Source organism: Lemur catta, chromosome 12, assembly GCF_020740605.2.
Source record: "Lemur catta isolate mLemCat1 chromosome 12, mLemCat1.pri, whole genome shotgun sequence".
NCBI lineage: Eukaryota > Metazoa > Chordata > Mammalia > Primates > Lemuridae > Lemur > Lemur catta.
Window position 1 is genome coordinate 85,754,478 of NC_059139.1, and position 72,089 is coordinate 85,826,566.

The following is a 72,089-nucleotide window of genomic DNA, read 5'->3' on the forward strand; positions in this document are numbered from 1 at the left end:
ACTGTGGTTCCAAAAAAGTCAATTGAATTACTTTTTTGCTTTATCCAATTATAAATGAATTCGTTTCAATGTAGTAACACCAGTATTGCTTATAAAATGAGAAGGCTGAATGAGTTTTAAGAATTCTTTGCAGTTAAATATTTCCTTCAAATATATTTTTCTAAATTTGAAGAGAAAAATATAATATACTCTAAACTAACTTGGACAGAAAAGTATATTTTAAATTAACCTTGATAGTTAATTTCATTAGTTTTAATTTTTAAGAACTTTTTACTTTCTGATTCAATTTCATTTGTATTTGGGTATGTAAAACTATCAAAGTGTTGCAAATTAGAAACTATATAACAAGATATTTAGGTAAAGGCATGTCTCCAGTCCTGTCTCCTCCATTTTGACTTCCTTCTTATGTAGATGATTGGAAAAAATATACACTATTCTATACTGAGTCTTTTTGGCATATATCATAGAACTCAGACCATATGACTGTATAAAGATCACAGTCATTTTTTCATATGGCTTCAGTATATCCTATTATATTAGATACAGAATTTAATCTTATGGTTCCCTACTGAAAGACAATAAGTTGTTTTCATCCATTTGCTTTTTTTTTTGTTTTTGTTCTTTTTGTTTTTTTTAGTGGGAAACTTTCCTTTATTTAAAAAGGAAATTTGGCCAGGCATGGTGGCTCATGCCTGTAATCCTAGCACTTCAGGAAGCCTAGGCAGGAGGATTGCTTGAAGTCAGGAGTTCTAGGCCAGCCTGAGCAAGAACGAGACCCCACCCCTACTAAAAATAATCAGCCTGGCATCATGGCATGGGCCTGTAGCCTCAGTACTCACGAAGCTAAGGCAGGAGGATCGCTTGAGCCCAGGAGTATGAAGTTACAGTGAGCCATGGAGCTGTGGTGACACCATTGCACTTCTAGCCGGGCAACAGAGCAAGACTCTAAAGACAGGGGAAGGAGGTGAGGGGAAAAGGAGGAGACGAGACCAGACCAGAGGAGGAAGAGGAGACTAGACCAGAGGAGACCAGATGAGGAAGAGGAGACCAGACCAGATGAGGAAAAGGAGACCAGAGAAGAAAGAGACCACCAGACCAGACAAGGAAGAGGAGACAAGCTCCCCAAAATTTTCTTGGCTATTCTTATTCCTTTTCTTTACAAATAAATGTTAAAATAAGCTTGTCACTCTTTATTTTTAAAAATTATACTGGGTCATTACTTTTGATTACTCTTAGAAATTATTTGTAACCTGAGAAGTATTTGTGTTTCAAATGTGTCTCATCTTCTGTTTGTTATTCTCCAATTAGTTGAATAAGCTGATGGGTTTGCTTCTGTTAATTGGGCCTATATTATAGAATTGTAGGACAAATGGTATTTACTTAAACACGTTCAGTAGCCTAAGTATGATATCATCCTGCAGAAATTAAGTAGCCTTAATCTGAGTACTGGAATGTTGTTTGTACTTTGAACATGTGTTTCTCTTCAAGGGAAAACTTGTTTTGAAAGAAAGTCATTCTCCATGTTGTTTTCAGGATAAAATTAAAAGGATGTTTTTCAGTAAAGACAGCCAAGACTTAGAGGGTCAATGAAGGGAGGAGGTTTATTTGTGTTTATTTTTAAACCAAACATGGTATGAATACTCAATGGTTAGCTTAGCTCTCTCTATCTGGACAAAGTTCACAGCCTTCACATACACCAACAACCACCCATTTAGCTCATATCTGGAATAGGTGTGAACTAGTTCCAAATTTTGTCAAGATAGGCACCACCTGTGATAAAGTAGAGGTTGTCAGACCCTATCAAATTTCTAAAGATTTGTAAGCACTGTGCTTGCGTTATTAATATACCTAAAACAGTCTTTCTTGAATGCTTAAATTTACGTTTTCCACTTTGATACCTGCAAGACTCTCTCCTTCAATTTTGTGGGTCTGTGCTCAAATGCCATCTTGTCAGAGAGAAGCTCTCTGACCTTACTTTGAAAATATTAGATGGCTTTTCCCTCCTCTTTTCTTTTTCTTCTATGACATTCATTTCCTGACGTATATAAATTTATATGGTTATCAACCTTCCCTATCTAGAATATAAGATTTGTGAAAGAGGGGCCTGTTTTTTTCTTTGCGATGTCACAACTTTGAACAGTGGTTAGTACACAGTATGTGCACACTTAAATATTTGCTTTTTATAAAAAATAAATATTCTCCAGCAAGGGTGAGACCCCATCTCTACTAAAAATGGAAAGAAATTAGCTGGACAACTAAAAATATATAGAAAAAAAAAATTAGCCAGGCACTGTGGCACATACCTGTAGTCCCAGCTACTTAGGAGGTTGAGGCAGAAGGATCGCTTGAGCCCAGGAGTTTGAGGTTCCTGTGAGCTAGGCTGATACCACGGCACTCACTCTAGCCCAGGCAACAGAGTGAGACTCTGTCTCAAAAATAAATAAATAAATAAAATTTAAAAAAAGAATAAATATTCTATAAATATTTGAACAAATATAATTATTATGACTATTCATGGATGTAAGTTTTTTCAGTTTATCAATGACTCGTATGGCTGAATAGCTGTAGTTACTAGTTAGGATGCTATTAGAATAATCTGGGTGAGAAACAGGTGGCTTGGATTTGAGTCATACCAACGGAGAATAAGAATGGGAGAGAAGATGATAGACATTAGATTATAGAGAAAAAGGTATGAATCAGTCCTCTGGAGAAAGTATGGCAGAGTAATTGAAATAAGAAAATAGTATTATTACTGGACAGCATTTGAGGCCCATCTGAAGTTTAATGTCATTAATATAAATTGATAGAAACTTGTATAGCCATTTGTATTTTTATTTCTGTGACCTGCTTTTTTTTATTAAGTTTATTTTGGGCCCTTGATCTTTTTTGTTACTGGTTTGTAGAAGCGCTAAACATGTTAAAGAAATTAGCCCTTTGCCTACCACGACTTGCAAAGAATTTCTATTTTATCATTTGTCTTTGATTTTGTTGGATGTTTTTTCCAAACAGAATATTTGATTTTGTTCATGTAAATGGGGTCTGATCTTTTACCTTCTAATTGGTTGTTGGCAATGTATATGAAAGTTATGAACTTCTGTATACTGATAATTTTTTCAGCCAGCCACCTTAAAAAATTCTCAGTTTGTAATACTCAGTTTTTTCTCTTGTGTTTTATAGGTTCAGAATTATATCATCTAAAGATATTAACAATTTTACCTGCTCCTTTCTAATTTTTATAACTCTTTTCTTGCCTAATTAGAATGAGTATTACCTCTAGTAAAACATAAAATAATAGCATTGAAATTGGACCTCCTTGTCTATTCCTCACTGTAACAGGAATGCTTACAGTGATTCCCCTTAGGAATGAAATTGACCTTAGATTTAGAGAGATATGTTTTATGATATTAAGATCTATTCTTCTTACTGAAGTGTATTTTGAAAAAATCAAAAATAGATATCAAGCTTTATCCAATACCTTTTAAGTATTTATGAAAATGACCATATGATCTTTCTTTTTGTTCTTTAAAGATTTAGTGGAATAACTCTGAAAAAATATTTGTGTCTGGTACATTTTGACAATTTTGTCTATTTTTTCTATACCAATTTATCTGTTTAGATTTTCATCTGAACTCAATTTCTATTTTTTCTTAAAAAATAATCATTTTATCTATGTTATATACACACGTGTGTGTGTGTGTGTGTGTGTGTGTGTGTATAAAATTTGCTAAACAAAGCAGAGCTAAACAGAGCTAAACAAAGTAATGTCTTGATTTTTAAGATTACCTCTGCAAGTTTGGGATACACTTTACTCTTTTTTCTTATTTTGCATACTTGTGCTTTATACTATACTTTTTTCTAGATTAGTTAAAGGTTTGTCTAAGTAAGGTATACATCTTATCTTTGTGTACTCTTCTAGCCATATCCCATAGAGTCTGATACATTGTGATTTCTGGGCTACTGTTTTCTCTTTCTCTAACTTTTTTCAATTGCATTTCAAACATTTTTCCAATTTTCCTTCTCTGCCTTTTTTGAATTTCTTTTGGTACTAACCTTTAACGTACACATTTTCTTAAAATCTAAATTAATCTCAGTAACTCCACAGGCCTACCAAACCATACATTGGCCTCAGAACTCTTTCATCACCTTTTTATCTTGCATGCATTTGTGTCAAGTATTTTAATTCTGCCTTTTAGTTTTATTTCCAAAATTAGGTATTATCATTATTGCTTCATACAGTTAGTGTTTATATAAATTTACTCACATGTTTATCAGTTTCTATGTTCATTAATTTTTCTATCATTTTCCTACTCTCTTCAGTAGGTATTTTTCATCATTATATAGTGACAATCTCTTAGTGGTAAGCACTCTTAGTTTTTGTCTGTCAGAATAATGCTTTTATTTTAGTCTCATTCTCAAATGATAGTCCAGAAGTATAACTAACCTTGATTAATAATTATTTTCTTCCATTACTATGAAAATAGCTTACTGTTTTCTGACTGTTTCTATTGAGAAATCTGCTACTGATCACATCGTTAAAGTTTTAAGGCAACTTTTGTGTGTGTCAGTGGTTCTTTTGTAATTTGAAATAATTGTATTTCTTAACAGAGGCTATCTTTACAGTTGTAATTTTGTATACTATATTCAATAACACATCATTGCTTTAGAACAAGTGTCAGTAAACTTTTTCTGTACTAGGCGAGATTGTAAATATTTTAGGCTTTGCAGGTCCTAAGGTCTGTGGCAGGTACTCATCTCTGGAGCACAAAAGCAGCTATAGGCAATATGTGAACAAATGGGTGTGGCTGTGTCCCTGTAAACTTTACCTGCAGTTGATGAGCTTGATTTGGCTCATGATTGGTATTTGTTGACTCCTTCTTTAGACAGTTACCTATTTGCTGCCTTTTCCAAATAATGATTAAATCAATATATTTCTCCCTCTCAGCTTCCTTTCTTACACTATTACATTTCAGTTGGTGATATTATCTTTCTTATATTTTATCTTTATATTTACAAATCTAAGAATAGGCAGATGGGTATATTTACGTGCTTCAAATTACATATTTTGACCTCAGCTATAAAAATGTAAAGAAATAACAAACTGCTCTTTCTTTTTTCTTCTTTTCCTATCATTTGTTAGCTATGCTACTTCTACCTTCTGCAGGTTTATATAGCATTTACATTCTGTTGCATCACCCAGATTTTTATGGGCCAGGTGGCTTGTTAAAAGGCACACTGCCAGTAAGTGGTGAAACTAGGATGTGAACTTGAACAGCCTGTGTTGTTACCAACTATTTTGCACTGCCATGATCTTACCATAGCTTGGGTGGCTTATAAACAACAAACATTTATTTCTCACAGTTCTGGAGGCTAGGAAGTCCAAGATCAAGTTTCTAGCAGATTCAGAGTCTGGTGGGGGCCCATTCCTTACATGTGGAGCCTCCCCCTGAGTCCTCACATGGTGGAAGGGGCAGACAAGCTCCTTCAGACCTCTTTTATAAGGGCACTAATCCCATTTGTGAGGGCTCCACCCTCCTGATCTAATCACCTCCCAGAGACCCCCACCTCTCACTGTCATCACCTTGTGGGATGGGATTTCCACAGACGAATTTTGGGAGGACACATTCAGACCATAGTAGCCATATTTTCTGAGGCTAGGATAATTTTGATACTAAAACATAACAAAGACTGCGGGGGTGGGAGGAACCCAATTCTTTATAAATGTAAATATGAAAATGACAAATAATACAGCGCACCAAATTCTATACATTTTTAAAAGTTGTCCAGCATTACCATTGTTATTTAAATTGTAGGAAGTTAATTTGATTAAATATATCACTCCAGTAAAACCAATAAAAAATATTTTTCATCCCAATAAAAAACCAAGAGATATTTATTAAAATCTACCCATTTCTAAGCAAAGCACCTAAAAAGCTAGGAAAAGAAGGATGATTTTTCTCCACATGAAAATGTGTATCTTAGATGAATAGCCAATATCATATTTAATGAAGAAATATTGGGACTTAGAAACATGACAAGAATGGCTTCTACTACCAGTTTTACCTAACACTATTCTGAAAGTTGAAACCAATGAAAGGAAGGAACAAAATTAAAATTGAGTCTATCATTGCCTCATTTATAGGGAAATTGCCCACTGACTTTATTCAGTTCCCATTTTATCTGTTTTGTTTTGTTTACACTCTCATCTTCATATAAAGTACCTGAGTTCCCTTACCCCTTTCTTCAGGAGAACTCGGCAGGGTCCAGACTGTTGGATGACAGGTTACCCATAGATGAAAACTCAGAGACTCTTTCATGCTGCTCCTTGAACCTCTGAGAGTTCTTGCCCTTCCTCTTTCTATCCTTCTTGACTGCCCACGCTTCTTTCTCTCTCTTTTCCCCAATTTTAGTTGCATTTGTTCTTTTGAGGACAGAAAAAAAAGAGCACTACAAAGTATGCCTATAAGAACTTGTCTGGCAACTTAGGGCTGAGGTTTTTTTGAATTTTTGTTCTTGAGTGGATATAAACTGAAAGTAGAGAAATGGCCAAGTATAGGTGAGAAAGAAGAAAGGGTGGGAAATACCTAGAAAACAACAAAATTAATACTAGGGCCTAGCCCTGCCACGTTTGCAGACAGGATTCTGTACATAGCACACAATCAGGGTTCTTCGAGTACTCAGTGAGTATTAGCCACTAATTCTTGAGAAACTCATCTGGCTGCCAAATAAACATTTGTAACTGTTATCAGTCTTTTCTATACTTAAAATTTACTTTGTGTATAGTTAAAATTTTAGGGAGAAAGCATCAACTTATCTAGCTTGGGACCTAGAGATACCTATTACTTGTTGTAGAGCACCGTGATTAACAATTTCATGTGGGGGAGGTATTTTCCCAGAAGGAATTAGGGTGCTAATTTTGTTTAAAAAGTAGGAAGACAGTTGTTAGCCAAGAAACACTTGCCTTGTTAGGCTCGTCGTTGTCCACTACAAGTCTAGTAAGAGAAGATGCAGACAGGCGGATCTATAAAAAAGAAACAAGCACCCTCACAGACAGAGAGGTAAAGTCCCTGTGTGTTCAAGGGCCAGCACCTGACTCCCAGGGAGGCTTGAGTCTAAGGGAAGTAGTTGTCGAGCTTGGCCAGAGGAGAGAAAGCATGAAAACCAGCAGGATATGAAACCAGTGAAGTGGGCAACTGGGGCCAGATACAGGAGGGCCCTGAATGTCAGTTAGGGTGCTTGAAATTTAGTTACAGGAAATTGAGAAACCAAATTTAAAATTGAAAAATCTGAGGAAGAAGAATGTTATGTAAAGCATGTAATATAACCACCTTGCCAAGTGTCCTTAGCTTTCTTGTCTTTCCAGTAACTAATCTCTTTAAAAATATTCTCCATCAAAGTTTTCCCATGATATTTGAAATCAACAGATCATTTGTGTCAGGTTAAAATTACACTTGACCATGATGGGGGAAAATACGTACGCACATGACAAAAACAGCTCTGAAAACAAGTGTTGGGTTTTCTCATGAAAGGGCACAGCACCTTGAATGTCTTTCATGGAGTTCCAAAGCTGTCTCAAATTACTAAAAGGAAAAAGAAAAGGTCTGTTATCATTTTTGTATTACTGTTATTTAATTTAATGAAGTACATTACTGAAAGAACCAAATAGTTCAGTTCAAGTGAAAAAGCATATATGCCATTATGGAATACTTTCAGTTCTTTGAAAAAATCACTGATCTTGATAATGGATCTAGCAGTGATCATTAATGGCTGCAAAAATGATTAGGTGACAATCTGATGGGGAATTTTATAGTGGCTGGATCAAACTGACAACATTGAACCCACTGATCATTCTTAACATGACAGAAAGATGGCCGGCCAGAGACATCATTGTCGAGTCTTCTTGATCTCCCAGATCAAACCTAACCTACATGGGGTCAAGCCTCTAGATCCGACTTTTTTAATGGTAAATACAAGGAACAGAAGAATGTGTTATATATACCACAGGACACACAACAAAATCCAGAATGTGAAGAATTCTGTGAAACAAAATGCCTATTCCCCCTCCCTCCACATTAATAGCAAAAAAAAAAAAAAGGAACAAAAAGCAAAAGGAAAATATATATGTATACATCTTACAGAGACTTAAAACACATAATAACCAAATTCAATGTGTGAACCTTGTTTGAGCCTAATTCAAACAATACAACTGTTTAAAAAAAGAAAATTATGAGACAATTGGTGTCATAATTTAAATACTAACTAGATATTTGATGATATTAAGGAGCTGTTAATTTTTTAGGTGAAAAATTATGTGGTTCTGTTAGAAAGATTCCTAATATTTTAGATAAAATGATATGGCACCTTGAATTTGCTTTATTTAAAATAATAGAATGAGCAAGAGATTTGAGTAGTAGGGGGTAAAGAAATAAAATAAATAATATTGGCCATGTACTTATAACTGCTGGTACTGAGTGATGTATTCATGGAGGGTCAACAGATTACTCTCCCTAAATTTTTTTTTTTTTTTTTGAGTCATGGTCTTGCTCCGTTCCCCAGGCTGGAGTGCAGTGGCACAATCATAACTCACTGCAGCCTCAAACTCCTGGACTCAAGTGATCCTGTATCAGCCTTCTGAGTAGCTGGGACTATAAGTGCTCACCACCATGCCCAGCTAATTTTTCTTTTTTATTTCTTTCGACATTGGGGTTTCACTGTGTTGCCCAGGCTGGCCTCGAACTCCTGGCCTCAAGCAATCCTCACATCTCAGCCTTGAGAGCTGCTGGGATTACAGGCTCGAGCCACCACGTGTGGTTCTAATTTTTTATACGTTTGAAAGTTTCCATTGGAAAATAATGAGTGCTATCTCTGGAGAAAATTAATCATATGCACAAAAAATGTGAAGGAGAAAATAAAATCTTTTATTTTCCAAGGCTTCAGAGTTAACCACTACTAAACTTTTGTTGCAATGTCTTTGAGTCTTTTCTCTGATGCAAATGAATTCAAAACATTTGTAAAGCACCATTTAGAATACTATTACTATCTTTATTTTATAGCAGAGCATTTTCTTATATCCCCAAATTTAAAACAGAATCTTTGAAGGATGCCCAATAGTTCCTCTTACAGTTGGATCAGAAATTAACAATTATTTATACTGGTTATTTCTAATGAGTAAACTGGTTTGATAAGGCTTCATAAGTCTTTATCAGTGTACAGGCAGTCCTCTGGGAACCTACAACTGGACTTACGACAGTCCGTGCTTACAAATGGGCTCCCAAGGCTCCCCATAAGGAAAATTTATAATTAAATAATTAAATTAAAAATTCGAAACTAGTTTCTCCACGTCTGTAAACAAACACGCATGGCGGTGTAAGTGGTCTGTTGGCACAGCCTCTTTACTCTCGCGGCCAGTCTCATAGATGGAGAAGCAGCCGATAGAAACACAAGGACACGAAGAATCAGAAGATCCAGAGCCAAAAAAGTTGATGACAAAAGACTTAGCTGAAGGCTGTCATCTCATTGCAGCAGGATTTGCTAAGCTTGAGGAGCAAGACCCTAACACTGAGTGGTTTGCACAGGTTTACTATGCAGTTAGCGAGAACATCAGCTGCTACAAGGCCATTTACAACAAAAAAAAGAAAAAGGCTGCTCAAACAGCCCTAGATACCTGTTTCAAGAAACTGACTTCAGCGGTCAGCTCCCCCCCTCCAGCAAGAGAATCAAATCCTGATTCCGCAGCACCCGCTCCATCCTCTCCAGCACCGTCTCCATCATCATCTTCTGATTAATGTCAGCTACCTTCCTGCCTCACAAGTGCCCCTTCCCATAAGCAAGACATTAATGCAACATTAGGGGAGCGTTAACCTTTAGCATTCTTCTTTGAAATTTCTGCTATCTAAACTTTTTGTATGAGTTTGTTTTTATGTTCTATATGTTTCTGTAACTTATTATTACAGTACACGGGTATTATTCTTATTACAGTATTATGCTTTATTATTATTACCACATATGAGCCATTATAGTATTGATATTATTATTGTTACCTCGTATGCGCTGTTCATCCGGGATCCCAGTTACATACAAATCTGACCTAAAGACATATCTTGTCTGTAACCTGGGGACAGCCTGTATTTGATTATTTCCTTAAGATAGGTTCCTCAAAGTGTAATTATTGCCTAAGGAATTATAGAATTATTTAATGTTCTTTTTTTTTTTTTTTTAAGTGACAGGGTCTCGCTCTGTCCCCCAGGATGGAGTGCATAGCTCACTGCAGCCTCAAACTCCTGGGATCAAGTGATCCTCCCACCTCGGCCTCCAAGTAGCTGGGGTTATAGGCATCAGACACTGTGCCTAGCCTAGTAAAAGTTCTTTTTTTTCAAGACAAGGTCTTGCTCTGTTTCCTGGGCTACAGTGCAATGGCATCACCATAGCTTACTGCACCCTCAAACTATAAAACTTTTTGTAGAGATGGGATCGCTCTAGGTTGCCCAGGCGAGTCTCGAACTCCTTGCCTTTAGTGATCCTCCTGCCTCAGCCTCCCAAAGTGCTAGGATTACAGGCATGAACCACCATGCCCAGCCCTATTTAGGGTTCTTAAAATATATTGTCAAATCATTCTTATGAAAAATAATATCAATTTATACTCAAATAGTTTATTAAAATGTTAATCTTTCACTTTTTTGATAGCATTGAAGGGTACTCTGATTTAACACATTGACTGTCACACAAAAAAACCCAGAAATTTTTCCTTGGGGCCACAGTGTTTTATTACAAAAATAGAACAAAAACTTTTAGTGTAATATAAAGGTAAATATAAATAGAAAACTGAAATTTATTGACTTCTATTCATTTAATTCACATTTTTAGAATTAAATTGTCAATAATTCATTATAACAGTAAGAACATCACCAAGTAAACATCACATGGCCCCCAGGGTCAAAAGTAGAGTGAGTGAAATACAACTCTAATGGCAGTTAATGTGTTAAGGTATTATATATTATATTTACAATGTTCAGTCCTCCCATAGAATAATGTGGTATGTTTCTCTATTTGTTCAACAAATATTTGGGGTTTTTTTCACATAAGCCCCATGTCAAGATTATGCCTACATGTATTATAAATGGAATCTTTTGAAAGGAATAGTTCCTAACTGGTTATTAATAGCATAGGAAATTTTTTTGTATCTTGTAGCCAATTAGTTTACTGGGTTTTTGTTACTTCTAAGATATTTCATTGATTTTCTTGGGTTTTCTTTGGAACCGTCATAACTTGGGCAGTGACTTAGCTTCTCAGAGCCTCTTAGTCATCTGTAAAATGAGGAAAATCATAACTTCGTCACAGTTGTGAGAGGGCAAGAAGATAATATGCATGTGTATATATAAAGCCCTATGTCTGGACAGTCATAAGGACTCATTAAATATTTAATACATCTTGTGTAACTGGACTCTCTCTTGAAAGCTAACACACCTTCCCTTACCTAGCTCCTCAAAAAGTTGGCCATTGTTATGTTATATGAGACTGCATTTGTCGAAATTAGGCCTCTCATGCTGTCGGGGCATTTAATTTAATATTTTAGATAAGCCTCAGAGCAGTGGTCCATTTGTGGTTGTGGGAACTACGTGTGAGGCACTGGTAGTGTGGTTACCTCAGCAAAATGAACGTTCTTTATTGATGTTGACCAACTGAAATGATCTCAGTGAGCCCGGAGGGAAGTATTGAGTTTGAGTGAAGATTCCAAATATTCTGATGGGGCAAATCCAACTCTTAGATTTTCTAGAAATTTCAAATGAGACCAGTGTTTGAGGTTAAAGCACTCCTGCTGGCTTGGTCATTGAGAGAGAGAAAAAAAATCCCAAAGGACCACTGTAGCTAAATTGTGAAACCCTGTCACGAGGAGAGCGGAAAGGAGAATATGCAGGTTTTTTCCAAGTCTCTTACTCAGAAGTGGTCCCCTGGGAAAATGGTGGGGGGTGGGGGAAACAGGCTTTGGGGGCCTTGCTCCTGATAAGCCTTCTCAAACTCCAAAAGAATAACAGGGTAACTCCCTGTGGACTAAAAGACATCTCTGGTCAGTCTGGGCCTTGGAGAAAATCTTGGCCAGATGGGTTATTTTCCAGAGGGCAGGTTGCCTAAGTTATTGAAGAAGCTGCACTGTGTGTGCGATTTTCATCCCATCCCTCTGACCTCATCCCCTTAGCTCTCGGATCCGCAAGGCAAATTTAATGAAGTTACTGATGTTCTTGGACTCTAGTTTAGAAACCTCTGGGATGAGTTGTCACACCTGTGCACCACAGCACCACCTGCAATGATCCATGAATTGTACATTGTTCTATATCTTGGTTAAAAGGAATGGTGAGAATACCAAGAGAGACTGCTGGGAGTCGGACCCATCACATATAGCTGACTACCTGTTACTGTCATCCAAGCATCCCATTATCCCTGTAGTTCTTACAAAACACTGGTGTTTTGCTGTGTTCTCTGAAGTTTTCCCTTCCCCACTACCCTACCATTGGATTGTATTCACTCTTCAGGGTCTGTAAATGTGTTCAGAGTACACTGTAACTAATAAAAGGAAAGAGTGCAATGTAGGCGGGGCACAGTGGCTCACACTTGGAACCCCAGCCAGGAGTTCAAGACCAGCCTGGGCAACACAGCAAGATCCCGTCTCTACAAAAAATTTAAAAATCAGCTAGGCACAGTGCCACGTGTCTGTAGTTCTAGCTACTCGGGAGGCTGAGGCGGGAGAATCACTTGAACACAGGAGTTCGACGCTATAGTGAGCCTTGATCACACCACTGCACTCTAGCTTGCATGACAGAGTGAGACCTTGTCTCTTAAAAACAAACAAGAAAAAGGGTGCAATGTACCCTAAGGTACCCCTTCCAGAGGGAGTTTCTCATTGGTGATCAAAGACAACAGGGTAGACAGATAGTAGAGGGGTCAGTGGGAAGGGGTAGCAATTGGAGGAGCAAAAGCTTAAAGAATGGTTCTCTTTCTCTTGTTCTTTCCCTTTTTTTCTTTGGATTGACTCTTCTTTTTAGAACTCTAATGTGACTGGTTAAATAAGAGGGAACTGGGATCTCCTCTCGCTTGTAAGGATGGGTTTCCCTCCTGAAATGTCCTACTAAGACTCCACGAAACACCTCATGGGGTAGAAGTAAGCAAGCTATTTAGACCTGTCAATGGGGGAGGGGAGAGGAAGGTGGCATTAGCTCTTTCTGGGGAAAAGTCAGCCCTGAGACACTGAGAATATGGGGGTTCTTTTAATAGAAATCAGATAGGTGACCAGCTTGGAAGGAAGGGTTTTGAGTTGGATTGTATGGATGTTGATTTTATTAATCTTTCTGCTGGGCATAAATATGGTGGCTTGATGGACCCAGTAATTGTCTCACTGACAACATCCATAATAATCCACCCCCTTCTTCTGGGGAATCATTTTCCCTCACTCTCCCTTCACACCAACACATAAGCCAAAATGCAATTATGTGATTTGGATGGAAGCAGCTATTCTCTTACCTGACCCCACCCTTTTGACTTCAGTGATTAATAAAGGAAGAGCACTCAACTCAATCTGGACCAGCTGTAGTATCTAAAATGACGGCGGCAAGGATTGGCACTATCACAGACTGAGCCTATGAAATGCCTTCCCTGGACGTTTCAAACTGGAGCTACAGGTTAATGCCACTTTCTTTCTGGTCGACAAGCTGTGTAGATGAAGGCAACAAAGGTTCTATCCTCATGAAGAAACAAAACCAAGAGAATTAAGTGGATTCAAAAAGAAAAGAAGAAAAGACAGTGAGAATATGGTCTCGACGGTATTTGATTTCCTGGTTTCTTCTGTTTCTGCGGCAAACTTCACCCTTGTCCCTTGGTTGCAGGAGCCTATAAATTCCTCTTTTGATTAGGCAAGTTTAAAATACATGCTTGTCGCTAGAAACCAGAGTCCTAAAACAAAAGTCAAGTGATCACAATTACTGAATTGTTTTATATTTAAAATCTTAGCCCCAACAGCAACCCAACTATAGATTGTATTAAAAGTTTTTTTCCTTATATCATCCCTCTAAAAAAATATTACCATAATTATTGAAAATGATTGACTTTAATGTTTGCTGTATGACAGTAGTATAACTTATGATTTTGCAAATGACTGATTGGTAATATTGGCTCCAAATTTGTCAGGCTCTGAATTTATGCATTGCGTAAGTCTTTCACAAAAGTTCTTTGCAAATAGTGCAAAGAAGACCCAGCATTATTTGATTTTTTTTTCCAAGGAGTTTTCTCTTAGGCTTTCATTACATTTATCCTTAGCCCCTATTGTATACAGCTGTGTCATGAACATGGTATGACTTGGTGTCTAAAGAAATTGAGAACTATCAATGTTGTTTCTAATAGTGACACGGGTATATTCTTGGTCATTGTATTAATGGTTCTTCTTTTGGTTTTGTGGCTCTATTTTTTTCTCTTTCCAAAGTTGGTGCTTATTTCCCATAGTTAATCAACAAATAAATTATTGGCAGCAAATTGTAAGTATATGTATACATACTTTAAGCCATTCATTTTCAATCCCATTTTTCTCTGCCTTCTGTGAAAAGTACTAAACTTTACTTAAAACTTAAATTACGTAATTATGTAGAACATAAGATAGTTTTGAATACACAAAACGAATGAACCAAGAAGAAAACGGTTGGTTCACCCTTAGTGTTATAAACAACTAAAATTTGGGAGTGAAAAGATATTTGAAAAGGGGACTTAAAGGCATTCAAATTATCTGACACATAGGAAAGATCTATATTTCCTTCTAAAATAAAACATGGTTTAGAGAGCAAAGTGATTCTTTACTATTTAACCCTGTCCAGCAGTAGTTTTTAGAAAACAGAACAGGCAGTCAATTGGTGGGTTTCAGTTATCCCTCTGGTCTATAGCTCAAATCCTGCCACATTTGTTTTAAGTCATTTGCAAATGATCTCATTCCTATGAATTGAAAATTACTTAAGATAGTAAGTGCCAGAGTTTTCCAAGCAAACATGGTTTAATAGGATAATAAGTGCTATTAAAAAAAAAAAGACTTGTGGTGAAAAAAATCTGAGAAACACTGGATAGCAAAGATAAAGTGGTTTCTTTACTGCAGGCCTTCTCAGAATCTTTAATATGATAATATATATTGTGACTCTCCCATAGAGATGAAATTTTCTGTACTTGCTTTCCTATGAGATTCTTTTTGAGTAGAGTACCTTGTGAAACTGGAATTCCTCAGTACATACTGTAGGAAATCAATATTGTCCTAATTCTATATAAATGATATTTTACTCATTCAAATCAAAAAGGAGTATCATGCAAGGACTCTTTAAATTTAAGCTGCAAATTACTATGATGAAAGTGATGTACTCAATCTGTATGTTAACCCTCTACTAATACCTGTGACAAAAATTAGAAATATTAATAAATGAGTAACATAAAGGTAGGCAGGTTTTCTGACAAAAAGGAAAGATCCGCTCACCCCATCTTTGGTTAATGAGCTAATAATGAACACTGCTTAATATACTGAGCACTGGTGGGGCAAAAGAAATCATCATTTGCATTAATAACAAAAGCATATTCAGATGTTTTGCCTTGAGCAGGAGATGGAAGCAGAAAATTGGTGGGTTCAAATATCACTATGCTCTATAGTTCAAATTTGCAAATTGCCAGGCACAAGTCTACAACTGCTTTACCTGCAAGAGCTCCTTAAGGATAAATTGTTTTTGTAGGTTAATTTTGCAAATTGTTTCCCCAAAACACTTGCCCACAGTCTGAGGCCTGTTTGTCCTCTCAGGTTACCAGTGTCCAGGTTAATCCGCTGCACATTTAAATAAGGATTACTATGACAGCAACATTTCTCTTTATGTAAATAACTTGTTAGCTAGAGTTGGATGTGTCCCCTAAATGAATGTGTGTATGTGTGTGTAATATGTACGTTAATATGTATTCCTTGCAAATGCTAATTAAATGCCTGCTCTGTGTCCTTAGAAGTAGCTGGTAATGGTGACAAAAGTTCATGTATGATAGTATCTACTTTAAAACATCCTTTAAATTTTTATCCATCCTAGACAAGCTTCAAGTCATGTAATCTTATTAAACAATGTGTTAATATAAAAGGTAATTAAGCAAAACCAGCAACCATATACATGGCTTTAATGTTTTGATCTAAAATAAAATTCAGATCATTTATTTATACAACAACAAATGACCACTATAGACACTTGAAATCATTTATTCAAGGCATTTTTATATAATCTTGCAAACATAATATAGACATATAATAAAAGAATATAAGAATGCAAAGAAGAATATAAAGCCAGTGTCTAGGCATTTAAAACAAAAGCTCTTCAAAAAAAGTTACAAATGTTTTACGAAAAGCATTCCTGAAAAATTTTGAGAAAAGCTAAAACTTCATTAAAAACATTATAATACCAAACAACATGTTACTTTATAGCAAGTAGTTATATATTAATTAAATGTTTATATACCATGAGCTAAGACTTAATGCATTTTACATTCAGGTTGAAATAATTCAGCACCATTTTAGCTTAAAGGATAAATAAAATGCTTTCTGTTCACAAGTGGCCTGGGACTTTCAATAGCTGGGAATGAAACTTAATTTGTTGATTGAATATATTGATTGTGAATATCAATTCAAAATAAAAAACATAGAAAAGGGGTACATTTTTGTTATCAGTTAATATACTGTTAGTATCAAAACAAGTTATTTTAATAACAACATATCACCTGACCCAGAATTTAATATTTTCACGTAATCTGCTAAGGATTAACTCTCAATGCCAGGAAAATTTTAATGCATTGCATTTCTTCTAGAATCTGAATATTGTGAATGTTTACAAGTGTGACAATCCTGTGAGGTTTCAAAGAGCAAAAAAATAATTTGTTACTACAAGTAATGCCTAGTGAATAATTAGATGACAGAAATTGTAAATAAAATTACTATATAAAAATATAAAGATTTTCTGGAGATAGGCAAGTTGTGTATTCATGTGTGTTATGGTACTATTGGGAAACTGAATCCTAACCTCAAAAGTCAAGACATCTTTAATCCAGACTGTGGTCTGAATCATTATGAGACCACTAATATGGCATGAACTAAATTTAGTAATTCAATTTAATCCATTTAATCTATTTAATCCATTTTCTCACACTCTCTTTTAGTGTAAAAGCAAGTCTCTTCCCAGTACTCTTTGTATCATTTCTGCTTCCTATATTTAAGAAATTTTCTTTACAGTTTGGTAAGACTGGGTTGTGTTCTTTAGTTTTATTAATGGATAACATTCACCAGCTAATCATTATCTGTGGGTTTTGACAGTTATTCAGAGAAGAGACCCTTTGAGGTTCAAAAATATTGAGTGTTAAATCAATACCTGTGAGCTATTTGGGTGTGTTTAGGGATGATGGGAGGGGGAGGAATTTCACATAAGAAATAAGCAAGAATCTTTGGCTTCTTAATTGAAAAAACTTTTTTTTCAAAATCAACCAAATAGTAAATTTTATATTTAAAAGGCAGACATTTCAGGGATTGAAAATATTTTTAATTATTAGAAATATACACATGTATATAATTATTAACTTTTAACTTATTTAAAATAAAATATGGTCAAGAAAAACAATAGTGCTTAAAATTGAAATTTCATAGACACGGACTTTTAGTTCTTAAAAATGAAATAAGGTGAACCTAATGGATAACATGACACTTTTCATACATTTTTATTGAGATTAGGACAGTATTTTTTGTTTGTTTGTTTGCTCTCCCAATGCCTGGCATGTGAGTACCTGGTATGTATGAGCCCCTCAAAAAATGATGGATGAATAGACAGACAAAAGGCCCAATGAATAACTGTAAATGTATATTCTGTGCATCCAAAGGCCATGATATTGGCTAGTTTTTAATACAAGGGTAAGAATCTTAATGAAATGATAGATCTTAAATCTGTAGATGCCAGTCTGGCTCAGTATTAATACTGACAGTAGTTTTGTTTTTTAAAAAAGCAAGTATATTAAAATATCTCTATGAGAAAAGATTACAATTTGAAAGGATCAGTCTTAAACCTAAAAAGCAATTTAAGGCAAAGAGGTACATCAAAGAAGCTATTCTATAGCTCAGATACTAGCTCAAGGAAAGTTCTGAATTCTCTACTGGTAAGTGTGTGCCCTGGCGGATACAGATCCCGTGTACCATTGTATCCGCTGCTTGATGCCTGTCCACCTTTACCCTCTGACCACGCTATGTACCCAGAGACTCCCAATAATTCGTAATTGGTGTTGACTTGACAATTCTATGACATATAATACAGGATGCCAATACACTTTTTAAAATTCTACCTAACGTGTGCTGGCACTGGAAAAATTTTACTTAAGATTTAATACTGGTTAATGTAGGAAAAATTCTGCTTAAGCACCACTAAATTAAAAGTGTCATTTGATTTCTTTCTGCACCTTTGAATTTAGGAAAAAGAAATTCTCCAAATTCTGTTGTGGCACATAGTTTCACAGTTTAAAATTAAATCACAGCTGTCTCATTATGCAGCATAGTCTTTGGTTTTGCAGAAAGTTTTTTTCTTCCCCTTATTCCCCAACCCCTCAGGTATATAATGCTATGTGCTTTGCTAATTGGCCTATATTTTAGACACACACAAAAACACATGTGTGACTGACTCTTGAATATCCAAGGATGATGTTCCTGTATTGCTCACACAGTATGTCATCTGATGAATAATTTAAAATTTTTAGCATTCCTTTTCAATCACTGAACATTAAAAAAATGTAGAAAATCCTAAGATGTTTTTCATGACTTTTTTTTAACTATTTGAGAGACAGTTGTGGTTTGGGGGACTTGTTTGTATGATTTTTATGTCAGCAAGGAAATTTTATCTTTGGTAAATACTTTAATATGCTTAAGTGCATATTATCTCTGAAGTCATCAGAATGACTTTCCAGTTACACGGTTGTCCTCTGTATACCAGTCCCCAAAATGGTAATTTTAAGAATCTCACAACATCTCTGCCCATAGGAAAAATACAAGAGTAGAAGGGAGCGTCAACAAATATCAGACAGGAATTGGGCAGCTCAATTACTTAATTTGTTCCAAAACAAAAGTTGACTTAAGTCAGAATAAAATTGTACACTTGATAAAAAGAAAGTAACCTACTAATTTAAAAATGTAAACATAATTTTATATAGGGATGTAACTATCTGAATACATATATTGCCACGTCTCTGCTATAGAGTAATATTTCTTGACACCAATGGAAGTGTGTTTGTTTCTTCTTCAGCACCAAATGTGTCCATATCTATTCAAACAGTAAGAGCATCATTTCTAAATCTATGCTAGGACATATATAAGCTCATTATTATCATGTTTCACTGAAGTTCTAACACTTTAGAAAATTCTCAGTTCAACGTAATTTTGGCTCATTCATTGAAATGATATTTTCCCTTTTGCACTATAATTTCAAAAGCATAAGAAATTTGGATTCCTTTGAAAGAGTCAAATATGCAACTATAGAATTGAAACATTATGTTAATTCCCAAACTAATATGAATAAGTATTACAAATTTCCCAAATAATGCTGATTTAAATGTTCAAAATCCAGTTATGTGCTTTGTTATAAGACAGTCCAAACAAAAATTCCTTTGTTGTTTTCTGTTCTCTTTTTCAAAATGCATAAATCCTACTGAAGTTAATCTATTTTTTCCCACTTCAGAACACCAGGCACTGATTTATCCATTGGGAGTTTTGGCTTGCTTTCTAATACCTAGATTAAGAAAACAAAATAAGATGAGTTATTACCCTGCTTATATTATGAATGAGTACAGTATACAAATTTAAACTTCTGAAAACTTTATGTAACAATTTCCCTTCGTCTAAGCAAGAGTCGAGTTGTGAAATTATTGACTAGTCCCTTATTTTAATAATATGAAGAGAGTGACTAAGTCAACAGCAGGCAGTGGATGCCAGATGCCTACAATCTTCACATTTAGAGTCGAAGAAACAACCTCTGAAGCAATCCAGAGTAAAGCAGGACTTAGGAAAGCAGAAACCCTGACCAGGTGAGTTCATTCCATGGAACATGGGTGGCACAGCCACCAAGAAGCAGAGTCATGGCTTCGGCATCATCTTGCATTAGTTCTTCTCCAGCATGGTTTTGGACGTAGAATAATGCATTGATAGGCAGAAACTGGATCAAAGCCAGTCAATCAAATCTTATTGTATTTAAACTGTGATCAGGGATCCCCCCATGCAAGGAAGTAAGAATACACTTAGTGCAAATCAGCAACTATCAATTTCTTTTTTTTTTTTTTTTTTGAGACAGAGTCTCACATTGTTTCCCAGACTAGCATAGAGTGCCGTGGCGTCAGCCTGGCTCACAGTAACCTCAAACTCCTGGGCTCAAGTGATCCTCCTGCCCAGCCTCCTGAGTAGCTGGGACTACAGATGCGAGCCACCAGACCTGGCTAATTTTTTGTTGACTGGCTAATTTTTTTTTCTATTTTTAGTAGAGACGGCGTCTCGCTCCTGCTCAGGCTGGTCTTGAACTCCTGATCTCAAGTGATGCTCCCACCTTGGCCTCCCAGAGGGCTAGGATTACAGGCGTGAGCCACCGCACCCAGCCAACAACCATCAATTTCTAAACAGTAAATTCTGTGAGGAGAAGAGAAATTACATAGCATCTTAGAACTTTTGAAAGGGGCTTCGGAGTCACCCGGTCCATACATTTTGTTTACAATGACAAAAATGAGGGAGGGAGGGCCCACTAACACACACACCTACTTACTGGGTGGTTTTTATACACACCAACAGAATGTTCTTAAATATCTGATTGGCAGAAAAAACAATCAGTGAACTGAGAGATGATATGTCTTTAGGGTTACCAACAAAATAAAAAAATACACTAACAGGAACCACGCTCACTGCTGCTTACACAGCCAGACTGAGCACGTGGCTTTAGGCAAGTTACAGCGCCTCCTCGAGAAACTTCACACTGCCGTTGCCTCCAGTTCCAACTTTTTGGCTTGCTCTTGAATGCTCTCTTTGATCTGTTCCCAACTTACTTTTCTATCCTTTTTGCCCAACTCTTATCTCCATGGCACTTATGCTTGAGCCAAATTAGATTTGCTTTTCCAAACATGCCCTGCAATCTCCTCCCACCAGGTAGTTGCCCTTGATGTTGACTCCTCCCAGCATGCCCTTCCTTGACTCTGGCCCACACGCCTCAGCCTTCAAGGCCCAATGCAAATGCTGTTCCAAAGTCACTCCTGAATCTCAGGCCAAAGAAATCTCTCCTTCCTCTGGACTTGGGTCCTTGGTGAGGGAGGCCTAAAGTAAAAGTCAGTATGAGAGGCAAGCCTGCTTCTCCTGATGCTGAGCTTTTTCCCACCAAGGCAAGCGTTCTGCACTCTTCCTGTTATTTCCACTCAGAATAAGTAAGATCTTATTATTTATTATGATCAATAACTATGGTTAATTTCACTTTTTCATATTTTCATCTGATCAATATTGCTTATTAAAATTCTGCCTCAACAACTTTTGAAATTTAGTTATAGTCAGTAATAACTGGTAAAAAAAAAAAAAAATCCACGCTATGGGGTGACCACATCAGGAATCCCTCTTGCAGTGTTAAAATATTGGTGAAGCAGTATAACTATTTTTATTTTTTCTAAGTATCTGGCAATATCCAACTCAATGGATGCTACCGATGGAAAGCAAGACCTATTCTACGCCACAACAGAGTCACCTCTTCGACCTGTTTCTAGTGTGAGGTCAGTAAGTCACACCTGGGAGTCACCGAACTTACCATACCAGAGGTCCTTCTGGTCGCCCCACATTTTATATTACTCCTCATAAAGTACACATTGTACCTTTATTACAGTTAAACGTGGGTTTATCTCACCCCATCTACTCAATTCCAAATTCTTTGAGAGAGAGGGAAATTCATCTATTAACTACGTGTTGAATGAGAGTGTGCAAGTGGCAGACCTGCACCCGGCAACGGTCTCTGACAGAGGCCGAGAGCCCAGATGCCAGCCATCGTGGAGTGGAGCAGGAGGACACCATTAAACAAAGGGATTCATTAGTCATTAATTAAAATTATGTCAATAAGGGTACAGCAGCATGGGGAATAGGAGTCATATTTATCTTTGAATTATTCTGTAATACCTAGTTTAGGACCTCAGAGTGCAAAAGTGAGGATACAAATGAATAATTAAATGGAGAATTCATGAACAAATTAAGGAATTATAAAAATTATGAGAAATTAACAAATCCATTTATTTTAGATAAAGTTATCACAGCTTAAATTATACTGATGTTCTGGGAGTTTTCAGTTATTCTATAACCAGCTCCACACAATATGAGCCATAAAACCAGCCAGGTTTTCTCTGCTGGGGGCATGTTCAGCAAAATATATTTGATTACAGTGTTTCACTACTGTCCCTTTGCTACCCTAAGCTCCCTCTATCGCTAATGCTGAGATGACACTGGTAAAGCACAGGCTCTGCTCCTTTGTGTGAACAAGGAAAAGCTGCCCTTCCAAGGTGAATGCAGCCGGAGCCACAGGGCATGACTGTGGAGCATGGGCTGGTTTTAGCTCCATTTTCCCCCGAATCCAAGCATAGGGCAAAACCCACACTACCAAGTTGGCAGGGACTTGGGAAAGCCCACAGACTGCAGATTCATCTGCAGCAAACCATTCTCCTGATTTTTGTATCATGCAGGAAATTTCGTTAATTATGAGTTTCTAGTGTAGCTCTGATACATTTTTCTGCCTGACCCGGAGGCACTGGTGCTTCTCCACTGTGAAAGCAAAGCTGATGTGTGTTCAGTATCATTCCAATGGTGTTGATATTGTTGAAAAAGTATAAGTCAGGTGGCACGTGTAGTTATGTTCTGTCACCCAGCCACACTCCAGCAGGGCGGGATGCACAGGCAAGCAGGCATTCTACCCAGCCTTCTTCCTGACACCTCCCTGTTAATATTTATATGCTGGGATTCCTTCTAAGATTTCACTCCAAGAAGTGTTTCAGGAGTAGGAATATTATAAAGGCAACTCTACACACCTCCTTCCTTTACACAGTATTGTCCTAGTACCCATGGGTCTAGAACTCAAGTGTATGACATCTTGATTTGTACAGATCAGGGCATCTGATCTCTTCAGCTGCTTACTTTATGGCAGTGATTTTCCAAATGTGCTTTAAGAAGAACTCTAGGAATTTCTTCAGAGCTCCGTCAGACTGTGGGGCAGGAAACCAAACCCTCGGGCTCCCACAAGCTCACCTCCTCTGCACATTGAGCAATTTGACATATTGGGCCTTCACACCAGCTTTTTGGGTAAAACACTGTGTTCTATGTATCTGACTTCTTTTAAAACCAAGCTTTAGGATGATAAAAACCTTAGTACATCGCTCATTTTCCTGTATTGTCAAAAAAAATAAAGAGATCAGCTCTAATTATGTGATTGCACAGACTTTATACCATTTTCTGCCTCTGGTCTATTTCCAAGGAAGCTGCAGTAGTAGCAGAAATAGACACATGTCATGTACGATGCCTGAGGATGAACTCAAATTCTTTGTGGAGACAATTACTCAGCTAGGCAAATGAGACTTACGGTGAAATTGTGCAGCCCGAAGCATATGCATGATGTCCTGTGTAGCGAATGTCACAGCGCACAACGTTGTTGGTATAGTCTGATTCAGGCACCAGGTAGCTGGGGTTTACACTGACCTAGGCAATACAGACAGCATTTGTGTTAAAGAGTTCATCAGTATTTACTGGTATCTTTCTATTTCTATACAGCTACAACAAGGGAATTGTTAACAATGGATTTATCTAAATCAAGCAGGGAAGGGAGTTTAAGTAAAGCCAAGTGGTTAAACCCTAGAGATGGTATAGAAGGAGACTCCATATTTTCCCCTGAAGTTCTTTAAAGTAAGAAATATTTAGACTAGATTATTTATAAATAGAGGATGTATAACTATTTCCAAGACCATGATTATTTAACATTTGAATCCAGAGAAGAGGGCCTATTGATTTGCAATGGAAATAAATTACATATTTTCAAAGATCTCTACCTTTAGGATGTAGTTTCCAGGTTGCACATCTGTAATATCAATCCACTGGCAGTCTATGTCTGCACCATACGTATCATAACAGCCAGGACTCAACCCCTAAAACAAACAAAATAAAAAATTTAAAATGGTGACACATGACCAGACTATGCTAGAAAATATGCTGTTATTTGCAAATTAAATTTTAAGTTAGTACTTACAAGAGTTTGACATAAAACTATATTTATATTTCATCTCCCTTGAGAAGTATATATTACTCAGTCTTATAGCACCTCCAGCTAAAAAAGACATAGGACTAATATAAGTAATAGTACACCTCACTTCTTAAAAGTGTCATAAGTCACCAGTGATAAATGCAATCTTAAGTGACAAAATAGGCCTCCACCAAAATTCTAGAATTTTACCAGTTCAGGAATAAAGGCCACTTAATAATTAACTTAATTCACATGTTCTCTTCTTAGGGAAACCCTATCCAATTTCCCCTTTTGGAAATTATATTCTTGTACTCTGAATGCCCATGATACTTTTTTGTATAGCTTTTATAGTTTTATTTTTTTTTGTTCTGCATTAAAATAATACTATATAAGAATACATGTAACTAGAAGCTGTGCACTCCCTAAGGGTACAGTCTATGTTGCATCTTTGAATAGCTAACATTTATTCAATATTATTCCAGGAGCAATTTAAAACACATTGCACATACAAATTCAATTTTCACAACTACATGAGGCAGGGGCTATTGTTATCTCCATTTCATAGATGAGGAAACTGAGGCACACTAAAGTCACATAACTCACCCAAGAGTATACAGCTAGCCAGTGGCTAAGCCGGTTTGAGTTTAGGCAATCAAGGTCCAGAGTCCCTGTTCTTAACTACCACACTATTCCCTCTCACACAGTCACCGAAACATTCTGCTGAATTGAAGGGATGAAGGCATGGCTAGATTGATGAATGCCACATCACTCCACTTGCTCACATATTCACGTCAATAAGTAAATGAGTGCCTTCTGCAGACTAGGAAGGGAAAAATATGAATAAAATATGGTCCTTGCTTTAAAAGTGTTATAGGCTGGAAAAGTTTACTGAAATTGGAGTCTGTGAGTGTATTCTTGATCCCCTTAGTTCTTCATGAGAAGTTTTAACTTGTATTTTTATTCAAATAGTAATCTAAAGCAAATTTAAAAGTATATACTAGAATCATTTTAAAGCAATACTGCCATTTAATTCCAGTACCCAAAATTGCATTGGTGTTTAAGATCACCTTGGTCACCAAGGAGATGGCAAAATCATGTTAGCACGCTCCATTTCTGGTTTAGCAGTAGCTTGATTTGGGAAGAGTAGGGTAGAATTGTGCTATCGTACAGCACATGATAGCACAGACAAGCCACACTCAAAAGGACCTATGTCACAGCAGTGAGAGCTATATTCCATTATCACTGGCTGAATTCCTATCTTAGTCCACACATCAATTACCAGTATGTTGAGTAGTAAACATAAAATGGAGAATTTTTGGTCTGGTTCCAGCACATAACTCTAATTCTGGCATATAATGCATACTCAAAAGTGTTAGCTATTACTGTTACTACTACTAACACTAAGTTCATGACATTGTAAAAGGAGTCATTGGATTAGATACCTATTTAAACAGGTTTAAATAATTCTACAATGCTTACCTTACCTTCAAGTGAACAAAAGAGCTTTAAAGAATGCTGAAATCAGCACTCTAGAATTACTCAGCTGGCAGAATTTAAGTATGAGCTTTGATTATTTGAACTAGCAAACAAAAAACTGGAGTTACTTAGGCCATTAAGCAAACAGGCATTTCATGTATTCAAAGTCAAAATATAAAAAGTGATTAAATGTAGAACCTTAGCCGAGGCTGTCTAAATTAGCTACTTGGTTTTATCAAAACACAATTTTTTGTTTCATTAAATTAACAAGGTTAATGCAACTGTTTTTAGTTTTGTATATATATTTAATATGTAAATTTGTTTTCTAAGAACACAGGAGTTATATAAAAGTACAAATATAAAAAGGTATACCTAGTTTTATGCTTGAATGCATTTAAGCAGCATTATAATAAAACTAATCTAAGTCAACATTGGGGGTTTGTGAGAATATTTTTCCTTTAAATGAAGTCCATGTTCAAGAGACACTGGTCTAGAGAAAAAAACAAATACATAAATCACTTATAATGCAAGACTTTGTGAATAATGGTTAAATATGACATGCACATAGGATGATTAACAAGAAACCTGCCATATAATATAAAATGAAGTCACCCCCCAAAATAGGGGAACTGGAAGTGCTACAGTCCCAGATTCAAATCTTTCAGAGTGAGCTGTCCAGAGTGCCTCTTTTTGTAAAGTGGGGAGACTAAACTCCCTGGTGCTATGGAACTTGGAGATTATGGAATGAAAAGGGAATCTCTATAGGCACACAAGTATAATATGTGGGTAGGTCACATTTCCTTTTTCTTAAAGAATAAGTACTACCCCATGGCACGCAGAATTTAACCTTTATCCCCTCCAATTGCTATGATGTTCTAAGCTCAAAGAAAAAAGCAATGGTAACATTTAGGTCACCAAAAAGCTTCCTGCCACAGCCCTGGAATTTGCTTCCCAAGATGCCAGCTGCTTATCCCTCTGTGCCCTGGGTTATGTACATTCACTACTCCTTGCCAAGATTTGGGCTGGAGTAAAATTATAATGTCCTTTTACAAATTAGGGTTTCATACGGAAATACTGACATGGCTTTTTTAACTGACACACATTTTCCAATTATAAGACATACAAACTGCTTAGCTCAGCACTATTTTTAAAAATCCATCCGAACGACATCTGACATCAATTATACTGTAGGTTGAAACATACATGTGTGGAGAAAGAAATGGTGTCCTTCTGCTCTTTTTTGCATTATTAAAAGAGACAACTTTTTAAAATGCTTTTAAAAAAACTTATTTCCTCTCCTTTTGTTAACCCCAACCGCTGTTCTTTTTTTTTTTTTTTTTTTTTTTTTTTGAGACAGAGTCTCACTTTGTTGCCTGGGCTGGAGTGAGTGCCGTGGCGTCAGCCTAGCTCACAGCAACCTCAAACTCCTGGGCTTAAGCGATCCTCCTGCCTCAGCCTCCCGAGTAGCTGGGACTACAGGCATGCGCCACCATGCCCAGCTAATTTTTTCTATATATTTTTAGTTGTCCAGATAATTTATTTATATTTTTTTAGTAGAGATGGGGTCTCGCTCAGGCTGGTCTCCAACTCCTGACCTCGAGCGATCCACCCGCCTCGGCCTCCCAGAGGGCTGGGATTACAAGCCTGAGCCACCGCGCCTGGACCCCTGTTCTATTTTTAGCATAACCATTCCATGACAAGAGGAATGGTTTTTCAGGTGAGAAAACAGAAGTATCTTTTGTACAGTTATTGACCAAGCCAGTTAAAGAATACAGAATGAAGGCCCATGTCATAAACTCTTCTGACTTTTTTAGAGAGTGAACTTCTGTTTTTCATTGTAGAACGTAACAAGGATTCACAGTGACCTTCTGTGATTGTGAATAGGGGATACATGTATTGCTGGAAATACTTTAAAAGTAATTTGGATCATCAAGCCATCACTTGCCTTTTCCCAACTATTGTCCATCTTCATAAGATGACCCCCCAAAATGAAATAATTTATAAAAGAGAGGTGGGAGGGAAGAAACTACTAGCCTACTTTGTTTTCTCTCTGAAGCCCGTGGGTTCCTGAGTTCAGGTTGCCAACTTACCTGTGTGTGTGCAGTACATGCAAATCGCCTGTGGTACCCATAGTCACAGGATGTGTCCTCAAGACAGAAACTTGCTTTGTGACCTTCAGCCACTCTCCTCTGGGTGCTGGCATCAAGCAGGTCGTAGTGGCTGAATTCATCCATACTGTGGTAATGTCTAATGTCCCACACAACAAAAGATGGTGGTCAGTTACACACAGAGAAAGCAATGAGGATATTACATGACTTCCCCATTGCCTCATAACTTTGTTTTCACATGAAAATTGAGGTCAATTTTATTTTCATAAAGGGAGATTCATGCTAGATTTTTTTCCCAGTGACATAAATCTATCAAAATTACGAGCTTTTAACTTTGCTAGTAGGAAAAACGATTTAATTTGAGTGTTTTGCTTTCCCATTACACCCTGTTTTATCTTTGAATATTAAATAGAAATAGAAAATAAATTATTTTTGCTTAAGTGAAACTGGCCACATACTCTCTGGTATATTTCTCTTGGCCACCGCTACTGATGTTTCATTCCAAAAAAGGGGAAGCACATGATCCTTGAGAGGTTACTATGAGATTTTTAAAAACTGAGTTCTCACATATTTAAAATCATTACTAAAATGCAATGGATAAATAATGTCATGTGTTATCCACCCTTATCACTTAAATAGTACAAACTTTTATTTAGAAATAAAACATTTCTACTTCATCAGAAAATTAGTTGGCTTGTATTATATTTACTTTTGTCATTTCAGAAAATAAAGGTGCTGAGTTGTTCATCTTCTCACATAAGGGAAAAAACAATGAGAATTTCAGAAAGTTAGTTTAAGGTCACGCATCAAAATTGCCTGACAGTAAACACCCAGCCAAGTTACCAAGTCAAATGTTAGAATTACCTTATGTGAAAATCTTTAAATATAGGGCAGAACAGGTAACCACCCTGAGTTTGACACAGGTCTTTTAAAAGATGGAGGCCACTCCTCCTCAGCTCGCAGAGTATATCATCTACATCTCTCTTTGAGAATGATCTCTAAATCCTTTTAATAACAATGTGTGGTCTTTATGAAATGCTATTTAATGCTAACTACCTGCAGATAATCTTGGCTGCAACAGACATTTTTAGGAATCCTACCTGTAGTATATTGGAGTAAATTTTATATTGAAGTCAATTGCTTTATCCTACAAACAGTTTTAATAAGCCAGGCTTGGAGTTTCCAATCCAAAAGACAACAGGATCTAGTAGTTGATGGATTATATTAAAGTAGACTCCCTTAATTATGTCAAATGGCATAGAGAAAAAGTCTACCCGTAAATAGTTACAATGTTCCTCCTATAGGGAAGAAATAAGACTTGCGTTTGCCATATCAAGAATCACCTGAAAAATGAAAAAGTAACTCAAACGTACCCAGGAGACCCATCTACTTACTGGTGACAACTGTGCCACTCCCAGGAATATCTTGGCCGGCTTGGTAAGAAGTCTGATGTCCCTTGGTTTTTCACTCTTTGGGGAAATCTTAGCAGCACCCTGTGATCATAATCTCTGACATCTCCCCTGTATGCTGAACTGTGATTTTCAAAAAAGAAACATTATATTCACACAATATTAACTAAAGACAAAACTACAAATAAAACCTCTCCATTATACAATAGTGACAATCCCCCTTCTCCAACTAGACTATCAGTTCCAAGAGGCCAGAGCATTTGTTTATTTTGTTTATTTCTGCATTCCAAGCTCCTAGAACACTCCTGGAACAGTCAGAGCTCAATGAGTATTTGGAGAATAAAGGAATGAATGGAAACTATGGAAATCCACAGAGCTTAAAAGTAAAAACATAATAAAATTAGCACTAAAAATGTGAGAAGTAAACTTCGTATTTAAAATCTATTCAAGTTTGATCCTATGAATGAGTGAAACTAAGGTAGAAATTATCCTCAACAAAAAAATAATCCCATAGACACTTGTTAAGAAGTTTGAATTTTACAAAATATTTCTTCTTAAATATTTAATTAAGATGGAAAATGGGGAAATAACTCTAAAAGAGGACACCCAGAGTTAGAGGAATTATTTTGTAACTTCACTATCTTTAAAACAACAGCACTACTGTAATAACATCACAGGGAGGGCAATGGTGTGAGTGATGCAAGACTCAGGAATGAAAATGAACTTGGATTTCTTTTCTTCCTTTAGCCTGACAATTATAAAGGGTCAAAGTGGAAGAAATGTACAAATACACACCACTGTGTTCCTACTAATATATTTTGTGTGAATATATGTTAAATACTATGGATGACCTTATTCACACGTTAAAATTTTTATGAACCCTATCAAAACATCTTTTGCTCCCTCTGCTGGTTCCCCAGCAGAAAACTCAGAGAACCCCAATCCTAGAACTTCTATTTTATTTTAGGACTAATGGAAAAGCAAAGTTCTTGCTCATGGGCTTATTCTGGCTGGAGTATTTATAACACCAAAACAGTTAATCGTTGTCTCAAACAAAAGAGGAAACCTAACCTTTACCAATGAGGCTACAATGGCAAATTTGACGCCAATCTTTTAAGGGAATAGTAGCACACTCTTCTATTACAATAACTTTAAACATTACTGTATAGTTGTTTTACAGAAGTTACTGGAAGCAATTGGCTCCAAAGTGTAAATATCTTGGGAAAAGAGCACCAGGAGACTTCCAGTCTCCAGGCTAAGGGTTTGCTCCACCTCCCTGATTTGTGCAGGAGTTTGACAGTCAGAACCCACAGAAATCTTCAAAAGTTTAACTCTCCATCCAGGTCAGCGTGCCCGGGAGGTCACGTCCCACTTCCCAGCTCTTGTCCGAGCTCTGGTCCGCGCGGGACAGCAGCGGTCAGAACCAGGCACGAGAGCGCCCCGCAACCCAGACCGCGGAGCGGGGCGCAGAGGTCCCAGCCCGTACCTGGCCAGGCAGTTTTCCTCCGCGGCGCATCGCAGGTTGTACATGGACATCTTCTGCACGTACGTGGACGCCTGGATGTAGTAGGGGTCAGGCACCAGGTCTGGGAGACCTAAACGTCAGCAGGCAACGGGCGCGGCGGTGAGACAACCCGGTGCCCCCCACTCCGGCTCCCGACCCCTCCAGGTCCCTTCCTCCTCACCCTTCGCCCACTGGGACTGCGAGGTGGGGCTGAGGGCAGCGAGAGAACGGGGACACCGGCGCGGCGCAGCGAAGCAAAGTGGAAAGGAAGCAGGCGGGGCCGGCGCGCGGTTTGCGCTGGATTCCAGAGCTGCCTCTGCAGGCGCGGGGGAGGGAACGGTCCGCCGGGACGGGGCCCGCCGCGCCCAGGCAGCCACGTCGAGGAGCCACACAGTTGGGGACCAGGTGCAGGGTGCTTGGCGGACTGGGGGTGCTTACCGTACTGGAAGTAGCCGGTGCCGTACCCGGGCCGGTACCTGTTCCCAGGCCGAGGCCTCTCATACGTGTCGTAGTAGTTGTAATAGGGGTTGTCGTCGGTGTACTTGTAGGGGTTGTACGGGTCGTCGCCCACCATGCCGTCCACGCGGCTGGGCGGCCGCAGGTTACTGAGCGCCGGGACGTCTGGCGCAGTCCGATTGCCCGCGCCCGAGGCGCCAGCGTCGCGGGCTCCGGCTTGGACCCAGGCGCGGCCGGCGGGCCTGGCTCGGCCGGCGGTAACCCCCGAGGAGCCGGCCGGCCGTGCACGCGCCGCGGCGGTGCGGTTGTCGCGGAGCAGCAGGATCGGCGTGCGCGGCTGCGAGCCGGCGGCGCTGGCGGCACCCGGGGCGGTGGCGCCCGGGTCCCGGCGGCGCTGCGGCTGGTACTGCGAGCCCAGGCTCAGCAAGCTGAACACCTGCCCGTTGTTCTCCCACTGGATCTGCTGGCGCCAGGCGCCCGGAGCTGCGGGCGGCTCGCGCGGGGGCTGCTGCGGGCCGGCGGCCGGCGGGGCGCAGCGCACGAGCGCGCAGAGCTGCAGCGGCCCCAGCAGGAGCACGGTCCAGGCGAAGCGCATCGCTCCCTCTGCCGGATCGCCCCCACTCGGGGAGGACGTGGCTCGGAGAAAATAAAAACGGGGCTCAAATCACGGGAAGGAGCGAGAAATCTTCAACCGAGGAGGCGGGCGGAGCGCGGGTGTCTCCGTCCCACCACGCAGTGCCAAGGGTGGGCTGCAGACCCTTCCCCTGTCAAGGCGGCTGCTGGGACGTGGCACCCGTCTCTCTCCCCTGTCCCAGTCCTGGAGGGCGACGGGGAGCGGTGCGGCGGTCCCAGCGAGCGGGCAGTGTCTGGAGTGAAGGAAGGAGGAGAGATTTTAAACTTTCTGGCACGTTTGCAAAGTTACACAAGCGGTTCTGGCCCAGCCGCCCCTCCGCTGTTGGTTCACGTAATGCGATTGGAAACGTGCGAGGCGGACAGCTCCTCGCCGCTGCCCCTCCCTCCCCTGCCCTCCTCTCCCCGTCCCGTCCTCCGCCCCCCAGACACGTTGCACAGGCAGCGTTAAGGGGAAAGAACGAAACGGAACACACATCCTGAGACACACTGGCTTAATCTGGGGCGAACATGCAGGAATTTCAAAAGACTCAGACAGGCGAAGGCAGCCAGGCCATGGGGCGACGCCAAAATATGCATGAAGAAAAATGCTATTAGGTCACCAGCCCCGGAGAGGCGGGAAGTCGGGAGGTGGGGAGGGTGCTGGGGGCGAGAGCGGATGGGAGAACGGTTGGGACTAACGTTTATCCATAAAGGAGTTAACCAGACATACTTCCCAGTGCACACTCACTCGCCTTTATGGGAAGCGCCCTCAGCAAGTAAGCCCCAGGATATCAAATTTTGTTTTTGTGTGTGTAGGTAATATGAGAAATGGGTTACAGATATGTTTCCTACAGTGAATATTTTAATAACCAAAAGTGAAATTTTACAAGGAACAAAGCCAGCTAACCTTGAAGCGATGAATAAACCTGTCTCTTTTGCAAAATGCCGGCCTGCTTTGTACTCTGAGTGGAAATGAAGAACCATCTCTCATCTCCCCAGTGTCTACCAGGAAGTTTCATTAAAGGGGACTAGAATAAGTCTGGGTAAGAGAGCATTCAGAAGGCATCTTCAAATAAGCGTTTTATCTTACTTTTTCTTTTTCTCTTCTGCATTAATAAGGTTTGACTTTGCATTTAAAAAAATTAAATCACCGCTGTTAAATACTGAAATTCAGTAAAGCGTCCCACAGTGTTTGATTTATCTTCCAATCTAAACAAAGGGGTTGCTGAAGAAATAGCCATGGAGTTCAGATTCCGGTAGAGAATGGAGTAGGAGTGGGGCAGGAGGATGGGTGGGAGGATAGATTATGCTGACTGGAAAGATGCTTAATGGACCAGTAATTCGCACGCCACTCGGGGTCTGGGCAGTGCTGGGAACATTTCAAAGAAAAAAAAAAGGCTACTAAATGGCCTGTCTTATCACTACTACTAAAAACTAGATTTTAATAACCCTTTTATTGAGCTCATCATTGAACTTTTGTCTAGATATACTTCAATATTTACCTATCTCTGTTAGTCTCTGGCTTTCTGAATTTAATCTCCACATTTTGATTTGGCTAATCAAGTCATCTGGCTGGAATTCGAATCGTGAGCAGAAGGAAGGAGCAGTTGCTTCTCCCACTACCAAAGAAAGTGTCCGTTAGGTCTTGCTACACAGATTCCCCCACAGCTTCTTTAGGCCAGTATATTCCAAGACCTGCTTCTTCAGCTTTTCCTTAAATTTTTCCAGTGCATTCCTCTGGGGCCTGACAGGGTCAGAGTCCATTTCTGTTGTTTGCCACCTACAAACATCGACTGCACGGAGGAGTCTGTGGCTGGTCCTGTCAGCTTATCAGATTGCATGAATTTGAGTCCACGGTAATGGGTTTGGTTCTTTTTGAGTCAAGTTGGATTTGTTCTGCCCATGACCACACAGCATCCTTGGTCACAAAGAGATGTCAGATTGCAGCTTATCAGTGGGTTAGCAAATCCATTGCTTATATGATGGAGGTAAGCATTCAAGTGCAAACCCCACTGATGGTAAGTCAACAGCGATGTCTGTCTGAAGGTAAGACACATCCCTAACTGTCATTTCAGACTTGCTGCAGTGCTCAAAATTAAAGTATTCAGTTTCTCCAAACCCACTGAGGAAGATGGAATGAAAAAGAAGAAGCAGGTGTATATAATTTGGATGGACAGGCTAAATTATAGGAGAAGCAGAAAAGGAGAGAGTGTAATTACCCCTCATCTGAAAAAGGTTCTTTATGTGTCCCTGAACAGCTTATTCCCAGAAGAGAGAAGCCTGGAACTGCTATTACTTGACCCCGGGTTTCTGAGGGAAAACCCCTGGTATGGGGGTCATAGTGTCAGCATGACAGACCAAAGCAGCCCCTAATGGGGGGATGGGAAGTTTATGCTGGGCACATATAATATCCTTGTTTGAAATCCTGGTGCTCTCATTTAAAAAAAAAGAAAAGAAAAGCTATGTATCTCTGAGCAGCTGATTTGCTCTTTCTGGCTTTTAGTTATCTGTAGGATTCAAGGATTAACCCAAATCCTTTCTAAAGCATCTTTCCTAGTTTGAAAATCTCCGTTTTTTTTGTAAATATCCAAGTTATTTCAGCTATTCAATTCATTCATTATGATGCTCCATTAGGATTATTAATATTTAACTGAATAATTCATTTAGTTGAACATTAAAACATTGGATGCAATTTGTGTAAGTTTGAATCAGCAGACTACAATTTTCTCTTTTTACATATTTCTCATGAGTGAAATTCAAAATATATTTATTTGCTTTACAAACATTTCTTCAACACATTTGTGTCCTAGAGTATAGTATATCATAATGGTGACTTGCACACATGACCACTAAAAATTCATAACTGAATGACGTCAGTCATTTTTTTTCCAATTTGCTTCAACAGACTTAAAAATATCTTATCAGAATATAAATAACTGACTAGAACAGTAATGATGTGCAATATTTATTTTCTTTTAAACACACACATACCACTTAGGGGAGAAAAACATTACCCTTTGTCACACATCCTAATGAAAAGCTCAGTTGATTTTTTTCTCTCTTCCATTTCCTCTAAACTCTCTCTGGCTTAAGACTCAGTCAGCTGAAAAACAAACATGTGGCAACCACATTGGGGACAATACCAAGTGTTTGCAAGCCCTGTGGGAGATGATATCTAGCCACACATTGTGCTATCTGTTCAATGACAAACTTATTATTTACAAAATTGGAAAAAAACACAGTTCCTTAGCACTCAAAACTGAAATAATGGTAATAATAATAATAATAATAACTGTAGCTACAAGATGTATACAGTTTTTTGGCTTTGAGAAGATCCACAGCTGCTTTCACTTTTGTCCATAAGCCTTTTTTTTTTTTTTTTGGTGGACAATTCTGCAGTATGTACTATAAGAAGATAAATAAAATGATACTAATTTTTTCTGTGAGGTTCTAGCCCATTGATGTAAAACCTTTAAATTGCAATGTCTGGCCCATTGACCAAGAAATGAAAGTTGTCATAAGGTTATGTTCCCGGTATTCATTAAATGCATTTACATTTGTGGGATATTTCATATAAATGGAAAATAGAGTGTGCAGAAAGCCCAAACAGTAAATAAGGGCCACTGAATTACCAAAGCCAGAACAGTAACACCATTGTCAAAGGACTTGGGTTCAAGCATATATTCTTTTGTTTGGGAATCCGGAAACTCATACAAATCTTGTTCTTTGGTAAAGACTAGTGCTTGTAAGTGCTTCGGTGCCATGTAATTTGAAAACACCACAGAGAATAAAATAAAGTGGAAAGCTGGAGCTATGTAAGGGGAAGATAAGTGAAAAAAGAGGTAGGAATAACATCTAACACAGGGGAAATACATTGAGAGTTGAATGAGATATTGAAGACACTTTTAAAAAGTAATTAAGAGGAGTAACAGTGAAATAAAGAACCAGAAATCTTACTTGGAGAAAAATGAGGGAGAGGAGTAAGTTAGCCTTAAAGTTAACAGTGTGCTTGTGTTCCCTCTACTGCTCATTCTTGCCTCTTGCCACGTACCACTTCCAGGTATTCACCCAAAATAAAAAGTAGACAGTTAGTACACACTTGCCTGTATGTCAAGACTGAACTGAAAAAAAAAAAAATCTGTAAACAAACTGAGTAGAAGAATTCCAGAAATAATAACTTTTAAATATATCTGGTTTGGTTGCCCATTTTCTTGGGCCACCTAGTGAATGGAAAAGTGTAGTTTAACTCTAGGGAATGGAAAAGTATTTCATTCTGGTGTCTTTAATGCATATTCATATGTGATTAAGTAGAGAATGTTAGTCACAAAATGGAAAATGAGAAGAGGTGATGTTATGATAGAAGAATGGATCTTTGAAGTGCAGTGGATCAGAGTTCAAAGTAATGTGGTTATATTGACTACAAAAATAAGTGGCCAGCCAGTTGGCCCAACTGCTTGCAAGGAAAGTCCAAGTGATTTGATTGGGCCTGATAGACAGTCCAATGACCAAAAGGCAACATTCTTCATGCTGTGGGGTACACTAGGGTCATTTGTATAATGAACTGATAGAATAAGTTGTGCTCCCAGTCCCACATCTTGGCTTATGGCAAGCTCTGCAGCTCTTTCTGGATTCAGTTTCACTGTATCAATGTGCTAAAAATTATTTAACTTAATAGAACCTGGGAATGATCCTCTGAGATGGCAGGATGTAGGTCAGGAGGGCATTTATGCTTAACTAAGGCATCTCCTTCACCCGCCCGTCACATGCAGGGACTGCACTCTCGCCATTAGACAGTCATTCCTCTGCTTTAACTTAAGCCAATGCACTTCCTTCTCTTGAGGCCCAGGACGAACAAGATGGCAAACGATATGGGGTTTAAATATTTTTCCCCTCTCTCTTCTATAAAATGGTAGATTTCAGAACATTTCAAGGTGTATATATGTCTGGAGTAAAGGCAGAGTAGAAGGAAAATGTTGATGTTTCCTAATTGTACTTGAGGCCAACTTTGAGAATCATAGTTCTTTTTCTGTTATGGTTAGAATACTACTCATTTTACCATCTTAATTCCTCCTGATTATAAGCACCTTAAGCAAAGAATGAAATATTTTTACATTATGGCTCTCAGAGCTATGAGAGTCCTTTAAAGCAGGCTCAGTTGGTTACAGTGAGTACTATAACCACATTGCAGTAAACATGGGTTTCTCTAGCTTCTACTCATTTTCTTTTTTTTTTATATTTCAACTGTTTCATGCATCACAGTCATCTCTTTCAGAAGGTACAGAGAAAAAGAGAAAAACTAAAGCCCTGTGCTTCAGTCTGTGGGAACTGTGTCTCTAGTAGGTCACATAATGGCACCAGACCCTTTGACCACTATTCTAGGTTACTTAGGGGAACAATGCAGGCTTGTCTACCAATGATGTATCTTTTATACTTTATTCTCGATAGTCTATATGAGTTTCTGCAAATAGTTAATACAAAGGTCTATAGTACAATGGCACATTGGAAAATATTAAATGCATTCATTAAATGAAAATATTAAATGATTAGTATGTGGAAATCTTAAATTAATTTATACAGCCTAAAAATGATCTGTGGCTAAGGAATCTCCAGTGTCTGAATAATTGAGTTGAATATGCAGGGCCTTTTCGCGTTGCTAAATGGATGCCTAGTAGAGAAGGAAGTAATTTAAAAAACAAGCAATGTAATTACCCTCTTTAACAGGACAATACCTATCCTCTCTTTAATAATAACCATTTCTGTTTCTTGTCACTTACTCTGTTCCTGGCACTATGCAAACTGCTTGAATGTATTACCTCATTTTATCCTCAGAGCAACCTTGTGAGGTGGTTTTAATACTTTTATTTCATGGATAAGAAACTGAAGCTTAGAGAGATTAAGCAACAGTGAAAACTTGGCAGAGTTGGATCTTGAACCCAGATCTAGCCTTTATAAACCACTATATTAAACTCTTGTTATGTGAAATAGATAATTATTTCTTTGAATTTTCTTTCTTTAATTATTTCAAAAAATAAGCTAAGTGGGACATTACACGACAAGGAGAATGTGGCCAGACCAATTAAATGATTAGACTAGCAATTACTGTTACCCTAGTGCCTATGGGTAAATGGCCTTGGGATAAGTGTAACACACACTTTAGCTGAGAAGGTGACAAGTACTAGAAAGAACGTTGGTGATGGAGACAGACTGTCCTTGGACAACTCTTACCTCTATTATTTACTGACAGTAAGTTCTTGGATGAATTACTTAACTATTCTGAGACATGGGTTTCTCCACCAAAATTAAGATAATAAGACCTATCTTGCAGGGTTGTTGTGAGAATGAAATGCTTGTTAAGGATATGGCAGAGATCTAGCTTATATTTGGCACTGAGTAGTTGGTCACTGTTGTTACTACTTGGTACTTGGACATTGGAGTTTAAAAGTTAACAAAGACTATTTATTTGTATACAGATAATCATGCAGAAAGCCATTTTCTATAAACATGGAAAAGGGACATTCTTTAATTTTTAAGGCGCCTGTATTGTTACTTTGGGGCAGGCATATTTTTTTAAGTCAACATTATTGAGATATAATTTACAGAAAATAAGACATACAGCTTTCGAGTGTACAGTTTGATGTGTTTTAACAAATGTACATGCCTTGGTAACCAGCACCACAGTCAAGATACAGAATATTTCCATACTTCCACAGAGTCTTGAACCCACTTCACCCTTCCCTAGGTTACCACAGTAATGATTTGTTTGCTCCACCTAGATTAGCTTTATCTGCTCCAAAACTTCACATAAGTGGGAATTATACTGCAGATTCCTTTTTGTCTCTGTTCTTTTGCTCAGTTTCATGTCTGTAAGATTCATTCATGTTATTGCTTAATCAATGGTGCATTTGTTTTTCTTGATGAGGAGTATTTCATGCTAAGAACATACCATGATTTGTTTATTTTTCATTTGTCTTTTGGGTTTCCCCCACCCCAAATGTGGCTATTATGAGTAAAGCTGCTATGAGCCTTCATCTACAAACTATTCTATGGATGCGTGTTTTCATTTCTTTTTTGTAAATACTTAGAGATAGAATTGCTGCATCATTAGAGTAGGTGCATGTTTAATTTTATAAGAAACTGGCAAGTCTTTTTATAAGGAGTTGTATTGTCTTTACATTCATACCAGACACATACAGAGTTCCACTTGTTTCGCATCCTTCCCAAACCCTGGTATTTCAGTCTTTTTCATTTTAGCCATTGGGTATGAAGTGGTGTCTCATTGTCATTTTAATTTGCACTTCCTTAATGACTAATAATTGTAAGAATTTTTCCATGTGCTACACATCTGTGAAATACCTATTTAAATCTTTTGCCCAATTTCTTTTTGTATTCTTATTGAGATGTAAAATTTTTCTGTACATTCTGGATATAAAACTTATATGAGACATATGCATTGCAAATATTTTCTCCCATTTTGTGGGCTTACTTTTTCATTTTCTTAATGATGTCTTTTGAAGAACAGAGTTTATAATTTTGATAAAGTCCAGTATCAATTTTTTTTATGGTTAGTGTTCTTTGTATTCTAAGAAATCTTTTTCTGGCCCAAGGCCACAAAGATTTTCTTCCATATTTTCTTCTAGAAGTTTTCAAATTTTAGTTCTTTATGTTTAGGTCTCTTATCAATTTCAGAATGCTCTTGTGTGTGATAAGGGGTAGGAGTTAAGGTTTATTTTTTACCACATGAATGTCCACTTGATCCAGAACTGTTTGTTGAAAAGATTACTTTTTATTTAAGATATACTTTGGCCCCTTTAACAGAAATCAGTTTACCTTATATATGTGGGTCTATTTCTGGACTTTCTATTCTGTTTCACTGATCTGTTTGCATATCAATATGCCAATACCATATTGCCTTGATTATTTCAGCTTTATAGTAAGTCTTTGTCAGGAAATGTGAGTCCTTCAACTTCATGTTTTTTTTAAACGTATTCTGATTGGTTTAGTACTCTGACAGACCTTTGCATTTCCATATACATTTTAGAAATAGCGTGTCGATTTCCATTTTTAAAACTGCTGAAATTCTGACTGAGGCTGTGTTAAATCTATAGATCAATTTGGAGATAATTTACATTTTAACAATATGACTATTCCAATCCACCAACATGGTAAATTGCTCCACTTATTCAGGTCTTCTTTAATTTATTTCAGCAATTTTTTATGGTGTTTAGTGTAGAAAGCTTGTGTCTCTTTTGTAAAATTTGTTCCTATGTATTTTATGTGTTTTAAGGTTATTGTAGATGAAAATGTTTAAATTTAATTTTCTTGTTTTTTACTAGTTTATAGAAAGATCACTGATTTTATATGTTGACTTTATATATTCTTAAAAAACTTTTCTTCATCAGCATTTAAGGAGGAGAATAAGAAACTGGAAAACAGAACTGGCAGATGTAAATAAGAGAAGAACACAAGGAATGATTCTATATGAAGATTTTTAGAAATAAGGTAATGATTTTAAAAAGCCCCATTTTAGTTAAGTACTACTATGTAACAAACCATCCCCCCAAAATTTAGTGCCTTAAAATAATACACATAGTATTATTTCACAATCCTGGGGGTTAGCTGAGTGGTTCTTCTGCTGTTATCACTTGGGCTCACTCATATGGCCACATTCAGCTATATTTTTGTATCAGAAGTACATGTGATACATATTCTATTCTATTTGGAGTGGATCAATTTATTGGGGAAAATAATTTTGACCACAAAAAAAATCTGTTGAATAGAACATGAATAATTCTTTTCACATACTCACAATATTAGAAATAATTGGATACTTCCAAAATATTCACTTATTTAATCTAAAAGATTAATACTTCTTCATCAATTATGGTGACTCATAAAAAATTAAGAGATGAAAAGAAAGTATAAAGTATTTTATTTACTTTTTAAATATTTTTAGCCTGTCACAGAGTAAATAACAGAGGTTCATAAGAAAAGACAAAAGAAGTATTTGCACATCTGAAAATATTCTTCACTTAATAATAGGTAGAAAGGAAATATTTTTAAATAAAACATTATAATATATTTATACATAGATGTGTGTGTGTGTGTGTGTGTGTGTGTGTGTATTCCAAAACTCATAATACGTAACATAATGTGTTCAAACTTATTCCTTTTTGGGACCAAAATTTTTCTTTTATCATTCTCTATCTTAGCAACCATAAGCTCAGATCACTAATCCAGAAAACTGAGACTCATCCCTCAGGTTACTCTGTCTCTTACCCCAACAACCAATCCATTTCCAAATATGGTCCATTGCACCTCATTTATATTCCTTGGGCATTTCTACTTCTCCTCATCTCCATTTCAAACATCCCTGTGCAAGTCACCAACCATTTATCTCTTAGGCAATGGCCTCCTAACCAACTTCCTCACATTCACCCATGCGCACCACTCAAATACTCCCTTCTGCAGCGAGAGTGATCTTTTCGTAAAATTAAATCTAACCATGCCATTTCTATCGTCAAACCAATTTAGGGGAATCTCACTACCTTAGGGGAATCAAGTCCATACTATGATCTAATGGGCCCTGTTCTTGCCTCCTCTTACTTCTGCAGGTTCAACACCACCACCACCCTCATCTCCCCAAAGCCTTACCTCCGTTACTCTGGGGCTATTCATTGCACTTTCCAGACCAAACTGTCATGTCCCCCCATCATCAGGGCCTTTACATGTTTTCATTCCCTTTGCATGAACCACTCTTTACTCTTTTGCTGGCCACCTTCATCTCATTCTTGTAGTCTCAGCTTAAATGGCATGTCTTCCTGGAGACTTTCCCTTAACCCTGAGCCAAGGTCACCTCCTTCTCTTTTTGCACATACATAGCATACTAGAATTCTTTGTAAAGCTGGCTTCACCTGTAATTATATGTCCAATGTCTGTCATTTCCGTAAGGACATAAATTTAATCAATAATATATTCACCCAAGCTGTTCATTCTCATCTGTAGGAATGATGACTTCCTTTACACATTATGTGTGGACCAAGTGCCATATCTGTTCTTAATACATGTCAGTAAGTAGTAATCATACAAATACTTTGTCCCAGCCCAGCATGGTTTCAACAAACATGTATTATACTCTCCAAATCAGCGTGCCAAGTGAAAAGTCACTTTAGCACTCTCAGCATGGGAACTTAAGTATTTACTCACTTGGGAGAGAAATGGGCATAATTTCACCAGAATAGCAGAGCCTCTGCTCCAGAGAGGTCTTTGGGCTGAAGCAATTGAAACCTTAATCTTATTAAAATGACAGGGTCTTGGCAGAGGTGAATGGGGACTCTTGCCCAGTGCTTGACCACACCGATCTGGCTCTAGTCAGGCCCTCACATTTACACGCACCAAAAAATCTACATGTTTCTTAATTTTAAAAGGGTAAAGGTAACCTAATTGTAAACAAAGAAGTTTTAAAGTAGACTAAATAGATTTAGGGTTATCTCATTTAAATTTTCATTTATAAATTGAATAATTCATTTAACAGAGCAATTTTTTACATCTTCACAGGACCCTATTTTATGAACTGTCCTGTGTTGAGAATAGTCTTTGGGCATCTCAACAATGGCTGCATGGTGAACTGTGAATGAGATGAGAAGAAATACTTTCAGATGACCTAACACTAAATTCCAAGGCTTATATGACAGAATGCATCCATGAGCATTGAGATAGAGTTCTTTAAAATGCTGTGACTTAGTTTGGGAGACAATAGGGCCCCAGCTAAGAGCAGTTCCAGCTGCAGTCCAAATGGCAAATGGCGGCATTTTCATATGTGAAGTGTTAATGATCGTTCAGTGATCTTTCAAGCAAACCACAGAGGAAATCCACAAATTACTACAACAGATTTTGTTTATGTTAACACTTGTACACACAGTCAAATAGGCTTTTTTTCCCCTAAGTGTCCCCTTTAGAGGCTTCAAAAAAAAAAAAAAATCATCTACAACTAGCTACAGGAACAAAGAATGAATATAAACAGAAGTTACTGTTTTATTTATTAACACATTTTTATTATGCTATAACTCTGTACTAATAATAAACCATATAAACAAGTGATTAGTGAGAACAAAATTGACACAATTCACTCATTTCCTTATTAGTGATGGATATTATCAAGTTGATTATTTATAGAAGTAAATAATATATTTTCCTGATGATACCAAGGGACCACTAAATAAAACACTGCTACAATATATTACATTATACCTAATCATCTTTTTTAAAAAGGATAAGTTTTCCATAATGAAATCCCAACTTATTAACAATTTCTGAGAGGCTAGGCTCTAACAGTTTGTAAGAGAATGGAGGTCTGTCCTAAATATTCAATGTTTATTTCACATTGGCCAAAGATTGATGCTGAAGATTATGTCTAAAAGATTTTTAAAGAGGAATGGCTACATCTTAAGTATGTGCTCTCTATTTTGGCATTTTTCTTGGAGACTAAATAAAGTTTCTAATTGCTTAATGACTATTAAGATGATTGACTATTATTTGTTGAATTGACATTCTGCTGGGTTGGTACAGAGCCCAAGTTATGTTTCGGTTACATTTTAGGGACTACTTCTTGGGACTTTGAGCCTAAAGTATAATAATCTCTAGAAATAAACATGTACCCCATGCCTACTAGCTATTACCAAAATAGTTATAAAGGGGGAAATGGTCCTGACACAAGCAGCAATGGTTTTTAGAATAATACCAAAAGCCAGTGAGATGTCATAGAGATGTAGTGAAGTAAAATGTCATTCTGAGGGTAGGATATCCTAGATGTAGGCCTAAATTTATGTAGCACTGTGTGAGGTATCTATTAAAAATGTCTAAAAAATTGACATGTGATATTGAATCACGGCATGGTTTTTAATCCATTCTCAATAGATGCTCATTTTTTAAAAAATTTTTCTCAATTTCTTGTGATAATTCCTGGGAGAAAAAAAGATCTTGATAAACATACTCATAGGTTTAATGTCTCTAGTCCCCTCCCAAGAACTTCACGTCCCCAGAATATGGCTTTCACTGGGAGACTTCAACTCGGACAGTTTTGGGATTTACTGATAGAGGTTACTTACTACCATGAATTTGAGAAATTTATAGGAGGTGCCTCACCAGGAACCCTGAAAAATGGAATTTTAGGTGTGGTTAGTGAATGACTTAAAACTACTTTAGTAGAACGCCTTGGAGACAGAAAAGAATGTTTCCTGTAGGTCTAGTGGGCTCAGAGCCACAAAATATTTTCCTTTCCATGGTGGACTTACTCAGTTCTCTAGAATGAGCGTGTGGCAGAATGGGGAGTTGCGGGAATTCGTATGTCAAATTCATAACTGGGAGCTCCGCCTTAGTATTCCTACAGAAAAAGACTAAAATGCGTCATCCTCTGGGATGACTAATATTTTCCCAGTATTACTAATTAGTATTAGCAATAATCATATGATTCCAGCTCAGAATTGCCTGATCAAGTTCCTGAGGGAAGAATTGATAATGAAGAATTATTAAACAATCTTAGACTTGAGAAAGCATTAAGGAATCTTCAACTTTATTGCAGCCTCCCGATAGTCTCCCCAAATTTTTGTAGTAATGCTAAACAGGGCTTAGGTGGACCAAGAGGAGTGTAGCTGCCCTGCAGGAGCATTACGGATGTGTGGAACCTAAATTCCAGATCTGGGGAAGACTTGAGGAGCAGGGATGGAGGCAAGGCTGACCCAGGCTCTTGAGGTGGGGAGCTCTAAAGTGAAGTTCCTGACCCGTTTTGCCAGGGGCTTAGGTTGGGGACTGTGCTGCTTATTTAATTTCAGTATAATTTTTCAGCTACTCAATTTCCTACATTTTACAGTACCCAGGATGGGAGGAAAATTTTTCTGGGCTACTTCAGATTCCCTAAAAGTTTGGTGGTTTGGCTTGTATCATACTGCCTCTGTTGCACTGGTGCGTGTCATCCAGTGGTCCACTGCTCATATGATAGAAAGAATTCTGTGAAATTACCTTCATCCTCATATCATGCAAATAAGGACCCTGGGTGGGCGGGGATTGAAATCCTAGTGGTGCTGTACCATCAGCTCTCTGTGTTTCTGGGCTCCCAAATTGTGGATTCAATCAACTGCTGATCGAAAATATTCAGGAGAAAAGTTTGCATCGGTACTGAACATGTACAGACATTTTTCTTGTCATTACTTTCCAAACAATACAGAATAACAACTATTTATGTAGCATTTACATTGTATTAGCTATTATAAATATCTGGAAATGATCTAGGGTATATGGGAGGATGTGCATAGGTTATATGCAAATACTACACCACTATATATCAGAGACTTGAGCATCCACAGATTTTCTTATCTGAGGGAGATCCTGGAACCAGTCCCCCATAGATTCCGAGGGACGACTGTATTATCTTTCCAAATTTCTAGGAGAAACTTAGACACAGGCATGGTGCACCTTCCATAGTACCTGGTGGTAAGCCTGCCTGACCTAGGTGAAGAAGAAAGGTATGTTATAGCGTGACGAGAAATGGGTGGGTTGTCCAAACACCTATGGCCTTCTGCTCTTGGTAGAAATACATAAAGAATAACTGGGGAAAGGGTGATGGAAAAAATAATATTAATTTCCAGACATCCATAGCCTCCCTCATCCCTTTGTTTTCTTCCAATGAGAAAAAAAATTCTTATTGGCTGGACCTCATTTTCTATGCAGAATTTGGGTGATAGGATAATTCTTATGAGAAAAACAATCAGAACATAGGATGAGAATACACTTGGCAGAGGGCTGCGTGCAGCAGGGAAAGTCGCTGTAGGCAGCCAGAGCTGTTGGTCAGGAGTTGGTCTTAGCAAAATGACAGCCCTGGAAAGAGGAAGATGAGAGAGAAAGGGTGGCAGTGGGGACCGTTTTAAAGGACTGAGTAGAGTTTTGTGACGAGACGAGGAATAAGAAAACTATCCAGAAAAAGAATGTTTAGTCATGTGGCTTATATTAACAATACACTGTCTGTTTTCAGGCATTTTCCCCCACCAAGAGACTTAGTAAGGATTCCAAATGCTTTTATTTACTATTTGAGAATAGGCCATTTGGGGGCAGGAACTCAATTATACTTAGATTACAGTTATATACTATATTGATTTGGAATGTTATAATCTGTTAGCCTAAATTGCTTCTTTTAGCTCTTTCTTCACTTTATATTTTGATAATACACTTTCCTAAGTAGCAATAAATCTGAAAAATATTTTAGAAATGTATTTTTAATTCAACAAAAAAAATAAAGCTCTAGCTGGGTATTACCAGGCTTTCTGCCAAGTATAGTAATTGTTACTTGTGGAATTTTCTTACAATGGCCAAGGCATTTGACTCAATAACTATAACTCTGGAATGAGTAGCTGGGTGGAGACACTAGTCTGTCGGAAAGTTGGTGGGTTAGTTCAAGTCTGTATGCTAGAAAGAGAGATTTATAGATGGAGTCACTCAGCAGATCCGAGAAACACAGGGTGTATGTTTTCTTCAAATCAAACATTGAATTTCATTAACCTATGCTATTTGTTCCCCTTTTCTCCTAACCAATTGTTTGTCTCTTTTTTTTTCCCTGCTTTTCTTGCTTGTTTTGTTTTTGGAATACCGTAGTAATAAACCATTTATTAAATTACACTCTTTTGAATATATAAGTGCAAAACTACACTTAAGTCACGTTAAGAAGTCTGTGTGTGGGGCGGGGGGACGTCAGTTACTTAGGAACACACATGTACTGGAAATAACCACAAACGTATGAAGAACTGGGCAGATATGCGGCTCGGAGAGTCACGGGATCACTGCTCAACCAAGCAACACGGCAGGCACAGCTCTTAGCCGCAGCGCCCGGATCGGGGTTTTAACATTCTTCTCTCACTGAATTTAAGTTGAAAGTGAGTTTCCTTGTTATTCTTTCTAAGATGGCAATACGTAAAACCCATTTGTAGAAATGTAGACTATATATGCAAGCAAAAAAATTCAAATGGGATACCCTAGTTGCACAAGTTAATCTTAAAAGAATCATTCGTGAATGGGTTGGTTCGTCTCCAAAGTGTGTGCTAGGATGTACCCAGGCGCAGAGAAAAATTAAAGAGAAAATTTAAATAATTTTTCACTGCAGTACTCTTATTAGGTTCTAAAAGTGATTGCCATAGCTTTGGTTTCCTCCCTACCTTTTATACCAATCCATTGAACATATGTGCGCTCAATTCATTTTTGCTTTTTAAACTCAAACCATCAACATAAACAATTTTAAAAGTATAAAGTTTTTCTTTTCTTTGATTAGTCCATATTTTTTTCTCTTTAAGTGAATCCATGCAGTGCAAGATTAGCCCATATTTTTAAAACACTAACCCATCAAATGTGGTTGTACAGATCTTGTCTGAGAGTTTGCAGATACTCGGGTCTACTTGCAAGTTGCCCAGTTGCTGTATAGAGACTTTCATGTATCTCAGGACTCTCATCTGCTCTATTTGGCCTTTGCACCTAAGTCACTTTAATATTCATTATTTCAGGAAATTACTGTACCTAATCATATATAATTTGTCTTTTCTGTCAGTTAATGTAAAGGAAGACATTTTCTAAGAAGCAAACAAGGAAAGCAAAACAAAAACTACTCAAGCAGATAATATTCTGCTGTTACATCCATAGTATTTGAAGCCATATTTTTAAAGTCTTTCAGTCCATAAAACCCTAGATGTTAATTTGCTTTACTTAGAATTTAGCCCTTGACCACATAGAGAAGGAAGCTCAAGCATTAGTATAGGCCCAACTCACTGGAAGTTAGCTGAGAAAAACGTTATGCTTAAGCTGATTTTAGACTCAAAATTTAGCTTATTAACATTTTGTAAATATGAAGCATCCAAGAACCACGTCTATTACAAATCCAAGAATAAATGAGGTCATTTGTTTCAAGCTTTTAGAATTTTGCTTTATGGGGTATGTGGCTCTTCTTGCATGACTTCCTAAACTGCAGAGAGAAAGCTACAATCTGTACCTCTCAAAGTTCCCTGAAGCCAGGGTTCAATAATTAGGTTCTGCAATTAGATGGGATGCACAATATTTGAAACTGAAGTAAGACACAGGTTCTTATTTTTCAGTTTCTGCTGATTTTCTGGTAAACATGATCGTGCAGGAATTGGAATTTTTCAGCTGCAAAAGAGGTCCCAGGTCTATTTGGCAGCTTTGTGGTTCTAGGGTACAGTACAGGGCCTCGGAGGAGCAGGATGGCTCTGCAGCTGACAGTTGCACCTTCCAGATCCCTGGATTGAGCTAAAGTATGTGTTATAGGAGCAACAGTTCCAAGGACAGCTTCCAAATTCCCAACTTTCCTAAATATGGTTGAGGTAGCAGTCCCCTCATAGGCCAATGTTACAGAATCCTTTCTGCAATTATTTCAGGAAGATTAATTGAAGGCCAGGCTAGACTACAATTCTTTATCTCTTTCAATAATTTTATAAGGACTTAATTCTCTGATTTAAATTCTTTTCTGCTTAAAATAGAGTGTTTTCTGTTATCTGTAACTGAACCCTGATTGATAACAATGTTTGAGGCCGTAGGTTAGGTATTCAACCTACTTAGGATTGAGAGAAGTGAGGATCCCATTAAATGATGGGATAATAGTAATTTTTGGCAGCTGGTGGTGAAGCAGTAAAGTTGCCACGTGTATTCACCTGTAATGAAATAGAAAACCCAGCTTTGATGGACTGAAAGATAAGGGCCATGGCATATAGTATGAGGACATGATGAACAGGCGTAAACTGGCTGCTGAAAACTGCACTGGAGAGATTAAAAAAAGAAATGAGAAATTCAGGACTTTAAATTATCCACTCAATGTGGTTAGAGAGCCAGGGAATTTTTAGCCTTAAAAGTATCTGCTTTTTTGTGGCTGCTGGGCTGATGTAGCCAAAAATCAATCACAGAGTTGGACCTTATGGCTTGTTGAATTACAACATAGGTTGAATTCAAAGATTTTCCAGATTTCTCATATGAAAATGCATTGCTTGAGAAAGCAAAAGACTCTGAAAATTGGAGAAGTGATCCATGGGAGGATTTGGGAAGTTTTGCTTACCTCCCAACTAAACTCGCTGACCTTCCCATGCCAGCAGATGTCGCTCCTTCTACCCCATGTGATGGGACTACCTACCTGGGATGCTAATTTGCCTCCTGTTTCACGCTATCTAGCTCTCTATACCACTTCCTCTGGACAGACCCACAGGTAGAATCTTATCCCAGATGCGGGGGGTGGGGCGGGGAGCAATCATAAAGCCACACTTGGAAGGAAAACGCTTTGCACTTCAAACCACTAAAAATTTTGCTAAAATAAGTATAGAGATGTGCTAATGCTCCCAGGATCTGTAGATCTTAGCATTTACCTCATTGTACACAAGCAGCTCTCCTCTTAGAAGAATGGAATGGCTTATTGAAAATGGCACTTGTGATGCTAGCAGGAAATCAACTTCCTGTGACTTGGGGTCCACATGGAAAATGAAATCTATTCTCAAACAGTGAGCAACGTACGCGCCTGGGCAGGAAGAGATGCAATGGAGAGTAGCACTGATCATGACATGTTGAAAACAATCATGCAAAATTACTGCTTTCTGCCTCACTATAAGCAGACAATGCAGAGAACTCTGATTGACCAGGTCTTGGTTCCATGTCGACCCCCAGCGTGGAGCTGAGCTTGAAAATTGGAAAGATGGTAGTTCTCCAGAGGAATATCTGAATGTAATTTCCAGAAGAAGGGAAAGAAATACCGGTGGCAGAAACAACTGTCATGTCATCTAGGAAGCCATTGCCCCAAGTAGCCCGTATACCATAACAATGCCTGAGAATCTATCACAGGCAACCATTGCTTGTGTTCAAGATTTGCTGCTGAAATTAAAAAATAAAATAAAATAAAAAAAAGAACAACAAACACTTTCCACTTAGGGCATATCCTCATTATAACGATGAGTGGTTAAGAAATCTGTCTAGAGAGGTAGAAATGGGACTTGATACAGAACTGTTTGACTGCAAAGCCTCTATTTAAGAGATAACTAAAAAAAAAAAAAAGAGAGATAACTAAGTAAATCATGCACATGGCATAACATTCAAAAGGTACAGTAATGGGACATACAGTGAAAAATAAGTTTCCCTTTCACTCCCGCTCCTCAGGTACTGTTTAACCCCTGGGTGTCTGCTACCAATTTCTTGTGTATTCTTCCTTGGGTGTATGCATATACATACACATACATCAGTATACAAGTACATGTAAATATTTATCCCCCAAACACAAAAAGATAGCACTATAACATTGTCTTTTATGCTTTTTTTTCCCTATATTCATCTACATGTCTTGGTGATCATCACATATTAGTACAAGCAGAATAGTCTTGTTTTTCTATAGTGCTTCTTATCTGTATAAAGCCTTATTTATATATTCTTATGTTCTTTCCAATTTTTTGCTATTATAAGCAATGCTGCAATGAATATCCTTTTATATACAGCCTTGAGCTCATATATGCAGGATAAATTCCTAAAAATATTGAACTTTTAAATTAAAAGATATGTGTGTTTTTAATTTGCTAGTCACTGATAAATTGCTCTCCAAAAGGATTATTTCAGTTTACACTCCCATCAACAGCATATGGAAGTATGTAATTTCTGTATCCTCCTCAACTCAGGGTGTTGTCAGATGTTTTGATCTCTATATGGAAATGGATAGTTTGTTATAGTTTTAACTTGCATTTCTTTTATTATGGGTGATTTGTTTTTCTTTTTCTCTCTCTCTCTTTTTTTTTTTTTTTTGGCCAAGGAAGAAAGGAATTTTTTAATATGACAGATGTCTTGTCTGGTTGGGAGAATGGGAGAAGCTGCCTCATTAGTCTCTCCAACCAATGGAGATTATGGGCTTTGTCAAAGGGGTCATGCATCTTGGGGCAGGTCTAGGAGAATGGTGAATCCTGGCATCAGTATGTCTTTGTGGGCACCTTCAGAATTTCAACTGCTTTGTCTTGCAGAAAACCTAACATTTCTGGGAAACAACTCACAAGGTCAAGTAATTAGTTAAGGGAGAAAATTATAAAGAAACATAGGGGTTATTGAAATTTGTTCATGGAGCCAGTTACAATTCTTTCCCTTCTTTTTAGGTCATTCCTCAATCTTGGGGAATCAGGACACTGATCTTTCTGGCTGCCTCCTGCTAAAATGGGATGTAATTGGAGTATGAGGAAGAGCGAAAGTGTTGGACTTCTAACTGAAACTCTTTAGTGCATATTGTTGAGTTGTCACCCTCTCTCCACCAATGTAGAAGAGTATATCAAAAGAAGTACCCATCCCCCTCTGGGATGCCTCCCAGGAAATATTGGCCAAGTGTCCCCAAGATGGAATTTCTATCCAAAATTCCTCTAGTCACTCAGGAAAACAGCTTAGGGAGCTAGTTTTGTGGGCAACTTTTGACCTGGTATGAAAAGTGGGTAGTAAGGATTTCCAACAAGCAAGTATCCCCCATTGTCCAGCTGCTTAGACAATCATAGTGTTACCAAAAGTTCAGTACCTGTCCCTAAGACTGCATCTGAAGAAGGAGGACAAGTGGTTTGAGGAGAAGGAAAGAGAAGTTTATTAATTTGCCAGCAAATGAGAATGGCAGACTTGTGTCTTAAAGTACCATTGTCTTATCTGTAAGCAGAAATACAGAGCTTTTAAAGGGAATTTTCATCTTGGGGCTATTGCTGTTTAACTATAGTTGATGGTGCTGACTGACCCCATCTCTGGTGAATACAATCTCATGACCTCTGTCTGAAAAATTCCACTGAATTGTGGTACAAAGAACAAAGGACACTGCCCTGCCCTTCTGATTACTGGCCTCGGGCAGGGATGTAGGTTTTAATTCCCAAAAAGAATGTGGGGGTGGGGAGTGTTTAAAGAGACAGCTCATAAAATATGTTACCATTTTTCAGGCCATTCCCTCTGTTACAATAGGCCCAAGGAGTTTTTTTCCATTGACCCCACAGACAAAAATGTACTCAGATGGTGCACCAACTGTTCCCCCTCCTGTTTGCCTGTCCATCTCAGATCCAGCATGTTATCAATTTCCCTAGACCTTGGGGAAACATCATTTACTGAAGTACTATTGTACTAATAGGGTCCCCTCCTTGGCTATCTAACTGTAGGGAGGGGAGTAAGGCCAACTGGTCAGACAATTGCTGGGCTGCTCTTTTGGCCTTCAAGTCTACCATAGACAGTTCTCTGATGTCCTAGCAGTGCATGATGTCTACCTCCCTGGGCAGTAAAATGGCTTTTAGTTACTCAATTTGTGGTCCATATTGAATTTTCTTGTTTTCACAGGTAAGGTTCTTCCAAATAGCTTTACGAATCAGTGTAGTTAGTGCAATTTATTTTTCTGGGCATAAATCCCAGGGGGTAGGGCTTGTGGTTCAATTACCTGTTGGCCTACCTATTAGCTCTGTCACCAGATATCTTGATATCCTCTCTGTAATTTTATTTTAGGTCTGTGGAAAGCAGGAAATTATGGTTGGGATGGATGTCTGGGCCCTGTGGGCCAAAAAGGCAAAGTCTCTGTTTTGCCAGCTATTTAGGCATCTGTGTGTCCCTCCTTGATCTAGAGGGGCTGAGCTAATTCCACCCTTTGAGATCAGCCCTTACAATCTCACATCCCCCCCTTTTCTGTAATAGTCCCTGGGCCTAGAGGGAGGATGATGGTAGTTTTGGCAGCAGGACATTGGCAATGGAATAGTTTTTAAATTCTGGAGATAGCAGGTAAACTTTGCTATTTACTTCATATTTGTCTTGACTCTGGAAAATCAAAGTAAAAAGAGTCAATAATGTTTAAAATAAAAAGTCATAAAAATGTATTTCAGTTCTTTCTATGGCTTTTTCTTAAAGAAGCAAATCTTGGAACATAGCTGATTGTGAACTGCTGAAGTTAAACTTATGTTTCCAGAAATGACTCAGATATTTTATGACTATCTGCTACTTAATTTACTTTAAGATTACAGAAAAGAACCTTGAAACTATGGCCTACAGTCAGAAGCAGATCTTACAGATTTATAAGATTTTTTCATTTGCCAGTTTTCAAATTGTTTCTCTCCCCCACTTTAGATAAGTGATTTCTTGATTACTTGTTTTACTGCCCTAAACAATCGTTGCTAGGCAACTCTAAATTTGCATTTCCAAAGACATAGATCTGTCAGGTTTCAGTCTGAAATGTTGTTTTTTGGCATACTCAAGGTTGAAGAATAACCAGACACACCAAAGTAAGGCAAGCATGAAAATGAGGTTTATTGAGGAGAGAAAGATAGGATTGCAGAGCAAGAGCAAGATACACGTTTACAGAGTATGATACACACACCACAGATGATGACTGGACCCACTGTCATAGCAAAGGGCCAGCAAAAGAAAGGTGCCAAAGAAAGGGCCTAGTCATGGTCTGCGTCTTGTTTTATAGTGTCTTATAGTGCCCAGATTGGGACCTCCCTCATGGTTCAGAGGTCATCATGGAACCACTTTGATTAGACAGTTGGGAGTTGAATGACCTGAGTCTTATTATGGGTGCAGGGTGTTCTAGGTCACTTCCGGACTCTATGGTACCTGTGCTGCTTGGCCCTCTTTATTCTTTTGCAGTTGGCACCCTAAGTTCTGACTGGCAGATTCCCAGGGTGCTCCTTCCTCCCCCATGTATGGCAGTAGCTCAGGGCAGGATATAAACGTGAGGCAGGACCAAGATGGGGGCCTGGGGTCCACCCTTGTCCTTCTTCCCAGGTGGGGGGGCAATTGCACTGAGGCAAATGCCCACTTTCATCCCTAGGAGACCCAGAATCCCTTGCTAACTACCTAACAAACCCAGGTAGAAGGCCGGGCGCGGTGGCTCATGCCTGTAATCCCAGCACTCTGGGAGGCCGAGGAGGGTGGATCGTTTGATCTCAGGAGTTCGAGACCAGCCTGAGCAAGAGTGAGACCCCCGTCTCCACTAAAAATAGAAAGAAATTATATGGACAGCTAAAAATATATATATAGAAAAAAAAAAATTGCCGGGCATGGTGGTGCATGCTTGTAGTCCCAGATACTCAGGAGGCTGAGGCAGGAGGATCACTTGAGCCCAGGAGTTTGAGGTTGCTGTGAGCTAGGCTGACTCCATGGCACACTAGCCCGGGCAACAGAGTAAGACTCTGTCTCAAAAAAAAAAAAAAGTAGAAAATTTACATCTCAAAGCACAGAACCTAGACTCAAACAAAGATAAGGTTTGTTATGTAAACTTTGAGCCATTGTTCTTTCTATCCTAAAAGCTTTTGTGGTTTAGGTGCAGAGTGGGAGGTGCACTTACACATGGAGATTTTTAAAAATTTCTTTTGCAAAGAGCCAACTGTAGATTGATTTAGTGTGATAGGTGGTCTTTTCAATTTAGCTTATTTCTTTATTGGATTACTCACTTTAGGGTGGAGCCTCTTCAAGTATCAGGGTGAAGAAAGGCCATAATTTTAGCACCAGTGCAGCTGGGAGGCAGAATACTTAGATGCAAGTTATCGTTTCAAATTATTTTCTGTTAACCATTTTTCTAGCCTGTAATTGTTAGATATACAGCCAACATGATTGTGCCCTCAAAAAAGTCATTCGATGCCTAAATGAATTTAATATCTAAACATATTTTCTTAAAGAAAATTGGGGGAAAAGAGAAAAAATTATTTTAAAACGTAGACCAAGAAACAATCACAGAATATAGTTTTAATTATTACTTTTAAATTTAAAAAACTTACAAAGAAAACAAACATAAGTATTCTAGTAAGATTTGCTATTCTGAATAATGTAACATCTTCAAGTTCTATAAATATAGTAGAAGTTTTAGAACACATTACTTAAAGAAGTTAACTAATTACATCTTTTAAAAATACCAGCATCTCAAAATAAAATTTATTGACATGACATCACCTAACTATAGATTGAATAAACCTCTAACATCAAATCTTAGCATCTCAAATAATGACACAAAGTCATAACATTTTTACATAATGATCAAAATCAAGCTATTTTAAAAATAATATAAATTTACTTAAGTGTAAATTTAAGTGCATGTAATAGTTTGAAAGAATAAGATTGTTTTGAGATTCTCTTTGAATTCTAAGAATAATTATATACAAAAATTATTTAGGGATTTTTTTATTTTTTGTTTTCTTAGGCAGAAGGCCTATTGCAATACAGTGTGCACATAGCAGGCTGGCTTGCAACTCGCACTCAGAACAAATCTAGAGTAAGCCAGACCTAAGGGAAGTCTCCACTGTACCTTTCCACAGACAGCGAAGTCAATGGAAGAAACTGCATTAATAATTAGAATTAAGAGACCAAAACCAAAATAGCTTTATAAACCTTTGACCATAAGTTTCTGTTTTTATGCTATTATTTATTTAGAGTTTTATTTATTCTAATACTGACACTTATTTTTGTTTAGGCATGCCTACTTTTTACCTAAACAAGACACTTAAAGATAAACACATGGGTAACTTTAGCCATTAACTCAGGAGATTCACCTATTTTCATTACATCAAACTTATCAAAAATCACATAAACACAGATCATTTTGTTTGGGCTGGGTTTATAGTTTTCTTTTCTTTCTTTCTTTCTTTTTTTTTTTTTTTTGGAGACAGAGTCTCACTCTGTCACTTCAGCTAGAGTGCAGTGGTGTCATCATACTTTACTGCAATCTCAAACTCCCAGACTCAAGCAATCCTCTGGCCTCACCCACCCAAATTGCTGGGACGACAGGTGTGTGCCATCACACCCAGTTAATTTTTCCATTTTTTGAAAGAGATTGGGTTTCACTGTTGCTCAGGCTGGCCTCGAACTCCTGAGCTCAAGTGATCCTCCCTCCTCTGCCTCCCAGAGTGCTAAGATTACAGGTGTGAGCCAAAGGTTTATAGTTTTATAATTTATGTCAAACTCTGACACCCTCAAATATAAAAATGACTACTAAACCCAAGCAAAAATGTTTGTTCTCAATTTTGAAGATATTTGCATTTTTATTTTACCAATAATTGTTTTTAAAAGTTTCTTTACCAAAGATTACTAAATTCATGTGAATTTGAAAAGCCTTTGGGCTGATTTACTTAATTTATGAGAAATCCTTTTATTTATAAGCCAATTTTGGTACCTTGTAGACATAACATATGATGCACGTATATACATAAAACACATCTAAACACACAACGTATGCACACAAAATTTCAATAGTTTTAGCTCAGAACTCTAGCTATGAGGTCCTGTGAAGTTCTCATTAATCTGTACATGTTATGTTTCCGTTCCTCTCTTTCCTTTTCCAACAGCGGGCATCCCTGCATCTGGGCCAGGTTGCCTCCATAGACAGAGATGTCTTTCAATTTCCTAGACCTTGGGAGACAGATGTCTTCTAATCTCCAAGACCTTGGGACAGACATGTCTTTTAACCTCTCAAACCTTAGAACCTGCTGCAAGAGGAACCATCAGTGGAGGTGCCTTTTAACCTCCTGGACCTCGGACTATACTTCTCATACCATCCACAGCAAATTCCATGTAGGCAGGAAAAAGTAGAGACAGAAAGCTTAACAGACTCCACATTTACATACCACTCATCAATATAGGTAAACACTCAATATAAAGAGAAATTCAAGAGGTTCCAAACAAACTGCAGTTTCATCTAATAAGCCCTGGGAGTGCCAAATCAAAAGTTAGGTTAGTTCTCACTCTCACAAATGATTGGGGGCTTATCCAACCCCAAACAAATGGGAACTCCCTCAGAATACCCCAAACTCAGAGGAGCATGCCCCACTGTGTGGTACCCTCAAATAGCACTCACCCATCCGGATGCAAATGTCAAAATCCAAATCCAGGGTTCCTTTCTTCACAGGCAACCAGGAGGCAATCACCAATGCAATGAAGGCCGATAATGGCAGAGCGGGTGGAGAGTCCAAAGCTGCCCCCTGACAAATATGGCCAGGCAGCTGCTAAGGGAAGCTTTTGGTCTCTCCCCGCTCTGCAGCCACCAAAGCACAGGCTATGGGGGATTTTGAGCACCTATTCTTAAATGTAAATGTGATTTGCATTTCCATACCTGTTAAGCATTCATATCCTTTGTCTCTTAGATTGCTAGTCCTTTCAATTTGATTTATGGTAGTTAATTGTATATTAATGGAATAAACTTTTTTCATTGTCTTGTGTGTTCAAATATTGCTCTCATTTACTTATAGTACTTTTATTTTAGGAAGAAATTAAATTTTACCTAACTTTTATGTGAGTGACTTTATTCTTTTATTTTTATTTTTTTTTTAATGATCCTTGTCTTTTCTGACAGACTTAAGAAAGCCTTTCCTACTTTGAGAGTGCAAAAATATTCTCCCATAATTTCTTTTCAATATGTTTCTGGTTTCCATTGTTGCAGTAAAAAAAATATGACATTCTTTCCAGCACACAGAGTGAGATTAGGATCCCACTTTATTTTCCTTTCCAAATGACAAAACCCACAATTTTAATAAGTATATGAGATTGCGTTCTTGAAAAGATTCTCAAAGATGACATCTTGCCAGTTCCATCTGCCATGTGTCCCTCAGGATCTAGTCATCCCTCAGTGCCTTCCAAGCTGCCACTCACAGTTGGGATTTGTTTTATTTTTTATTATAACTTGTAATTGAGAGACAGGAATTCTTGCACGTCACAGGCAAGAAGACCACCAACAGAAACTTACATTTTCCCAAGTCCTATGCCACTCAGTCTGCCAGGGTGCAGGGCTTACTCATGTCTGCCATGGTGCTGCTTCTCTGTAATGTCATGGGTTGGTGTTTTTGCCCTACTTAATAATATTAGCAACAGTATTGTTTTAATGTAATCCAGCTGGTAATCAATAAAAAAATAACTTCTGTATTTCTTAAAGGAAACTAAAAATAATAGTTATTCTTTAACTGCCTTTATTTTTTGTTTTGAAAATAATGAATTTTAAAGTAGTTAATTTTTTAAATTAGTAAATATATTGCTTTTTATTTTATTTTTAAAAATCTCAATATGTTGTCAAGTCAATATAAAAATGAGCTGCTTCATGAGACCAATTTTTCTAAACAATCAGAATTATCAAATCTATTTATATTTATAATCTATTTAGAAATGCTTCTTGCAGATTATGGTTTTCATGTGATTGTGTTAGAACCGGTTTCCCTCGGCCCCAGGAACAGAGAGGCAGAGTCACCGAGGCTGCAAAAGGCAAAGGAGTTTACTGGCTAGCTCGAGCTAGGGTCCAAGTCCCAGAGCACCAACGCAGTGGCCACTCCATGAACCAGGACCCCGCCCTGGGGTAACACTAAGCTTTTATACTTTCCAGTGGGCTACATAAGCTGTGCACACCATCCCCTCCCTCCCTCAGTTCATTTGTTCCTTCAAGACTGGCTGACTGTGTCGGTTCCTCATTGGTCGGTTCCATGGTCACGTTAACTCCTGATTGGTCGGATCCAAGTCTCAGGATCTTCCGGTGGTCATTGGCGTTATTTCAGGGAAGGGGAGGGCCCGCACTGGGGAAACCGAAACTTAGGCCTACTCCAGGAAGCCTAGCCTGTCATGGAGTTACCTTTGCTCTTACAATTGCTGTAGCCAAAACTATGCAAACATCTATGACCATGTGCAAGCCACGTATAGCTAATCACTGGGGAAACAAAATTAAACAAAAATTAAATAGGAAATAATAGAAGGAGTTTAACCTAAATGTTGATTGAAAACTTATCTTTGCCAAGCACTATGCTCAGTACTATATATGCAGTCCCTCGTGTCCAACCCAAGGAGGTAAGAGCTACCATTATTCTTGTTTTATAATTGAGGAAACTCAGTCTCAGAGAGGTGAAGTGATTTCCAAGGTCACACAGGCAGTAAGTGCAGCAGTCGGGCTGGAACAGCTCTGTTGTGCTCACCAACCGAAAGGGTGAAGGCTGGAGGCCCCAGAGGTCAGAAGCCTCAGAGCTGAGTGGGTGGGGGTGGAAGGAAGATGAGAGGACAAGGGCAGCCCTGTGGCTCTGGTGACCTGGAATGGGGACATCCCCACAGCCAGCTATCTCTCTTGCTGCCACTGGTGGGGCACCCCCAGTATAGAAGGCAGTGCTGGGGTGGGTGTGGCAGGACAAGATAGGGTGGATTCCCTCTCAAGGCATTGGGGGAGTTCATGGGAAGAGAGCAAGCGCACTGACTGGTCAGAGGCAATACAGGATCCCACTGTCCCCCCCCAGCTAAGCTGCCCTTGAACCAGGTCCTGGCTGGATGACCAGGACTTCATGCAGGTCCACAGGAGGTGGGGCGACATGGAGGGAATCCCTGGCTCCTGCACGTGCTGGGACACACTAGGACTCTGGCCACACAGCAGCCCCGACTCCTTCAGAGACATGGACCAGGCTGGGGACTAACTGCTACAGCCCAGGGCGGAGAGGGAAGGAGCCAGAGACAGGGACTAGTCTGAGATGGCTTGAAGCCCCCAGAGCTCTACCATCTATCTGTTCACCTCTGGGTCTTTTCCCCCAGGTTCAGCTGCTCTCGAACATTCCTGTCAAGGAATGGCTCAGGCAGCCAGTGACCACATGGAAAACCTGGCCTGTTTATTTTGACACTGAAACCTCTCAGGAAGTGGTGACTGTGCAGAATTGTCTGCTCTTCTGAGATTTTAGGGACCTGATCTTTTAAAAGTAAGCCTTAGAATTTCTAAAGTCTGTTATGTCACCTAGTTTGAATTTAATAAAGTGCATGAAAGCAGTTGTAAAAATTGTGTGGGACTCTGAATGTAGCACGTGGACAGACTTTCAGGAGAAACTACGTAAACTTCCTGCGATCTGTGTTTTATCACAGATGACTGTATCTGCTGGCTCAAGAACTTCATTAGGAGATCAGCCAGTGTTGTATGTAACAACAAGGTTTTTACTTGAGATTAAAACAACATTTGTAAGTAAATATTAATAGAAAAAATGCCATATTTTATTAGTGACAAGATCTCTTTCAAAATATATATTACACTGTATACTCAGCCTTAGTAATTCAAGTGTGCTTTTTTATAGTAAGAATTCATATACTTTCTGAATTCTTATTAGGGGCACTAAAAATTAATTTGGTTGATAATTTCTTTCTGCCCTAAATTGAAAAATAGAAAAGTAGGGGGCTACTAAAAGAAAATGGCATTTGTGTTTCTATTTGGCAAAATGATTTATGTAAATAAGTAGTGAGGTCTAGTGGAGACAGCAATGGTTTAGGAGCCAGACACAGCTCGTGACAATTCTTTTGCCACGTATTACTCTGTACTGAAGGATAGTTTCTTAACTTCTCCCAGCCTTCTCAGTAAATAACCTTCTCTGTTCTGGAAAAGAGGGATAACTAAAACTATCTTGGAAGATAGCAAAGAGAATAATGGCACACAGGAGTCACTCGATAATGCTATTGATTAGTATTACTAATGACATGGAAAGTGAATTGTCAGCCAAGAGCAAAGTATACTTCCTTTGAATGGGAAGTAATTAGGTTCCTGGACTAAAGCTGGTTATAGTTACTATAGTGTAAATTAAACCATAATCTGGAAAAAAAAAACCATAATCTGCTTGGATTGTAGAGATTTCTGTATCCCTACAATCTGTCCTATTAGGACGGAAACAGTTTGAATTTATAGGTGACTTTATAAGTGTAAAATCCGTGCCTAGTGAGTGGAAATATTACCCCAAAGTTGAAAACATTGGGCAACACCCTCCAAGCAAGTCCCTTAGCTACACTCTAAAACACTGGAACTAGGAAACCACTTTCGGGCTAAAATTAAAATTCGTGATGATTTTGTTTTGGAAAAATCAATTCATCAATATGTTTTTTTCATAGTTATAAAAAATATTTGAAAATGAAACAAAATAAAGTAGTAAAAAAATCTTGGTATGTATTTTTCCCTTGGATAATGAAGTGCCCATTCAAGTCCTCTTGGAAAAGATTATTTTGTACTCTGGTCAAGATGGCCTACTTTATTTTTGTGTTGAAGGGCTTTGAAATTAGGAGTTATTTGTATTTTCCCAGGGAGTGTCCACTTTAGGAAAAAAGAAAATTATATACCTGAAGAACATGGTTGGCCAATTTATTGTTGTTTATGTCTGTGCTATGCCAGAAAGGAAATACATAGAATTTGAGTTTCTTTTTTTCTGGGAAATATAGTTTTCCATTTTATGACAGAGTCATATTCTTTCCTATGCTTTAGAGTGTTCAAAAGTAAATTCTTTGAGCATCTGAACCAAACTACATATGTGGATAAGAATTAGAGGAGAGAGAAAGAATCAAAAGCCTTTCCTTAAAGAAATAATAAATATATGAGTTTCAATAAATATACTAGTTTTCCCTCTTCTGAAAGATTGCTTAAACATATTTTAATTCCTCTAAATTGTTAATTTTTGGAAGTTGTCTACAAAGATAAATTCTTCCCTCTATAATGATTTCATGTTGGTATGGACTCATTCCTGCATCCTATATGAGAAAATCAGTATCTCAGCCACCTGGGATATCATACTGTAGGCGACTTCTATCAAGAAAAATGTGTAATCAAAATTATCCTTAGATCAAAAAGAGTTTTCAGGGGACATATAAAATAAATTGGGTTGTAAAACGTACAAATAGAGTCCAAGAGGAATCTTTGAGTAAAACCTGTGTTGGCTGTGTTATTTCATTCATTTGTGCTCGGTGCCCTCTCCTGGTCACTGTGAGTAATGTTTAGTAGCTTATTCCTTCTAGATTCTGCTTTGCCATGAGACATACATGCAACTGTACCTATATACCATGCTGGGCTTCATATATATAGGAGGAAAAACAATTGAAGACAAGTGGCTTTTGACTTTCCAAGAGTTGGATTCTTACTTATGTCCCTCTCATTGGTACCTTGGTCATCAAGCCGTGTTTGATTAGCCTTGTGCGGTGGGGTGCTCTCGTTTGTTAACTGGTGTGGACTCTTCTCTTTTTCCTGATGACTTCACCGTCAGTCCAAGGGCCTGTTTGCACGTGACGGGAATGACGTGTAAAACAGGAAGACAGCCCGGAACCAGAGTGGACCAGGAAGTGACCATCTTCCTCCTCTACCCATCCTCACTCCCACCTCAGCAGCATTTGTGTGACCCTCAGGAGCGTCAAAGCCCAGGCAAGGGGTGCCTCAGTGTAATCAAGTGTTAAACCTGAAATAGCTGTAAAAGCCCTGAGTTTTACTCATTTTACCTTAAGTATTCAGCATCAGGTAGAACTGAGTCTCAGAACCAGAAATTTATTACTGAAAAATTATATCTTGGTGCACATGTTTTAAAGCTGTGGTAGAGTTAGGGACTCTCATGCCTAATAGCTTCAACAGGAAAACACAATTGCAGATCGCAGACTTTAGTACATAAGAGTTGGGAGTGACAGTAGATGTCCTGTATCCGAGTTTCTAGTCTAGGATATACTTAAAATTTCCATCTCTTCTGAGAGACGAGGTAAGCATATTCCCCCCGACAAAAACAGACTTGCTTACTATTTGCTACAAAAGCAGTAGATTCCCCAAATTCAGTGTTCTTTAGCTATGATGCAAACCCACTGTGTTTCTAAAATCCATCCAAACACACCCAGTCATGCTGGTGGGACTTGCGGGCAGGGAGAACCGATGTCATATGCTGCTGCCATGCTGCTTGCTGTGCCAGTGGTGATATAGTGCAGGAGTCTGCGTCCTCAGCCGGCATCCATGAAACCACGACAGGCTAACTTATTAGTTTGTAAGTAGGGTAAAATCGAATTCCAGACCTGACAATAGTCTTTCACCAAGTTTTAAGTATTTTTTTAATGTACCATTCTACAATTAATATTTTTACCTTCTTTATATGTTAGATAAGAGGCCAGTTCCAAAAACTAATTAATTTATCTTATTGATCTATACCACTTTGATGATGGGCTATTTATAGAAGTCAATACATTTATAAATACTCAGAATAAAGATATGTTATTCCTATAAATAGTACCTTCCAGAAAGCAAAATTCAGCAACATTTTAATAAGGGAAGTTGTACACCTTGATCTTCCAAACAAGGAAATAGCTAAAATCCAGCACAGATTTGATAATTCCCCCACTCAGATTTGGAGGAGACATATGCATATTCACTCAACACAGATAATCCTACCACACTGTTCCTGGTACATAGGAGGCACTTGACATTTGTTAAAAGAATTCTTGAATAGAAATACTCTAAATTTTGTTAACTCTGTGATGATGAGTCCAAGGTAATCTCTCCAATTCCCATAAAGATGATTACTATGAGTAAATGGCAAGTAATGGCTGGAATGGTTATGGGAAAGGGCTCCTTATTTTAAGATTGATTTTATTTTTGATTGGATACATACTGTGCCAATGATCTTTTATTTTCTACTTTAAAAAATAAATTAGAAACAGAAATATAATTATGCCTAAAGTAAAAAATCAAAAAATGAACAGAAAAAAACCTTCATATTATGGAGAGTTTCAAACATACATGATAGTAGACAGAATAGTGTAATGAGTTCCATATACCCACCACCAACTTCAACAATTATTAAACACACTAGGCATGGTGGCTTACGCCTGTAATCCTAGCAATCAGGGAACTTGAGTTCAGGAGTTCGAGACCAGTCTGAGCAAGAGTGAGACCTCACCTCTACAAAAATTTAGAAAAATTAGCTGGGCATGGTAGCATATACCTGTAGTCCCAGCTACTCGGGAGGCTGAGGCAGGAGAATCACTTGAGCTGTGAAGTTTCAGGTTACTGTGAGCTAGGCTGACGCCATGGCACTCTAACTGGGGCAAAAGAGCAAAATTCTGTCTCAAAAAAAAAATATATCAAACATTACCATTCTCATTTCATTTATACTCCCTACACTTTCACCCCTCCACTGGATTCATTTGAAGCAAATCCATGATAGTATATCAATTTATCTATGAATATTTGAGTAATAAGCACATTTTTAATTAAAAAATAAAATTTTACAGAAAGGATAGATTATTGTCATGAATTGAACACTTCTCATCAAATAGAAACATGACCAGAAATGGCATTTCCCACTAAAAAGTATTTAAATGTCTTTGGTGTGGTCAGCTTTAACCTCAGCTAAAGCAGAGAGATATATTAAAGCTTCCCCTACTTCCTTTTTTTCACTTTGAACTTGTGTCACTGAATTTAGAATGCATTGGTGATTTAACTAGATCCAGTCTATTAATCGAAAGATAACGCCATTTCACCTTTAAATAAAATTCTCCATTAAAAGTAAGAATATTTTCTAGTTACCACCACTTTCATGGTGAAATTGTTAATATTTGACTTCTAGTGATGGAAAGTCTAAAAAAGAATTATTTTTATGTACTAAAACAGTCATATTGATTTGTTTTTTTTTACAATTTATGCTATGATATGGCACTGGAAACAATTTTTGAGGGTTATGTTAGTGTGTGCATGAATTTGTGTGTACACACACTGAAAAATGTCTTAGAATTGTAGGAAAATTTTGTAGTTTGTTGGCTTATATTCTATATTCAGTCAACACACACAGGTATAGCTGTACTTGCTAAAATATTAAGAGATATGTGGATAAATATCTGCTGTTCTAAGCCTCCTGACTGTGTTCCTATGGTCCCAGTCCACCTGGACCTTGCCATGATCAGGCAATTAAAAGTTTAAAATTTAGCAGAGTAGAGTCTGGACGGCCCATTTCTAGCATTAGGCAGCCTCCAATCTGATTGATAGGTGCCTGTATTAGTCAAGATCTCCAGAGAAACACAAACAGAAGCAGAGCCAATAGAAGGATATGTATGTGTGTGTGTTTGTATATATATGTATGCATACACACACACACACACACACACACACACACACACACAAACACACACAGAGATTAAGATTTTATTGATTGACTGATTGTGACAGAGTCTCACTCTGTTGCCCAGGCTAGAGTGCAGTGGTGTCATCATAGCTCACTGCAATCTCCAACTCCTGGGCTCAAGAGATTCTCCTGCCTCAGTCTCTTAAGTAGCTAAGACTACAGGTGTGTGCCACCACACCCAGCTAATTTTTTCTAATTTTAGTAGAGACAGGGTCTCAAACTCCTGCCTCAAGCGATCCTCCTGCCTTGGCCTGCCAAAGTGCTAGGATTACAGGTGTGAGCCACCGCGCCTGGCCAAGATTGAGATTTATTGTAAAGAATTGTCTTGTTTGCTTGTGGAGGACAAGAAATCGCACAACTGTCCTCTGCAAGCTGGAGACCCAGGAGAGCTGGTGGTGTAGTTTCAGTACAAGTCTAAAGGCCTGAAAACCAAGAGAACCAACAGTGTAAGTTCCAGTCCAGATACAGGGGAAAATGAATGTCCCAACTTGAAAACAGGCTGAGAGAGAAAATTCTCCCTTACTCCATTTTTTGTTCTATTCAGGCCTCCAACAGATTAGGTAAGGCCCACCCACCCAGGGGAGGGCAATTCGCTTTACATAGTCTGATCCAAATGGTAGTCTTATCTGAAAGCACCCTCACAAACACATCCAGAAATAATGTTTAGCTAAATATCTGGCCACTCCAAGGCCCAGTCAAGTTGACACATAAAATTAACCATCACAGTGCCTCTATTTTGTTGATTGTTAATCATTTGGGAAAACTGCTTGTTTAAAACATGGTATAGAACTGATCCAGGGAGTAGGTAGGAAAAACAGTGGCAGGAAGATTAGGAATATCCAGAAAAGCAGGATAGAGCTAAATAAAAAGCCAGGCTAAAAGCTTGCTATGTGCGTAAAAAAACAGAATTTACTCAAGTATCTCAAAGCTAGAAGAACAAGGTAGGAAATACACAGATTACAGATTGAATATCTCTTACCCAAAATGATTGGGACCAGAAGTGTTTCAAATTTTGGATTTTTTTCCTGATTTTGGAATATATGAGATATCTTACAGATGAGACCCAAGTCTAAATATGAAATTCATTTATGTTTCATATACACCTTATACATATAGCCTAAAGGTAGCTTTATATAATATTATTAATGTTGACAAAGTTTGCCTTAAGTGCTTATGTGTGAAATTTTCCACTTGAGGAGTCATGTCAGTGCTCAAAAAGTTTTGGATTTCAGATTTTCGGATTAAGGATGCTCAACCTGTATACAGACAATAATCACAAATCACATATACAATGCTTGTACTGAAAACTACAAAACAAGTACACGAACATTGAGTTAACTTTGTTGATGATAAGGAATGCTACTGGTGGGCATTGTAAAAAATTGCTTGTGTACTGCAATATGACTTTGTTAGGAATAGTTTTGTAAGAAACTCTGCTAACGTGTGACTTGTGCATCAACTTTCTGTACTAATCTGCCCATTCCAGAACAGTGACTAGTGCACACAGCTTGCTGAATGTTCACAGCTGGCGTCTTTTCTCCAGTCTGCCAAGCTCTTAGTAGTTGAGATACATGTTGACCAACAATAGTCAGTTGTGTTTGTTTCCAAATCAGTTTATGACAGTTGTACTTATAACTGTAAAGGTATAAACTAAATAAATGTTACATAAATCAATAAAATATGAGTAAAAATGAAAAAAATATTGGTTCTACGAAAATTAAGTTGAAAACTTTTCAAAAACTTGATAGAGATGAGTTACTAAAAGTTACTTTTGAATTATGTATGGATAATCAGTGTGAAAAATTGTGGCAGGGACAATCATCTTATTCTAGAAAGGTTTTATACCCAGATACACAAGTGTCTTCATGATCTCAATCCACCTTAAAACATTAAACTTAAAAATTACAGATAATGCATGATGAAGTAGTTTATTTTAAAAAAACATCATGTATTTAATCACTTGACCTATTGGTTTCAAATCAGAAGATTGGTGAATAAATGTACATTCATCTGTACAATGGTGAATAAACATATATTGTTAAGTTGAAATAAAAAGTGAAAGGTATGTATAATTTTTTATAAATAAGTGCTTTAACTGATTTTTTTTACCTGAATTGCATCAAAATTTTTACTTTATCAGTATTAGAACCAATTAGAAGCTAAAAATTAAGTATTATTTTTGTTACTTTTTAATAAATATTCTATATAGAACTATTTCTAAGACTAACAGAATGGAATGAGGGACTTGTATAAACCTTCCTTGTGTCTCCTTTTCATGTACACTACCCACGTTTGAAGAAGAGTCAAAACATGAGTCTAATTCTCTTGCCCTCTGCTTGTGAGAGAAATGGTGAGAAGGTGACCTGGACCAACACAGTATCATGATCTGTATTTACTTTGTTCCAGGACAGTCTTGTTTTGCAGCAGGATCATTTTCTCAGAGAGAGGAGCAAACATGGTGCTCTGGGATGTGACTCAGGGAGATCGGAGATATTTGCTCAACCCTGAGGCACTCAGCTAGAGAATTCTGCCTGCGATGACTGCTAACACAGGAATGTGTGGTGTGGTGGGGGAGGGGTTGAAAAGTGTACACTGGGATTCAAATCTTGAACGAAATGTACTTCCTTTATTCCCTAAAACTTATCTCATCTTTCCTTGGAAACCCTATTCCTGCTGATGGCAGAAAAATAATTGCACTTGCCAATTAACAGTAAAATTATTCTCTTGGAGTTCAAATTTCTTACTAGGGTTAATTTTCACTTTCAAGATTTTTACTCCCTTTCTTTCTGTCCAAACTGGCATCTGAATATAAAGGGAAGCTAATGCATTCTTTATAGCATTTGGGGAGGGCAGTCTCTTCCTCATGCCACCCTCTAGTCTTCACCAGCTTTTGCTGAAATGCCTTCATCTTGCCTTCTTGCTGGGAGAGTTGTGCAGGTGTTTGCTGAGTTGGGGCTGGTCTTGTCTGGACTGGTGTTGCAGTACTGTGCTGGAATTCACAAATCAATGACCATGGGCCTCCGTGGTCTGCTTGTCCTGTACCTCAGTGCTCCACTGGGAAGCCCCAGAACTTTTGCCTGTTTTCTCCAACTCACTGCAGGATGCAGGGTTCTGTGAGATAGCTCAAGGCCTTTCCCTCAGCAATTGCTCTTCTGCTCATACACCAACACTAAACGGGGGCTTTGCTAAGTAAGAGATGTGGATATCATGTCCTTGACTGATGCTGTGGACATAGTCCATTAGCTCCTATGCTCTTGAGTGGTTCCTGTTTCATTATTTTCCTTCTCCTCATCCTCAGGACTTTGGCACTGAGAGAAGAGCTAGGATACTTCCATAGGACCTCTTGCCCAACTCTCACCTTCTCTTGGCTCTGCTCTGCAGTGATTGGAAAAATCTTTATTTCTGTCAGATGAAGTCTTCCCTTACGCCATATTTTCATTCCTATCTTTACTGTGGATTATAATAAATATCTGTGTATACACTCTCGTGTTTTGTTCCTGATATACAAAGGGGAGTTTAGAATTTATTTTTTTTTAAACTTTATGCTTCAACAAGCTCTGGATTTTAATGTTATTGTTTCATGAAGGATTCAAAAAAGTCTGCTTTTAGACTCAAATCTGAGAAGTAGCATTTTTGATCTAAGGGATATCTATCCACTACTTTTTCCCTGGGACAATAAAATTCTGGGTCTAGCCTTAATTGCTGAAGAGTAATAGGGAAAAGAGGGAATCTGGATTATAGTGAGAGAAAACACATCAAGTACTAAAATTCCCATTAGACATATCCTTCCCAGCTGAGATGCAACCCACTGCCTTCTTCAAGCTCTGTTGTTTCTATCCGGCTACACACCTGCCCAAAGTCATTCCCTGCTCTGATCCAAGTGGTAACAATAAAAGGTTCCTGGAAAACTGGGTTCCTAGGTGAGCTAAAGAGTGACTGAGAAAGCAAGTAATAAAAACATCAAAAGATAGGGTCTAGGAATTCTTTTCCCCAGTGTATGTTTTTGTCTGCTTTGTCAAAGATCAGATGGCTATATAAGGATGGTTTTATATCTGGGTTCTCAGTCCTGTTCCATTGGTCTATGTCTCTGTTCCTGTGTCAGTACTAGGCTGTTTTGGTTACTATATCCTTGTAGTATAGCTTGAAGTCTGGTAATTTGATGCCTCCCAATTTATTCTTTTTGCTAAAGGTTGCTTTGGCTAAATTGGATAGCCACATGTAGAAGACTGAAACAAGATCTGCACCTCTCACCTCTCACAAAAATAAACTCATAATGGATAACAGACTTAAACCTAAGGCATGAAACCATAAGAATTCTAGAAGAAATGTTGGAAAAACTCTTATAGACATCAGCCTAGGCAAAGAATTTATGAAGACAATCCCAAAAGCAATCACAGCAACAACAAAAATAAATAAATATATGGGATCAAATTAAAACACTTCTGCACAGCCAAAGAAATGATCACTAGAGTGAATAGACAACCTACAAAATGGGAGAAAATATTTGCATGCTATACATTCAATAAAGGACTGATAACTAAAATCTATATAGAACTCAGGAAAATCAGCAAGAAAAAATCAAACAACCCCTTAAAAAGTGGGCAAATGACATGAACAGAAACTTTTCAAAAGAAGATAGACTAATGGCCAAGAAACATATGAAAAAATGATCAACATCTCTAATCATCAAAGAAATGAAAATCAAAACACAATGAGTTATCACTGAACTCCAGTGAAAACAGCTTTTATCAAAAAGTCCAGAAACAATAAATGTTGGTGTGGATGAGGAGAGATAGGAACACTCATACTCTGCTGGTGGGACTGCAAACTACTACAACGTCTATGGAAAGTAGTATGGAGATATCTCAAAGAGCTGAAAGTAGAACTACCATTTGATCCAGCAACCCTATTACTGGGCATCTACCCAAAGGGAAAAAAGACATTCTATAAAAAAGACATCTGCCCTCTAATGTTTATAGTAGCACAATTCACAATTTCAAAGATGTGGAAACAACCCAAGTGCCCATCAATACATGAGTGGATTCATAAAATGGGATATATGTGTACCATAGAGTGCTGCTCAGCCATTAAAAAATGGTGAACTGCCTCTTGGATTATCCTGGATGGAGCTGGAGCCCATTCTTTGAAATGAAGTATCAAAGTAATGGAAAAACTAACACCACATGTACTCACCATTAAATTGGTACTAATTGATCAACACCCATGTGCACAAAGGGGAAGTAACATTCATAGGGTGCCAGGCAGGCAGGAGGGGAGAGGAGGTCATGGGAAAATCTACACTTAACAGATACACTGCATGCTATCTAGGGGATGAGCATGCTTTTCAGGCAGTGCAGAGGCAATTTATATAACCAAAGTGTTTGTACCCCTGTAATACTCTTAAATTAAAAAAAAAAAAGATAGGGTCTACCAATATTTGGTATAGTTGGTGGATTCTGAGAGAGCTACCACTCACATAAGCCCCTTGTTCTAAGACTGGCTACATGGCCCTTGACTCTCAACATTCTCCCTTCCTGATCCCATACAGCTCTCTCAAGTGTCAAACACAAAGTAGCTTTAATAACCTTTTCTTGGTTTCCTTTGCCCATTAAAGTACAAACAAAAAGAAAACAGGGCCACAGACAAGTTTCCTAATATAATACGACAGCCATTTTATTGAGTTCTTTCCAAAGAGAAACTGACAGAGCCCTGGTGAGCCAGCATTCCCTCAACTACAGACGCTAGGAGGCCAACAAGATGATGAGGAACGCCCACTCACATATTGCATTAAACTAATAGTTATACCTTTTAAAATGTAACTTTACTTCCTTTTGTTTTCCTGTTCTTGCTTTAGTGTTTTAAATCCTACCAGGACCCTGCGGCCAGTGACACTATGTCTACCTCTGTTAAAGATGCAGTTTGAAAGCAGAGTGAGTCAAGAATACTTTTTCGTATTGGTATTTGAGTATGTGAGCTGAATACAAAAGACTGCGAAATGGATCTTCACTAAAGATAAATAGTGACAAGTAAACAAAACTCACACAGAAATACAAATCTATAAGAAATTTCTAGAAGAATTTTTCCTTTTATCTGGCATCAGCAGGGATTTGGAACATATAAGACCCATGTCCCTAAGGGTGCCCAGCCCTCCTTTGTGGTAACATCAATACCAGTTCAGACAAATATTCTCATTCAAGCTGACTCTTTTGGCAGGAAGAAATATCAAGTGAATATGAAGATTTTCTCGAAAAAATTTAGTTATCAGTCTTAGAGCTTTGAAGAGGGAAAAATAAATTTAAATGCCCTTCTTTATCAAGTTCTCAAAACAACACATGTACAGCATACACCAAACCACGTGTCTCATCTCTCTCTGGAGGAAAGTTCACAGGCTGCATTCTCTGCTCATCAAAGGTCATTGTCACTTCCAGGTTCATGATTATGATCTGAATAATTCTGAACTGCATATTACTACACCTGAAGGATACAGAAACTTATTTTTTTAATATTGTTAAGTCAACAGCATTAATATATTAAATGAAGAAGAAAGGCTAAGGAAATTGGTTTAGTAGAGGAGCTAATCTGAGTTCACGTGAGAATGAAACTATGGACTTTGAGAGGATTGCTAATAAAAGAAAGCCAAAGACTTGGATTTTCTTAGAATAATAGCTTATACACTTTATTTTAAACCTGGGGCTTTTTTAAGAATGAGAGGGGGAGTATATTAATAATTGACTCAATTTTAACAGGCATTAATCAGGAATGTACCAATCAAACTAGGACAAACGGTTTTCCTAATAGTGACACAGAAGTTATGCCCTGAGAGGTGGTCAATACCAGGAAGAAAAAATCTTCTTCATCTTATACATACTCTGAGGATTAAAAGACATTTGATGCCCCTTCTTGGGTGATCTAATAATGACTTGTCACAGCTCCTTCAGGATATAGCCAGAAGGATTGAAGAGTAGATTTTACAGGAGAAAAGAGTAATGAACTTGAAGACCTAGGAATAGAAAATATCCAAAATAAAACAGAGAGAAAAAAATTTAAAAATATATAAATCAATAATAAAATAACTATGAGTAAACTTCAAGCAGCCTAATATATACATAATTGGAGTCCCTGAAGGAGAGGTGAAGGAAGAAAAAATATTTGAAGACATAATGGTGAAAATTTTTCAAATTTGGTGAAAATTATAAACCTGCAGTTCCAAGTTTATAATTATAAACTCAATAAACCCAAACATAAGAAAGATGAGGAAAATTACACAAAGGGTCATCATAATAAAATTGTGCAAAATCCGTGGTAAAAAAGAAAATTTTGAAAAGAGCCAGAGG

General features: G+C 38.0%; 1 protein-coding gene across 2 annotated transcripts; it reads right to left on the reverse strand.

Annotated features, from left to right (window-relative positions):
- Window positions 1–19,428: 19,428 nt before the first annotated feature.
- Window positions 19,429–32,374, reverse strand: LOX (lysyl oxidase). Of its 2 annotated transcripts, XM_045566521.1 has the most exons (7): window positions 31,232–32,374; window positions 30,776–30,884; window positions 29,275–29,412; window positions 27,863–28,019; window positions 24,106–24,201; window positions 23,643–23,758; window positions 19,429–19,793 (listed from the first exon to the last, which is right to left on the reverse strand). In XM_045566521.1, the coding sequence occupies exons 1-7, from the start codon at window positions 31,842–31,844 to the stop codon at window positions 19,787–19,789; spliced, it is 1,236 nt and encodes a 411-aa protein (XP_045422477.1). In that variant the 5' UTR covers window positions 31,845–32,374; the 3' UTR covers window positions 19,429–19,786. The 2 variants fall into 2 exon arrangements, with proteins under 2 accessions (XP_045422477.1, XP_045422478.1); XM_045566522.1 differs by lacking the exon at window positions 19,429–19,793 and having other exon boundaries at window positions 23,639–23,758.
- Between the last annotated feature and the right edge of the window lie 39,715 nt (window positions 32,375–72,089).

Excerpts from the sequence above, each read along its gene's own strand:
- LOX (XM_045566521.1), bottom strand. The coding sequence starts at position 31,844 with ATGCGCTTCGCCTGGACCGTGCTCCTGCTGGGGCCGCTGCAGCTCTGC. Across the intron at positions 30,885-31,231 it reads CACCGGCTACTTCCAGTACG|GTCTCCCAGACCTGGTGCCT; the intron begins GTAAGCACCCCC and ends GCTGACGTTTAG. Across the intron at positions 23,759-24,105 it reads CTGGAAACTACATCCTAAAG|GTCAGTGTAAACCCCAGCTA; the intron begins GTAGAGATCTTT and ends TGTATTGCCTAG.